The 64,221-nt window shown below is 40.5% G+C and overlaps 3 protein-coding genes across 3 annotated transcripts; 2 read left to right on the top strand and 1 right to left on the bottom strand.

The window, feature by feature from the left end:
* The first annotated feature begins 403 nt into the window (after positions 1–403).
* F3 (coagulation factor III, tissue factor) lies at positions 404–6,482 on the top strand. The gene is made up of 6 exons (XM_057402755.1): positions 404–506; positions 2,004–2,118; positions 4,155–4,339; positions 4,710–4,891; positions 5,008–5,167; positions 6,285–6,482. The coding sequence occupies exons 1-6, from the start codon at positions 437–439 to the stop codon at positions 6,416–6,418; spliced, it is 846 nt and encodes a 281-aa protein (XP_057258738.1). The 5' UTR covers positions 404–436; the 3' UTR covers positions 6,419–6,482.
* Positions 6,483–11,721: 5,239 nt separating this feature from the next.
* On the top strand, positions 11,722–15,597 carry LOC130595777 (protein BCAP-like). Its single transcript, XM_057402788.1, has 4 exons — positions 11,722–11,804; positions 11,891–12,053; positions 13,410–13,535; positions 15,469–15,597. The coding sequence occupies exons 2-4, from the start codon at positions 11,904–11,906 to the stop codon at positions 15,595–15,597; spliced, it is 405 nt and encodes a 134-aa protein (XP_057258771.1). The 5' UTR covers positions 11,722–11,804; positions 11,891–11,903.
* A 10,066-nt stretch (positions 15,598–25,663) lies between these two features.
* ABCD3 (ATP binding cassette subfamily D member 3) lies at positions 25,664–54,571 on the bottom strand. The gene is made up of 23 exons (XM_057402754.1): positions 54,411–54,571; positions 41,909–41,945; positions 39,622–39,723; positions 37,931–38,019; positions 37,113–37,182; positions 36,224–36,321; positions 35,434–35,557; positions 34,407–34,463; positions 33,080–33,222; positions 32,663–32,732; positions 32,150–32,219; positions 31,927–32,024; positions 31,757–31,848; positions 31,185–31,273; positions 31,035–31,107; positions 30,035–30,098; positions 29,534–29,611; positions 29,373–29,438; positions 29,181–29,270; positions 28,840–28,959; positions 28,344–28,448; positions 26,980–27,036; positions 25,664–26,348 (listed from the first exon to the last, which is right to left on the bottom strand). The coding sequence occupies exons 1-23, from the start codon at positions 54,524–54,526 to the stop codon at positions 26,271–26,273; spliced, it is 1,986 nt and encodes a 661-aa protein (XP_057258737.1). The 5' UTR covers positions 54,527–54,571; the 3' UTR covers positions 25,664–26,270.
* Positions 54,572–64,221: the final 9,650 nt, after the last annotated feature.

Raw genomic sequence — 64,221 nt, 5'->3', positions numbered from 1 at the left:
TGAAGCTGGTTACCAAGTATTGCCCAGCTTCACCAGTATTCCATTCTCTGGCTAACAGAGGGGCAGGGAGCACTGGTACAAATGTACGGGCATACTGAAAAGGCGGGCTGCGACTGCGTCCAGGTGGGCTGCGCCCGGGGACACGGTGCCAGGGCTGGAGCCGCCCGGGAGACGTGCCTAGTGCCCCTCTCCTTACAGCAACTCCGGTTTCCTCGAAAATCCCCCGCTCCGCTTGCTCAACCCGGCCATACCGAAGCGCTTCCGCCAGCCCCGCTCCCCATGACCCCGGCCGGGCCGGCCGCCCCGCCGCTCCCACCGCCTCCCTCCGTCGCCGGGCTGCAGTCCCCGCCTCTCCTCACACAGACATAAGTCACCGCCCCGGCAGCAGCGCACAGACTTCACCCTTGCCGGGACGCTGCCACACTGCAACCCGAGGATGCTGCGCGCTGCCGCCCGAGGACCGGCCCTGCTGCTGAGTGCCCTGCTGTGGAGCCTGGCCGCCGCCGGTGGGTAACGGTGGGCCGGACGCTGGCGTTGGCTCGGGGGGGTAGACAAGGCGGCGGTGCTCGGTCCTTCGAATGGAGAGAGGCCAGACGGCAGGCAGAGCCGCCCTGCAACGGTGGCTGTGGTGAGGGGGCAACGGCTGTGGAGGGGGGGACAGCTGCTGCCCGGCGCGGGACATTAGCCGGGAAAGCGCCACTGCCGGCGGCCCCGGCTCCGCTTCAGCACCGGATCGCCCTGGTCGCCGCGGGCTGGTGTCTGCTGAGGGGAAGGTCCTTCATAACCATGGCCGGACCAGTGCTGGGGAGCCTCAGGGGTCTGCTGCAGGGATCTGCTGACCTGCGGTAATGAGGTCTGCGAGATCTCTTCCACTTTTCCCAGCGCAGAGGTTGTTGAGGCAAAGATGGTGTTTAGATAATAGGATCTCGATCAGGGAAAGGATGGATTTCCAGAGGTTACAGGGGTTGTGCGGGGCTTTCCACTTGGGCTTCCTCACAGGCAGTTCACTGCAGCGGCTGCGGCAGCTTCTCTTGCCCCTCAGCCTGTCAGTGAGCTCATGTGCGGGGAGCCCCTCTCACAAGGAACTGCAGCACAGCCGCTGGTTATTAAAGACTTTGTCCTCCCCAAATAAATAGGGAAAGTACCAGCTAAGGCCTTCTGCAGCAGATACAGCCAGGGATGAGTTTGAACCACACCACATTGGTTTGGTACTTCAGTTGGAAAAGACCTTTAAGCTCATCCAGTCCACCCATTCCCAGCACTGCCAAGGCCACCACTAACCCATAGCACTGAGGCCTCGTCTCCACGGTGTGTGAGCACTTGCAGGGACGGTGACTCCAGCCCTGCCCTGGGCAGCCTGTTCCAATGCCTGAGCACCCTCTGGGGAAGGAATTGTTCCTCAGCTCCATCTAAACCTCCCCTGGTGCAGCTTAAGGCCGTTTCCTCTTGTCCCATCCCTTGTTCCTTGGGAGCAGAGCCCAGCCCCTCCTGGCTCCATCCTCCTGTCAGGCAGTTGTAGGGAGCGATCAGGTCCCCCCCTGAGCCTTCTCTTCTCCAGACTGACCCCCCCAGGTCCCTCAGCCGTTCCCCATCACACTTGTGCTCCAGGCCCTGCACCAGCTCCGTTGCCCTTCTCTGGCCCTGCTCCAGCACCTCAATGAGGGGCCCAGAACTGGACATAATACTTAAGTTACTTCAAGCTTTTGTAGCTTCTTCCGAGGTCTCTGTTCAAAAAGGAAGCATTAGACAGAACTCCAAATAAGTTACCTCAGATCTTCAGAGTTAGAAGAGGCAAAATTACTTTCTTCTCCCATTTCTTGCTTCTGCCAGGATGCATTCCTTTAGTAAGATGAGAATGAGCCCAGAGGGCAGGACCAAGCCTTTTCCCCCAAAAGAACTTTTCCAAATAGCAAGAGCAACTGCTTTATTTAAGTAAACAGAGACTGCAGGGAACCAGGATATACATACAATATGACTGATGGCACTCTTTTCTGTATTTAAAGGCAATCCAGAACTACCAAGAGCAGTTAATATAACTTGGTCTTCAATCAATTTTAAAACTATACTGCATTGGCAGCCAAAACCATCAGGTTACCTCTATACAGTAGAAATCCATGGGTAAGTAGATAACACCAAGGTGTGTCCATTAATGGCAGTTGAAGACAATGAAAATAGAGTGTGTGGATATTTTGGAGACTGAATGTAACAAGAGCCCAAACATGAGGATTTAGGAAAACTGCCAACCTATCTGTTAATATTTCTTTGTATCCAATTACAAGAATATCTGATTCAGGCTTCTGGTTTCACCCGCTTCAGAAATGGAGAGTTGAGCTTTAGATTAGTATTTCAGTTCTGGGGTTTGGTGCAGGCAAGCTGCACCGGAGATTTAGGCCAGGATACTTTGAAGAAGTTAACTCTCAGTCTTGCATACTATGTTTTAGACAGAACTTCCATCTCTTTGTGTCTTCCAATATGTCTGGACTGAGTGTTTCATCTTTGGTCTTAGGTGTGTGATAAATACAAGTCTACATTTTATTCTAATTGTTGAATCATAGTCAATGAATAATTTGTCTCGCTGGGTAATACTAAAAATCACCTTTGTTTGCCTACCTCTGTTGGGACTTCCTCTGTAATCATGTTTTATGTAAGCTGTGAAATATTGTGTACATAGAAAGTAGCCACCTTATATGAAGAGTCATAACACCTCTTTCAATACTGCACAAAAACTTCCATGAATTTCAATAATAAATCTCTGCTGTTCTTAGCTCCCATATTAATTCATATCCCATTATTAAACATGCCTTAAGGGGAAACTGCATCATCAACTCTCCTACATCATAATGAAAATAACCATGTAGTCTTTAAAAGGGCCATAGAAATGAGAGTGCTTTCATGACTAATGGATGAAATATCAGTGCAATGGCCTAATGTGCTCATTTATTCTTTAAGGGAGTGATTAAATTAATAGACTTAAAAGCAGACACAGAATGAATTTTATGAAATTTATGAATCTGGAGTTTCTTTCCAGCAACTTGAGCTTGCAAAAAATTGAAGTCTGTTTGTCCAAGGTGCAGTATGGGACTGAGTATAGTTCTGATACAGAGGCACTTCTTCAGACAAGGTGCTCTTATGGATGAAGTGTGCTTTAAATATTTGTTTTCTCATCTGTGTATGATTGCAGAGTACATTTGTTTGATCCCAAAGATCCAATGCTCCCTGTCCCTTTTCAAGGCACCTCCAGGATACTGTCACTAACTGACCTGTGACATGATAAGAAATCTGGTGAAGCGAGAAGGGAGTTCATATGACTTTTCAGTATAACTTTACCTACTTGGAGGAAAACTCAGTTATGAATTCCCGAAGAGCTGGCATTCTTGCTCTTTCAGCTGAGATCACACAGCTTGAATTTTCCTTAGTTCACCAGCAAAATCTAGGACAAGACTTGAAGCAGTAATATCTAATCTGTTTTTCCATTCCTTCTTATTAGGGAGTAAAATGGGGAAGTAATGTTTTTTCCTGGTTTCATTTTTATTTCTCAAGTAAATGGATCTGCTTCCTATAATTTAAAAATCGAGAGAAGTGCAGGGGTCATGGGTTTTGCCAATATTCTAAGTCTGCAGTGAATATTGTTGCTATTGTCTGGTTCTTAGTGTCATTTGCACCTGCATAAATGCAAACTCAAGTGACATACATGAGGAGACATTAAACAATTAGTATTGGTGTCAACAGAGCTTCCTGAGATGTTTCTTAAGGCAATAGTTTTCAGATGCATTAGGGATAACACTCTCAAAGTGCTTTATACATCTTATGGGGTTTAATTTAAATAAGTCAACTGCAGAAAAAAAAATCAGAACTGCTTATGGTTTCTGTTAAATTCATATAAAAGATTGAATTTTTAATTCATAGACGTATCCAATAACAGATTTCTGTAATTAATATGGATCCCATCTTATCTACCTTATTGTACTTTGAATTATAAAAGATAGTTCTACAGGATAGTGGGTTTGGACTTTTTTCCTCTCCTTCAGTACATCTACTTATCCAATGAATAAGGGAAATCTATAGTTTGAGGGGGGGGAAAGTGTGTTTTAAATTATCTGAACACGTGAAATGCTGGTTGTAAAGTGCTGATGTTTCTTTCTTGCTCATTTCAGACAGACATCTGACACCAGAAAGAAATGCATACTGACAGCAGAAACCGAGTGTGATGTCACTGACCTGCTCAGGAATGTGAGAGAGACCTACACAGCACACATCCTGTCTGTAGCATCCTCGGGGATGGATAACCTTGAAGAACCACCTTTTGCAGTCTCTGAAAAATTTACACCTTATAGTCAAAGTAAGTAGGACTAAATCTTGCCAGAAACTTCCTTTCAAGATTACTTCCATTGACTCAAACAAGGCTGGGATTGGGCCAAAAGGTTTTCTTCCTATAGATTCTTACAGTAGCCTTACTGCTACCTGAGAAGGAGAAATTCAGGCATAAAGCTTTCCCTGTTGCAGGGGAGTATGTAAGGCTTTAGTTACCATTTGTTTCTTACTGCAGTGAGTAGACCATTTTATCTTTGTTAATAATCTAGGATTTCACTGTATTACTTTGGCCCTGTAAACTTTTAACAGATTTGAGGAGGGAAGGGAGTGGAGGGAGGAAGAATAATGTTGCAGAGAAAGGATGATGTCAGGTTTTAATTCTGAAAATGCTTCTTTAGCTGTTCTCGGAAAACCGGAGATACAGAACTACACACAAAAAGGTTCGAAACTGAATGTTGTGTTCCAAGATCCACTTACACCATACACATTTCCTAATGGAAGCTTTCAAAGTATTCGAGATATCTTCCAAAATGACTTGGAATACAAGATCTACTACTGGAAAGATCAAAGTTCTGGGAAAGTAAGGTCAAACTCTACTTTTTACATGTAGCTGTATTACAGCTACACAATTCCTGTGCTCCCTTAAGAATGTCTGCAGAAAACACTGTAATGATTTTTTTTTTTTTTCCTTTACAGAAAGATGCAATAACAAAAAGCCATAAATTTGAAGAAAGAGTTGACAGCTCAAAGAACTATTGCTTCTACATACAGGGAATCATTCCCTCCCGCAGCGAAAAACGCAATGGTCAAGAAAGCATGGTGCTCTGTACCAGTATAGGAAGGAATATCTTAGATGGTAGGTATCTGGTGAAGTCTGTCATACAGTCTTAAGCATTCTAACAAAAGTCACTTTCGTTCTGAGCATATTTTTACACTTCCTTAAATTGTGATGCCTGTTACAGAATAAACTGTGAGAGGACACAGTCTGAACATGGGAAGAACTCATACTAAGTAGGAGCCCATCTTCTTTAGCTGTTGGGGTTGATTTTAGGGTTTTGCTCAACTGTTTTAACTACTTTTAAATTGTATGAGCTGATGAGTAGTCACTGAGGTTTCGGATTGCATCACTAGCCTTCAGCTTCATTTTGTTGTTTCCTAATCACTTTCCTCAGATCCTTCCCAATAACAGGTCCCACAGTAAATGCTTGAAGGATTTAGCTCTAAAGCATAGGAGTGCTGGAAACCATTAACTTGTCTGAACTGAACTTTAGTTACTATCTCAAAAGCAGATACTGAGACTTTCTTTACTGTTACGTGACAAAGTCAGAGGTCAGCAGATTGACTTCTTTACTGGTAAATAAGTTAGTGAGTGGTTGGTGGACCAGTCTAATTCCAGACAAACAATTTGGATAACACTTTCTTCAATGTGAAGTCATCAATAGTGATTAAATAATATTAAATTGCTGTACTGTATCTTTCTCTTCCACCAGTTAAGAATATCTGCACTCTAGAAAAGCTCTCCTAAAATTAGCAAATCAACTCTCCCAAATTACCTTTCTTGTCTAGATACATATTTTTATTTATTAGAATTCAACTATTGTGCTAAAGTACAACTTGAATAGAAATCTCCTCTGTTGGTGTTTGGTAGCCTCTGAGCTAGAATAAATTGGACTTACTTTCACGGAAGTAGTGCAGGGGGAAGGGGAATAGTTTGGCTTACTCCTGTGGTGGTATTTTTAGTGCAGTAACTAGATAAAAATCTAGTGTGAACCAGGTGAAATAAAGCTTTACCTCAGTTCAACAAATTCAGGTGAAAACAAATTCAGTTCACACTGAGGTAGTCACTCCACTCCTGTGACACTTACAATACAGCAAACATGTTTTAGTTTAGTGGAGTGGGTTCCAAGAACTTGGAGCACTGTAACATTACGGCTTCTGGTATCTGAATCTTAATGTTTTTTTCTCCCCTGCAGAGTATGGAGCAGAATTTTTTATCATCATAGCAGTGACAGTGATTGCAATCATCACTGTTGTCCTATCAGTGATCCTCTGTAAACACAAGAAGGCAAAAGCTGCAAGAGAAAAGGAACCACTTAATGGTGTCTAAGGAAAAGTTACTATTAACACTGATTTCAACAGCACTTCAAAAACAAAGAAAAAACCCAACCAACCAACAAGAAAACCCATGCATTGGGGAAAATACGGCAGAGCCTTTTAGCCTCTCCAGTATGGGAATTTTGAAGCCCAAACTTTTCCATGGATTCAGAAATCTGTTAGACAGTCACAGATGAAAACTCCAGAGGAAAAATCCTGGGTCACTAGTGGCTGGAGGAGTTTTCTGGTGACCTGTTGCAGTAGCCTGACCCTACTTATACATCTTCCCAAGCTCCTTCTGTCGTCCTGTCTGAAACAGGATTCTGAGCTACACAGACTTTGACTTGACCAGGTACAGCTGTTCTGAAAGTATGGCCTCTCTGAGCCAGAAGATTCATGGTACTTGTGAGGGGAAAAACACTACTTTTGAGAAATACCTGCCGATGGCAGTGGGGGGTTGGAACTAGGTGATCTTAAGGTCCTTTCCAACCCTAACTATTCCATGATTCTACGTGTCCTTTACCTGATGAAAAGGAACATCTTTTTGTTTCTGTGAAACAAAACCTGTATTTATCCGACTTTCTTTTAACATTATTAACGGGGGAAATGATCTGTTAGTACAGGTGTGACAAAGATGCTACTATGATTTCTGCACTTCTTGGATAAAATTAACTTTGTTTATTTATCTTAGGATAGAGACAAAAGTAAACCAACTGAAACTACTGTACTGGTGACTTGTAAGGAACACTGTTGAAGCAGGTGGCTGCTATCCATCTGGAAAGGATATCCAGATTACACTACACCTAGAGTTATACAGACAGGCTAGTCTGAAGATTCCAAGAAAGTGTTACAACAAACGCTTTGCAGTTTTTGAGTCAGTAGTAACTCACCTCATGCAAGCACTGAGTAGGTAGCAGTATTTACTGCATTTTAAACCTTATTTTTAATTAAACAGTTAGTGAATGAATAGCTTATGTGGTACAGAATCAAATCATCTTGGTGATGGGACTTGGAAGTACCTGTTGCTTTGACTATTTTAATATTTATTTTATAAATGGGAATCTAATTTTTATACTGGTGATATATGTATTTATAATGGTAATTTATACTTTTCTAGGGAAATAAAGGTGACTGGCAAAATCAGACTTTGGCTTCTTTTGTTTTAAATGAAGCACAATATTTATTCCAGAACTAAATTAAAAACACATGTAAGAAACTTCTCTTGTATCAGCAATGTAGGCAAGCTGCAACTGATGTTGGGATTTCCTGCTGCTAAACCAAATCAGAGCAAATGGGGGGAAAAAAAGATGCATTTTGTAGTTGGTACTAACTGACTGCATGTCTCTAAGCTTTATATGTGTCTTAAAAGAAGATATCCACGGCATTACGAGAAGAAATAACATCAGGTAAAATTAATATCCCAATCTACCACTTTTGACAGACTTGAATTTTATGTTTTTCACTAATGCTGTATTACAGATCCCTTCTTTGTGTGGATTAAGACTCCTGTGAACTTGAGTGTGGTTGACAGCAGTTTTCTTTGTTCTTCAATTCCCCTTCTATAAAGAAGGAAGAAAACAAAACAGCACAGTTCTGCTCCAAAAAAAACCTTTACTTGATATTGTGCAATAGCTGCTTAATGAAATTTCTGTTGATGCGTAAGGCTTGTAAGGAGGAGGAATTTTACAACAGCAATCAAACATAGAGCTTATGGAAGTAAATTCAAAACATTCCGAAGTTGTCATCACTACTTCCCTTCCCAGTGCTGTTCTGCTTCCTCAGCTTCATTTGTGCCAAGCTTAGCAAAGAGCTCTCAGGAAAGGAAAGCCTGAAGGCTTACAGCATCGCCTTTGCTAAAATATAGCCGGAGTTAATTGTCACGAGCTACATAGGGTGATGTTATAAATCGTGCTTCCCCAGCTCAGAGATTCTGTGGTTTTCTGAGTATGGATATGAATATTTTTATAGATAGACAGAAAGAACCAACACCCACAGGAATGCAAACAAGTGCCTTAAAAGGCATGAGAGTCAGCCACTGCTGCAGGAGTTACAGAGACCTGCAGGAGGTCTGGAGACCTGAAGCACTTCTGTTCCCAAGCTGCAGTGTGTTACCATCCGACCACCAGTGTCACAGGGCTCGCAGATCCCATTGCAAACAGGGTTTTTGCTCTTTGTGGAGCCAGTAGAGAAAGGGGCTTTTTTTATTGCAAACTTCCTGCAGTATTTTCCCTTGGGCCAGTGCACTGAGCCCACGCAAATGCTTTATGTATGCAGAGATTTAGCTTCCTGAGAGCATCAGGGTGGGCAGAAGCAGTTGTTGAACAACAGTATTGTCACTAGGAAGAAAGACTAGATCCTATCTAGGCCACCTGTGGCTGCTTCAGCACTGTGCCCATTTAAGGTGGAGCCAGCTACCCAGGGAAGCAGTGTAAGGAAGGGAAGGCTTTACCTATGTACCTAAATTCCCTGGCTTATCTTCTAAGCAGGTTTCTGTAATGTGCTCCTAATGATGCTCCTGATTCCATTGCTCTGCTTTGCTCCCTATCATCTGTGGCAGGAAAAGGTACCCAGCTATTTAAAGTAGATAAAAACCTTTGCACAGGCGCTTTGCACAGCGCCCTGTGAGAGAACATAGCACTTGTGTTCTCTGCTTATACAAATGAACATGCAACAGCGAATACTGGAATAAGCTGCTTTCACTTTATAGCACTGTTTAAAACCACATTATTCTTCACATGTGTAAATATAGGCTGATACTGTTCTGCTTGTTTTTTGCCAGCCCTGCTGGCATTACAGACAAAATTACTAGCTCAGGTTGCTCAGTGTATGTATCATATATATGTTAGATATGGCAGCAAACAGCTTAGCTAATCTATTTCTAGCAGGCTCAGCTCTCTGCTATGAGAGGGCTGCTGCTGAAAGGCATGTAGTGATAAGAATGTGATTACAAGCTTAGCTTGGATCACTAGTTATGTGGCAACTCAGAAGGAGTTTCTGTATGAAGCTGTGCTGGATTCCTTCTTGGTTCTGTAATGCATTTTGCAGGATAAAAGTCATTGCTACTCAGTTTCAGAACCTTGTAATACACAGGAACGAGTGGGCTTTTGTCAGCAGCAGACTCGAGTCAATCAAGTAGTCTTCTAATTGCACAGTATCTATCCAGATACAAATAACCACACTTTCTATAGTCTATGTTCAACAGGATGGGGCAGCCACAGCTTCTCTGGGCACCCTGTGCCAGCACCTCACCACCCTCACAGGGAAGAACTGCCTAATGTCTGAACTAAACCTACCCTCTGTCCACTTAAAGCCATTTACTAAATATTGGTAATTAATTGGGTAATGGATCAATAGCTTCCAGAATATTTCCTAGCACTGCTCTGAGTGCCTTTCTCAGTGCACCCATTTACTTGTAAATATTAATGGTTTCAGTGACTTGTTTAAACTAGCAATGAAGATACAAATCAGACCTCAAAGAATATTCGTAGGTTTGTTGTATTTGCTGATGCATTTTATCCTATTTCAATTTTCAAACTTTCTGCTTTATTACTTCAAGAAATATTTAAATAGATTCTGTATCTTTTCAGTGCGTATATTCTTGATCCTTTTGAACACTTATGGCCTGAGATGTGTTGCAGAATTCTTCCCTAAAAATAAATGTGCAAGCCTAGTTAATGTTTGTATCTGGCGCAATAATTTAATTCCACGGTCATTTTGGTTTTAATGACTAATTTATAAGCCAGACAGTATTTGCTCAGACAAATAGTCATAAATTATATTGCTGATGATGGATAACTTTAACATTTTAATGATTACATTGTGTTGCTTGATAAAATATGTTATAAATTATGCTTTAACAGGATCGTACCTATTTTAGCAGTATGTCAGCATTACTGCTTGTGTTTGCCCTTAAGCCCCAGTATGAATATTCCTCAGCTTTTTTTTGCTGTGACACTGGTTTCGATGGCAGGGCTCAATTTGGGGGAATACTCTTCTAGCAGAATGACAAAGGCGTTTGAATCAGTGGGGTGGGAAAGGGATTTAATCTTCTTGCTGTGTCAGTGGGAAAACTCCAGCTGAAGAGCAGTGAGGATCTGTGTCCCCATAGACTTTATATGCTTATAAAAGAAATCAGCTTTTGATTTTGTTTTAGATTTCTTGTCAAGATGATGTTCACAGCACCAGATTTGGTTCGTGTTTGTATTATTTTAAATACTTCTTCCAGGAATGCTCATAATCTCATAAATCCATCTTTGCCTAGCAAAAGACTTAGGCAACAATTAATTTTGATGCGCATCTACAAAATGATGCATGTAATTTTAATCTAACTACATGTTTTCCTGAATAGATGCAAAAAAGTTATTATTAAGTATAGCTAAGGATTTGGGAATATGATCACAAGTCTGATGGAAGAGTAGTTAAATTCCAGCATTACATCTTGGTGATGCCCTTCAGAGATTCTGACCCATGATGCTATGACCAGAATTTAACAAGATTCCTTTTGAAGTAACAGGACCCTGTGCAGAAAATCTCTTCCAGGTTCAGCTAAAGCAGGACATCAATTTCCTGCCCCTCTGCTGGACATCTCTGCTACTCCTAGTCTGCTGGTTTAACAGCCTGCGATTCACATGGACAAAATCACACAGATTAGCTCAGATTACTGGATGGAACTGCTTGTGGTAGTCCAGTGAATGATGGAGGTGCCAGCAGGCTGTTGATGCGGGCGTTTGTTGTTCATTTTTTGTCGCTGTGTGCTAGCAAGAGCAGCCATCGCTGCTGTTAATGAGATTTAAAAGGAAATACGTCAAAGTTTGTCAGTCCGGATGCTGGGCAAGGGAACACGATTTGACTTCTTGCTTTCTTCAACTTGTGAGATGAATCTGATTGTCTTTTCTGATATTCAGCACTTTCTGACATTCTCTGCCAGTCCTACACTGTATAGAAATATACACTATTAGTTTTATGCTTCCTATGACTGTAGTGTGAGGGAACTGATTTTTGCCAGAATCTAAAACTTAGGAGTCAAAGTTCACAAGGAGGTGGACGAGCTCCTCATACTCAAGGCCACATGAGCAGCATGTGGGTTTTGTTCAGGCTTCCCTTTGTTACACAGCAGGGTTTCAGCCTTAAAAGTGTTCACATAAAGTTTTAGTCTGCTACTTTGGTGGCATTTTATTTGTTTTAAATACAATATCACCTTTACTCAAATATAACATAGTGTTTACTCGGAATTACAGCTGAATTGTTCAGGTGGAGTTTAACAGGCAAGCTTATTGTAGGTCTCCAACTAGAAATGAATTGTCACTTTCACAGGAGGAATACAGCGCAACTTCTGCGGGCAGTCACTCCTTAGAAGAAGAAAACTGTAATATTGAGAAGAAATACGAAGATCTTAAAAGGTAACTGCTTAAAAATCTGACTGCAGTTAATTCCTACAAGTGTCTGCTGTAGTGAATTACAATGCATTGATCTGTTCTGCATAAAGGCAATTAGAAAAGATGGAGATTGAAAATAAAGAACTTGCTTGTCAGCTCAAAAAGGAAGATGAGAGTCTGCAGTGCAGTCAATTGCAGCTTGAAGAGAAAATTGCAGAATATAATGGATTAACCAGACAACTGGAATCGGCTTTGGAAGAAGGGAGAAAAATGGTATTGATGATTTAATACATCTCCTCAGCCTGTTTGCCATTGTTAGTTAAAAACAGCATTAAAACCAAACGTGCTTGAGAAGAAGAGATGGAACAAGATTGTTTTACGTGAAGGGAGCAGTACTAAAAAGTGACTGGGAATTTGGGCATGTTTAAATATGGATTGCACAGTTCAGTTTCTCTGTGGGATTCGGATCCTGTTGAAATGAATGACAAAGTTCAGAGGACAGACAGTTCCCTATCATTTTATTTGAAGACAAATCAAAATGCTTCAACCACCCAATATTGAATCCCATAGAAAAGCCTCTGAACCAAACCTTATTTTTTTGTTATTTTGTTTGAAAAAGGCAGCCCACAAGAACTTCAATGGGTGGGTTTCGTTTTAGAGGAAGGCTTTGCACACTTTCAGTATTAAGCAGAAATTTGTTATCTGTAGGAAGGATGCACCCAGTAAATCAAATGGGAGAGAAATGAGATTGCAGTTATTTGTTTAATAAGAAAATAGGTATGAAATTGTGATTTCTTTCCCAGATTAATCTTGTTGAAATAAACCTGAATTTCCTCGGTACTGAGGATATTGGTTTGGGTTTGAAAAAAACAACAGCTTTGGCTTAACTTACAAATGAGTTACAAAAGTAACAGCTGCTCCCTCCTCACGTTTTTATCCAAATTGGAATTTCTTTCAGATTTCGCTAGAAAGTTTCCAAGGTTTGTTTAGTTCCTTCTGTGCATGGGAAATAACTCCCCCCTTGCAACACTGTGTGCAGTGCTGGTGTCCTCAACATGAGAAGGACGTGGAGCTGTTGGAGCAAGTCCAGAGGGGCCCACAAGGATGAGCAGGGGCTGGAGCACTTTGCATATGAAGACAGGCTGAGAACACTGGGGCTGTTCAGCCTGAAGAAGGGAAGCTGATGGAGACCTCAGAGCAGCTTCCAGTGTCAAGGATGCTGGAGAGGGACTCCTCATCAGGGACTGCAGTGATAGGACAAGGGGTGATGGGCTCAGACTGAAACAGGGGAAGTTCAGGTTGGATATAAAGGCAGAAGTTCTTCCCTGTGAGGGTGCTGAGGCGCTGGCACAAGGTGCCCAGAGAAGTGGTAAATGCCCCATCCCTGGCAGTGTTCAAGGCCAGGTTGGACGGAGTCCTGGGTGACATGGTCTAGGGTGAGGCGTCCCTTCCCACAGCAGGGCTGGAACTGAATGATCTTAAGGTCCTTTCCAACCCAAACTATTCTACAATTCTATTAGCTGACAGGACAGGCAGTGGAGCTGTTAATGCTGAGGTATAAGAACATACTTTGCTTTGGGTTTGAAGTGAAAGTAAATGTACCTCATTTCTCTCTCATTACCCTTACAGGTGGCTGAAGAACTGGAAAAGATGTCATGCAGAGAACAAGCCCTTCAGACAAAGATGCTGTTTCTTGAGGCTGAAGTGAGAGAGGGGCAAGAAAGGAAAAACCAACTCCACTGCATATTTCACCACGTGAGTAAATAACACTGCTTATGACTTCAGGAATTACTACATCAGCACTTACAATCGGAGTTCCTTTTACTGAAACACACGCTGCTGCTGAAATTGATACACGCTTTTGGGAACAGCAAATGAATTCCATTTGACAATAGACTTTGTGTATTGACATTTCTAATAGACTTAAAAGACGGCCAGTCTAACTAAATCGCTCGAGCAATATTGAGTTTACAGCTCTTATTCAATCCAGTTTTCCCAGCAAGGCAAAAATCAAAGAATATGTATGAAGCTGTAATTTCCTTCTCATGCTGAGTGAACACACCTGGATTTTAGTAAATGCATGACGGTTCCATAATGACATAGTGGCATCTTTTTAGTTGTTCCTGATTTGATGACAAGATTCAGATCTCACTGGAATTTGTGAGCAGCTTTCATCTTCTGTACTGATGTTGCACAGAAACAGAGTTGGTAACAAAAGAGATGTTCTCATTTTTCAAAGCATCAGGCCTTTAAATGCCCGGGATTCTGTTGTTCCTTACCTCTTCAGCAAAGCCACAGTCTGAGAAGGATTTGGGGTGAGCAATGTTCTCTGCAGATAAACAAAGGAATCTGTTCCGTTGTTTTATCTAAGCCAGAAAATTTCAGCACATTTTCTATTAATAAAATACCACACACAGCTGAATTCTCCAGACCAGTGCTGGCAAATCCTGGGCTTTGACTCAGTCAGAGGTTTGTCCTGTGATCAGTAATAATAAGCTACAAAGACATCTGAAGTTAATAGAGAAGACACTGGAAAGGTTTCCTATCACTCTCCTAGACTTCCAAAACCAGTGTTGTGTATTCTGACTCGCAGCATTCAAGGTTAGAATTTGCATTTGGTTGGCTTGAATTTATTCAAGATTGAATAAGACCTCAGAGACGTGGTTCTGAATTCAGCGTGCTTTCATCAGTTTTGATCTGTATCAAGTGCAACTTCACATCTGCTTTTACCCTAAGACAAAAGTGTTCTTAAAACAAGATCAGACATTGGCTGGTGGCTTATTCTATTACAGTTTTGCATAGGAAATTCTTGCTGTGTTGAAGTAAAACAGAAAAGAAACTGTCTTGTATTTGGTCCCAGAAAAACTCCCAGGATGTTTTCAAGTGGTTTCCATTTGAAGTTCACAGGTAAAATATAAACGTTTGAGAGAGCTGCTCTGAATTAATTAAACGCTATCTGTTCCAATGACATTTACACGTAACTGAGGATGCCTTCTGGAAAACGAGGAAACGGTTTTATTCCTGTTGTTGTAGTGAAACTGGGAAAAATAGGGCTGTGAGGGTAACTTCATTCAGTTCCTGACCAGCTAAGGCTGGACCGAAATCTGAGGCTGTAATTCCAGTTTTTTAGAATGAATTTATTTTAACCGATCAGCACCTGGAATCTGTAATAGACAAAGCAGTAAATACCTGGGTATCTGCAGCATGTACATAGCATATACATAACATATAACCTATGACGTGCACCAGGGGTGGAACTGGTGAGCAGGTAGGATTGCTATCAGCCATCTTTTTTTGTATAAGGAACTACAGGCATCACAAATCACATTGAATAGCAATAGCAGATGTTTATTGACAAATCAAGATGAGAGAGAGTGTTGAGCCCAGGACAGATTTAAGCTGCCACAAATCTCTCATGGGAAGAATTCGGGCAATGAGCTCTTCCATTCCCAGGCCTTATCCTGATTATCAGCTCAGCCAAACACAATCACTTCGGTCCTGACTGAACATAAACAAAGCCTTGACATTTTGTGGCCTTTTTGGAACCCTTCAGTTTTGTGGAGCCTCTGAAACCTGTCCCAGGTAAAGGACACTTCCAACAATCAGGTACCAGCCGCCTTACCCGATTCCTGATTGATTTGTGGTTTACTTCTAAGCTCATTGCATTTCTCTTTGTGTTTTCCTCTAGAACAAAAAGCAGCACGAAGTACATTTGAAGGAGCTGGAGAACAGCCTGCAGAAGTCGGAGAACAAGAGCCGGAGCATGCAGAATTACGTGCAGTTCCTGAGAGCTTCCTACGCCATCATGTTTGGCTGAATTCTGGATTGGATTCCCAAGGTTTGGCTCTCGGCCTTGCTGCGGGCAGGGCAGACTGCAGGACAGCAGCGATAGGTGTATAAGTGCAGGCTGTGCACACAGGGCTGTGCAGAGCTCTGTGCATTCACTGTGTGTTAGGTCCTGTGCTCTAAAACCTTACGCGTATCCTTTAGCCCACGGTAAATACAGGGGAGCACAGATTGCCCTTCAGTTCATGCTGGGGAAAAGAACAGCCATGGGTGGGTTACACAGGACTTTGCCTGTTTTAGTTGTTAATAATTAGATGATATTCATCAGACCTCACACTTCTGTGACTGTAGAAATCTGGTTGCCCAAGACAATGACACCTGTCCTGTTAAGAGAGACAAGGATTTAAGGAGCCTTCGGTTCCCTTCCTTTCTTTTACTGTAGTTCCGCACCAGTGCAGCACGCACGGCTGCTCTGCAGGAGATGGAAGCCATCACAAGGCTGTCCCATCCAGCCTTTTTCCCACACATCCCATTATGGTCTGGAGTGCACCGGAGTGATATTCTACAAATAGAAGTTGGAAAGTATTTCAGATACAGATGGAGTTTGAGCTCTGAATGTGCTAATGGAGCCCTTCACGGGCACAGCTGCAGTCAGGTATGGAAGTGTTTGTGTACAAGAGCTGCTGTCACTGAAGTCAGACTGACTTAACTCTCAGGTTGCACCCATGTAACTGTTCAGCCGACACAGGGCTAATACAAAACCCAGTTCTCATTGAGAAAGTCATTGATTTATAGGCACATGGTGGGAGACGTTTGTCAAAAAGTAGTACTTTCAGTTCAAAATAAGCCATTTAGAATGTGTATTTACCTGGGTTTTGACTGGAAATGTAAGTTAGTTCACGCACAGACACTTCCTGTTCGTTAAATGTAGCATTTCATTGGTAGTTATAATGTGTCGGATGTTGATGTGTTTTTCTTTCTTTGCAATACTTACCCATCCTGACAAATACTGATCTGTGTTAATGAGCTGCTTTGCGGGCACTTTGAAAGATAAAAGTGTTTCATACCTATGACACACAGTAGAAAATATTTCTGTTGAATTTGGGGGCTTTTGCATTTCACACACGCACAGAACCATGTTTGTGTTTATTTAGCTCTGTTTGTGCTCCTGTGAAAATAGCAAAACCTTTCTGAAGTCATCAGATATGAAGAAAAGATTCCAGACACCAAGTGCTGAATCCATGAAATGTTCCTAAAAGCTCATCGTGGACAGCTCAATGCTTTCCATTGATGACCGATACAAAGACGTGCAGTCCCTGCACTGCTGCGGGCAGGAACCTGGCTCACGATAAAAGTCATCCCCTCACACATGAGCGCCTTGCCCACAGAGACCCTGGCTCACGGGACGTGTCGTTCCCCCAGAGAACACTCACCTTGCTCTGCCCTATTCCATGTGCCTGGAATGGTGCGATGTTCCCGCAGCACCTCCCTGCTCACAGCCCCCCTCCATTGCGCTAACACAGCGGCAGGCACCGCTGCGCTGCCCTGCCCTTCCTCCGCTAGGGGGCGCCATCATTGCCCTGCCCTTCCTCCGCTAGGGGGCGCCATCCTCCTCCTGCCCTTCCTCCGCTAGGGGGCACGCCCTTCCTCTGCTAGGGGGCCGGAACCCCGTCCCGCCCTTCGGGTGCCGGCACTGCTGGGGCCGGGGATCAGCTCCGGGTCTCTTGGGGCAGGGGCGCGCTGCCGGGAGCTGCTGAGCCGGGTCCGGTCCCTGCACAGGTACGGACACAAGGACGGGCGGAGGAGCCGCAGCCGCGACGGGAGCTGCGTGGAATCCAGCAGCAGCCGCTCTGCCTGTGCTGGGGATGACGTGGGCACGGCCAGAGCTTGGGGATTTGGCCCGTTTTGCTTCGGGGTTGGGTTTGGGGTTTGTTTTGCTGTGCTTGCTGTTGCTTGTTTGACTCGGGTTCAGGCTGCGTTTGTATTGGGTCAGGTCCCCATCTCGTTCAGGCCCAGCTCCTGTTCATTTGCAGCTCCGGCCGGTTCCTGCTCTGGATTCAGCTCCAGCTCACAGACAGCTCTGACCAGTCTGAGCTCCACCACTGCCAGGAGCTCACTGGGCCACGTCTGTCCCTGCACAGGGGAGCCCCACATGCAGGGTGTGGGGTGTGAAGCCCCAAGAAGCAGCTCTGACACAGCTCCCGGTTGGGGGCTTGGGCCCCCCTTCCTTGGTGTGCGTGGGGGTATTCTGAGGTTCCCTTTGGTTTGGGTTTGCTGGTTTGATTTTGGGTTGGTTTGGTTTATTTTGGGGTTTGGATTTGGTTGGTTTTGGTGTTGGTTCAGCCACAGCTCCTGGACATCTCCAGTTTGGTTCTGGCTCTGGGTTCAGCTCCTGGCTGTTGTGGCTGCAGCTCATTCGCAGCTCCAGGGCAGCGGTTTCTGTCCCCACGACAGCTCCAGCTCATTCATGGCTCGGGCTCCATTGCAGCCTCAGGTCTGTTTCTGCCCTCCTGTTTTTCAGGCCCAGCTCCTGGATGGCTGTAGTTCCATCGTGGCTGCAGCTCGTGTCCATCTCCAGCCCCAGGCAGTTACAGCTTGCGCTTGCTGAACTGAGCCTGGCTTGTGGCCATGTCCTAAACCAATCCCTGTCACGATGCAGATGAACAGGAGCTGTCAGAACTGCTCATGCCCAGCCCTGGAGCAACAAAGAGTAAACAAAGAGTTGGCCCCAAGCACAGTGCGAAAAGCTCCTTTCGCCCCAGAGACCGTCTCATGCGTTCAGTTCAGTTCCGTTTCAAGCCCCCCAAACGCAGCTTTGGGCTCTCCCGGGGAGCCCCAAAACGGGCTGAGGGACCCTGGTGCCGAGCACCCACAATGCAGCACTTGGTCTCAGTTTCCGAGCCCTAGGATGGGCCACATCATCCTTTCCCCAGGCTCCAAAACCCAGCACTTGGTCTCCATTTCTCAGCCTTAAGAGCAGCCCCAGGAGCCTGTTTTTCAACCCCCCCAGACCACAGCATTCAGGCTGTGTGCCCCAAAATGCAGTGGACTTAGTCTCTGTTGCTCAGATAAAACACGTACCCCCTGAGCCCAGTTCTGAGGCCCCCAGTGCAGCACTTGGTCTCTGTTCATGAGCCTCACACCTGGCCCCCAAAATGCAGGACTTTGTTTCTGAGCCCTAAATCTGGCCAAATGAGCTGGGTTTGAACCCTCCAAACACAGCACTTAGTGTTTGTTTTTTTTTGTGTGAGCCCTAAAACTGTCTGAGTGACCCAGAGTTCACACTCCAGAAACACAGCACTTGGTCTGTTTCTGAGCCCTGAACCTGGCCCACAAATCACAGGATTTAGTCTCTCTCAGCCCTAAATCTGGCCATATGAGCCCTCATAATGCAGTACTTAGTGGGTTTTTTTTTCTGTGTTAGAGCTGGCCAAGGAGTCTGGGGCCAAGCTCCCCAAACTCAGGACTTGTTCTCTTTCTGTGAGACCCAAAACTGGCGAAGGGAGTGTGGTTTGGAGCCACCCAAAGTGTAGGACTCAGTTTCTGGTGCTGAGCAGTAAAAGGCAGGACTTGGTCTGTATTCCTGAGGCACAACATCAGCACCAGCTTTCGGTCTGGGCACCTGAGGCTTAGCACCACGCTCTGGACCTTCACGGTTCAGGAGCTGATTCCTGGGACACCTGATGGTGCTCTCCAGAGAGGCTTTACCCAGAAGCAGGCTTAGGGACTGGTCCTGGGGCTGTGGGAGCAGTCAGGCCCCAGCTGGCTCCTCGCTGCCATGGCAAACATTGCCCTGTGCCCACCATCCCCAAGGAGCAGGTGTGGGCTGGGTCCCAGCCCCGGGACACTCCAGGACCCCTGATCCCCTGTGAGCCATCTCTACAGTGTTAATTCTGCATCTGTGGGGCTGGGTTTATGTTTCATGTGCCTGAAAAGGGTTGGCCCCAAGTGGCAAAAAAGGGCATAATCGGCATGTCCCAATCCGGACTTTCCTAAACGTCTCGTTCACCTCCACCCTGTTTGAATCCAGGTTTCACCCAGATTTGAAGGAAAAAGGCACATGACATTTGTTAAATCTTCTCTTTGCTAACAATGAAAAGCACCAGTTTGAGCAGCTCAGTGAGGTCTGGCAGGAGGGGCAGAAGCAGCTCTCCCCCTGAACCCTCCCATCTTCCATTCAGCCTGTGCTTCCCTCTGCCAGGTTCTCCCTGTCCACTTCTCAAGCACTGCTGGAAACAAGGCCCCAGCTGACAATCCAACAGGCAGCAAATAAGTGCTTCTTGTACCCATTGTTTGCCCGGTGGGGTTAAAGCCTACAGAAAAAGCGTTCTCCCTTCTCCTGACAAAGTTCTCCTTCAGCCTCAGAACACTGAGGAGCAGCTGAGAATTGGGAGACTTTCACACTGAACATTAAGCTTCTTACCAGAGCTTTTTCCCTTGCTCTGGTTCAAACAGAAAACAGATTCCTCTTGCTGCTGTTAACTCGTAGAGGAATGGACTGAGCACCTCAGGGAAGGGACTGAAGTTTTCTAGGAGCACTGGAAATGGGTTATCACTGCACGTGTCCAGTTGAGCTGTCAAAGTCCTCCAAGTCATGCTGAAGTACAAGCTATGTTTGGAGCCGTGATAACCTGCTATCAGTCCAGCGGCAAGGAAAAGAAAGGCAGGGGTGGGAATAGCTGGAATACAGCCGTGTTTGTACCTGGGGCTATTTTGGGCTTCACGTGCTCTCAGTTCTTTTGAGAGTGCGCTCGGGGGACAGTGATGGACACAAGAGTCGGAACAGGTCCCAGCGGAGGGGCTGCTCCTCTGTACCGAGTGTCTCAGCTGGGTCACTACGCTGTGTACCAGCCTCAGGGACAATAATACACATGGTGTACACAGGGATTACTACTGCCCCTCAGAGCCACCTTCCATCCCACCAGCAGGATGCACCCCAGCGCTTCAGAGGCGACACCCTGAGCACGAGGAGATTTCTGTTAACACTGAAGCAGTGACCTCAAACAGCCTTTCCACGTTCCCTGCTCACGACTGTTGTAAATACAACGGTTCCAATAAAACAAAACCCTACTTTAAATGTTTTAATGACCTGGTTGGCATTTGTGGGTTAAAACAAGGAAAGAATGTCCATGTGCAGATTTGACCTTGGCCTTTAATTCCCTCCTAAGCTCCAAAACAATGTGCTAGCAGCTCCTGGCTTTCCAGAAGTCCTGTTGCAATACGTGAGACCGCAGCTGAGTTTTAAGAAGCCTCTCACACACATGCCTTTCTTTTTAACCACTGCCTTCCCAAATCCATCTGCTCATCACCTCCTCTGGAGATACTTCATTATCTGTCAGTGTTCTGCTGAGTCTGTCACACTGGCAACTTCTGGCACAGCAGGTTTTAGAGCTGTTGCTTTTATGCCAATACATTCCTGCAGTAGAACACCACAATGAAGTAACTAAATAAAGGCTTATTCACAGAACTCACCTTGTCATGAGTCACCCCAATTAAAATTAGTCAAATGGGGCTTAGCATCTGCTTGCACTCAACAGCTCGGTCTAAGGAAATGGTCTATTTGGTTACATACATCTCTTCAGTTGCCTCTGTGGAGTGACTTTTTCCAGAGCAGCATTTCCCAAACTTTCTATTATCAAGATTAAAAAAACAGCTTTGATTTGTGCCAAACTCTAAAGCTATTTTAAAGCAGAAAACTGGCTCAGTCATGGAGGTGGAGTTCCCTATTTCTACCCAAGTAAACCAGTCTCAGCAGTCTGAGTTTTGTCTGGACAGCACTGACCTGGTTTTTCCAGTTCTGTTCTATTTTTGGTGTTCTATTTGGCACCATGTGTGGATGCCATTTGTTTCCCAGAACGAGGGAAGGGCAGGTAAGAAGGATGTTAGTTTGTGGACAAGCAGAGTGAGGAATGGGCTTGGGCACTACAGCATCAGAGCTCCTTCCGCCAGGAAAAGCAATTTCTTTTCCCTTTCTTTTTGTCTTTTGTTTCAAGATGAAACCAGTTTCATTTGATGCCTGAACAGACGTGATGGAATGGGTTTGACAAACAGATTCTAGGAACCTGTAACATGCACGGCCATCCTGACCTTCCAAATGAAGTTTAGGGCATCATTAATACAGGTCTGTCTGTATCCAGAGCACAACCAAAAGCCTGGAACCCCAACATGGGAAGGGAAAACCAACCAACCTCCTCCCAGAAGAGCTGCCCATCACTGATTCATGAAACTAAGAAACCTTTTTCCATGCTCATGAAAAAGACCGGCATAAACCAACTGCTATCTACACCTAGTAAGGCAGCAAAGACATTATATATTGACATAGGTGTTCTGAACAGCAGTTTTATAAGCAGAAATTTGAGCTTCCACATTATAGATTTTCTTCTTGGGAGATAAAAGTTGCCCTTTATTTTTTCTATAAAAGAAAGGTAACTTTTCCCCCTATTGTTTCTCGCAGTTGGACTGCAGGTGCTCATTAGCATGGCTGTTTCTATGGACAAGCCACAGTATCTATGACAACTATATATACACTTTAAGAATGAATTTTTCACTCCTACCTTGATGACAGACCAATCTCAATGGGTTTTTCACATTTCTAGACCACTTCAGAACACCAAGGATTAGGTGATGCACTGGTATCTGTCGAGTGTGCCGAAAGCTGCATCCAATGGAACAATCACTAAATTAGTTCTCTCTCTCCACTCCTAATCCACAGGGTATTTCTTCTTTCTACATTTAAGAAACATAAAGACTGAATTCCCTGTTCTGCAGAAACATAAGTCACTTGTCAGCACTAGATAGGATTGAATGAAAAAGCCTGTCATGTAAGTAGCACTCCATGCTGCAGTTTCTCTTCCCTAGTCGTTCTCATCTTCTAGTACACAGTACAGAGCTAATGAAGCAGCAGTATATCCAGAATTTTCTTACAGTACAAATCACTTTGGAATAGTGCTAAAGTAATTTTGTATTTGGGATGTCCAGCCACGTGCATCTACTCCACTACTGGTGCCACACCTGGGCAAGAAACTTCCCTGCAGCAATGCAGATTGGCTAGGATGCCAGCTTTTTCCCAAAAGAATTCAAACACTGCACCATGGCCCCTCAACACCCTTGAAAGATGGTGAATTGATCCTTGAGAGAGAGCTGGAATTTGTTGCTCCGTGGCTTCAGTTCTACTGTTCCAGGAACTGGTGTTTTCACTCTACATAAGGAAGAATTAAAGTGCTGAGGCACACAAACTGAGCATTTGGAATGACCTGCGTACCAGAGAGCCCAGAGTTAACAGCTCATCGGCGCATTCAGGTGTATCGTGTTTTCACTCTTACACTACCAAGTTTCAAGAATCCTGACAGCTTGTATGTCTACCTCTACAACAGAGGAAAACCATTAAAAATCACAAATACAATAAAGGTGGAGAGTGATTATCCTATTTTCCTCGAGTTAGTAAGACTAAAGAACACTCAAAAGAATCACCACGTTCTGATACATTTTAACCTTAGTCAGGCCTACGCTCTTCTAAAAACCAATGAACTTGAAGGGAAAAAGAAGTGGCCAGCGGGTAATGGTGAGAGAGGTCAGAATCAGTGCAGACTTAGAGCAGATTAATGCATCTGTGATCCATTCATCAAATAACCTGAGGTTTGCTGAGCATGCATTCGCTGTATTGCTACAGAATTTGTAATCACATAATCAAGAAACATAAAAAGCCTAGATATAGTTTATCTTTAGATTTATTATTATTTGAGGCACTTAATGTCTTACATTTATATAGCGCCGTTTCCCCTTCCAAAACACTTTACAATATATACATACAGGAATGTTTCCCACCACTGTTGAAATGCAGCCATCTGACTATTACCAGTACCATCTTCAAAACACCAACTGTTTCAGACTGGAAATCCTCATCAATACTTTGTCTCACTAGTTCAGAATTCCCATGTACAAACTTCCATCTTGTGCTATTAAAAAGACATAACAGCTAAAATACAGTATCACAGTGCAATTCTGCAACAGAACTGAGACTTGGAGCATTGTAATTAGATTTGTTACAATCTTTCATTAGATCAAGTCTATCTCAAAATACTTTAATGTAAGGCCTTTAAAGAATATCATTCTAAAACATCAGTCTTATACTTTCTTTATAAGTCTCTCTTACAATCAAGCACAGAAGAATGTTTTTCTTTCCTTCCAGTATATTCAGAAACACTTAGTCCTGGCCCTAAGGACATACTAGCATCCTCAGTTCCAGTGAACTTATGGCATCTAAAGGCAAACCTATTCCTCCTTGCTTATGGAGCTGGATTTTTTGTTGATTTTAGTATTCAAAATTAATCCAAGGTCACACACAATTCTGTTATTAACCAACTGAAATGTAAAGTACCTTGGGATTGGCTGCTGGGGTGCTATGGAAGTGTGCTGTGTGGGGATCTGCTTGCCAGTCGTAAAATACATTAAAGCATCCCAAGTTCACTACTCCATTGCAAAGGCTGCCCTAGTCACAAAGATAACAGGAGCTTTCTCACTTCAGAGATTTTTTAACTTGTATATCTAAAAAAGGTTATTAAAAGATCCCTTCCAAGAGAAGAAGTTGCATTTGTGCTGAGAACTTTCACAAACAGGAACAAAACCAAGCCCCCAAAACCCCACACAACAAACTACCTCGCATCCCTACTGTCATGGTTACCGTTACCATAAGACTACAGCATGCTGCTACCTGCTACGTTATGGCTGATGTGAGAATCTGAAGGAATAGAAAGAAAATTAGTAAAATGAGATATCTATTTGCCTTCTTGTGGATCAAGCATGAAAATTTACTCGGGTACCTTACTCTCTTGAATACATTACACCTCAGAAAGGCTTTTTTGATTTTCGTTGATGCATTATACTATGAATCTAATGTGGTCACTAGATTCTTATACCAGTGTAGCTGTTTGCATTTGAGTACTACAAAAGAATAATAGCACTAACAAGAATGGGCAAGGACAAGAAAAAAGGAAAAGTATTAACAGGTAGTGATTTCAACATGAAAGATGATGACTGATCAAACCTGGTAAAAATTGACAGAAGTGCATCCAAATACGTACCCATTCTATAAAAAATTGGGTTTGTTTTTAATCTAAACCCTTGATAAAAGATGCACAGAGAACAGATTTATTGCATATTTTATGCATGCCTTCATGTAGTGCATTCCTACATTGTATCTTATATGGAACACTAAAAAATGACTAGACCTTCACTGTACAACATGTATCGGTAATTTGTGTTTTAAAGCCTAAAGAGTGATTCAGTTTCAGTTACACCTTCCTCTTCCCTGATTACACACACACAAAAAAAATCACCTTGCTGCGTTTATGTTTGTCAAAGTCACATGGCAACCACAAAATAATTGGTACAGAGAGAACAGTTGCAGTAAACTGTTTAAAGAGTTGGGTTTCTGCAAGGGGATTTGGCAACTGGAACAAGAATACCAGCAGGGACTAGAGATCCTTAGACAACAGGGAGCATCACTGGTGAATCATTTGTATCAGAAATCAAGAAACCTCATGACAAATAAGAGGATAAAGATGAAGGATGAAAGTATCATTGTAGGCTCTACAGCCTAGAAGACCAAACAAGTGCCTTTATTATCACTTAGTTTCAATCTCAGATCTGAAAGGCAGCTAAAACCACGATGAGATCTCATTTTTTTTGAAGAGGGAAATAGGAATTTGGAAAAAGCTACTGCTGTATTACAGAACAGAACACACAAAGGACAGACAAGAGTCTGCCGTTTCAAAGATTAACATTCTGGAGTCCCTTTCTGATCTCAAGAGAAGAGTGACCGGACCCACATTCTCTTCTCTGTTTCTACCTGGGGAGCCATACATTTCTTCTGAGCTGAAAATATGCATGAGATTGTTTGATACATGACTTCTTTTTCTTTTTTTTCTCCTGGTTATTTCTTTCATCTCTCAACCTCCTCTCAACTCTTCATTACCAAAGTATTTCTCTGACACAAAAAGGGCTGCTGGGGTGGGAGATGGATGAAGCTCTTGCTAAATTGAGAATGGGATTGCTGAGCAGCAGCGAGAACTGCATGGACAAGGAGATGTTAAAGAGAATTCAAAACCCAGCAAAGAACAAGTTTAATTTTTTACCAGAAGGAATTACTTTTGTCTTTTAGGTTCAGTCCATCCTTTATCAGCAAGGGCATATTGGCTACATCACAAGGCTTGGTCAAGGAAAAGGCTCTTTCATTTAACTGGGCACAGATCTGAAGATGGGAGAATGTCCTGCACTGTGTGAGATAACTCAGAAATATGCATAGAACAGAGCAAAAATCCAAGACTGCTTTGCAGGAACAAGAGAGGTAGCAACCCTAATTTTAACAGGGTTTTTCACTCAAGGGAAAGAAGGTCTACAAAAGTCAAATCAGCTGATTTCAAATGGTTTGCATCCCAGGATGAATCAGGTTACACTGATTTAAGCCCAATTTAATTTAGGCAGGTTTTTAAACCACAAGAATAAGGACATTCTTAGTACATATCAATAATTAAACCAACATATACACAATTAGCAATATCCTACATAATAGTAAATGCTTAACAGCTTGTTTTGGGTTATCCTAGTTAATTTGTTTAGAAAACAAGCTGAGTAGTTGTATTGTACAATGTCTGCCACACTACACACTTCCTGTAATCAGTCTCTGTAGCAGCTCAGTTCATGACTTTAAGATCCAAATTCAACAGTGTCTTCAGTTATTTTCTTGAACTCGTAGTTTCCTCTGCCATCCATATGCAAGTAAAACTGAAATAGAAGAGCATATGTTAGCAATCACTTGAAAATTACGTCTTTAGCTTCTCCCTCCTCACATTTCATTAAATTCAACTGCCTCTGGAAAGAGGCTGAATGTCTGCTAATGGTCACAGCTAGACTTAACACTGCTGTCTTGGGCTTTGTGATAATATATTTAAGTTACACATTCATCCCTGTGTATTAATTCAGTATTTTCCACACACATCTAGAGTCTCTCTGCATAAAAAGTAATAGCAATAATAAAAACTCAGTTTGGAAGAAAAGAAGTATTACACAGTATTACAGTCATACAGATTAACTTTTCAGCATAGATGTATTAAGCATCTTGAAAGCAAAACTTCATGCTGTTTACTGGATTCTGGTTGAAGGGTTTTTTTGAGACTGAGAAAGACTGAAGTACCTAATGAGCCTTCCACAGTTTTGAGGCATTTAAGGACTTTGGGTTAGTTTTCATAACTAGAAGCAGAAGAGTATTTCAATAAGACACTGGATTACGAAATCAAAACATTTTTGAAACAACAGATCATCATCTCGAAGGACCTAAAAGGAGAACACCTTGAAAGTCAAACAACAAAACCCCTACAACCCACAGATACGCTTAGCAAAAACAAAGGCTACATACATCATGATGTTTCCAGAGTGACTTTCTGTGGGAGACAGTAAAGAGAGTGATGCCAACCTAAATGAAGAAAATACACACAATAAAGCAGTTAATTTGTCTCATGGGTTAGGTGTTGGTTATTTGTCAGCATCAGCTGAACAGCTTACATTCATAAACACAAAACCTCCAGACCCTATTATTAACAGTATACATATCCAGTCTTTGTATAAAATATTGCAGTTGAATAAATAAACTGAAAAGCAGGAGAGATTTCTCATTTTTAATTGATTTCACTGTTCTTTTGCTCCTAATCATTTGGCAAAACATACACTGGGCAAAGGAGGCAAAGTAGGAGGTGGGTAAACCAACAAACCTGGTGATTAAAAGAAGTGCACTTTAACAGCAAAAACACCCCAAACCACAAAAGCTATTAATACATTCTAAAGTAACAATTTAAAGGTGAACAATCTTCCTTAGTTTCACTGCAACTCATCTGATTATGTATCCCTAACAGCAGTACCAATTAAAAGCCAAAATGGCTCTGATGATAAAGCAGGGTGGCATTTTGTTCTTACTGCAAGGACAGCTTAACTGGGAATTCTATTTTCCAGGAACATGTATTAGCCACTTGACAACAGGAACTGTAAGCTACAAGTGAACATTCAAATTAACAGAATAACAAGTATATGCAAAACAGACACAGAAAGTTGTCAGGGTATTGGTATTAATGTGGTAAAATTAAGAAATGATATCCATTCTTCTGCAGAGTCCTCACCAGTGTGAATTTACTACCACAGAAGGCTCCTTAAATTCCCATTTCAAGTTTCAAGCATATTATTTCAGTGGATGCACACATTTGCTCTATTAGCATTCTGTGAATATTGCTACTGAACAGTTAATGTTATTTCAAGTCAATTCTTTCCTAGGCCGAGGGGGTGAAATTGAATTCTATTAATATTTCACACTGCACTACACAGAATCTGAAATGGTGAGTTTAAGAGAGAAAGGAAGAAGAAAAAATATATTCAATATCATGTTTTCCTAGAGTGTATAGCTTTTGATATCTCAAAATAGATGGAAATGCTAATTTCCACCCCCTCATTTTGATGTCCTGGCCAACAGAGGGCTCTTGAGCAACAACAAAAAAAGTATAAAATCTTAGATTATTTGATCTTCACTTGACATTTTAAGAGTTTATCTAGAGTAGTAAGGTTACTTAGCAGTTAGTAAGAGTTCTCTGATATACAGAGGCCACATGTACCTCTAAATTATCCTAAGGCTACAAAACAATTACTGAATTCTAGTGTGCATAAAGGGTCCTTGCATGCCCTTTTAAACTTTTGGGTGCCTTTAGCATTATAGAATTCTAGCAACAAAGAGCTTACCTTCCGGCAGTGGCTGTAAATGTAGCCTTCTACATCAACGCTAACAGCACTGGTGCATTCATCCAGAATTGCAAACTGGGGCTTATGATAGAATAACCTTGCCATCTGCAATGCAAACCAAAAGGCTACTGTGGATATAGCACTACAACCAAGGCAGTGTTACAAGTGAAACTAAGAGTGTCCAAAAATTTACTGTGGCAAGGGAATTTCCTTTAGGCTGGCACCCACTGGTGAACATCTGTTTATATAACCAAAGTGTAATGGGTGATAAAAGGTCAATATTTCCTATTAAATTTTTTATATAGACAACACTGTTTTAGTTTGGTTTCTTTTGTTTCCTCAGTAGTTAGGTATTTCATATTTTGAGGATTCCTTTTAAGGAAAATACTAATATTTAGTTAAATAGGAATTGCTTATAATTTAGGTTACAGTTTTGACCAGGTCCTGTATTTCTTAAGTATTTACACTTTTGAGACATAGAATCATAGACACATACTGCCATCCTCTGCTTCTCTCCCCCGCTGAGTACATCCATCCAATCCTGAACAATATCCCAGCCTCCTTCACGTTCCAAGATGTGACCCAGCTGGACATTATCCAAATACTCCTTCAGCACCTTTTAATGAAACAGAAATGACAAGTAGAGCTTAAGTGAACTTAAAGAAATGACTGAAGAAGGTTATAAAGGGTTATACTATTATACCGGTGTACTATACTATCAACCCTGATAAACGTTAAACAAAATGCAATGGGTTTAATAGCAGTTTCAGTATTTTTAAATCTGAAACATTACACATCTTAAGCAAGAGAAAGGGTTAATGACTGAATTATCATTACCTGGTCAGAAATACCTTTCTTTCTCTGATCTTCTAAAGTATCTGGATATATAACTTGATCTCTGAGTGTTCCAAGAGTCATATATGGTCTCTGCGGTACAGCCAGAAACAAAAAGGTAGGTCAAATATTTCTAAGCATAGCCAAAGTAGGAAGAAAGAGAAAAACTACTGTCAACTAAATACTTTGCCTCACCTGGGGAACATAGAACAACTTTCCTCTTACAGGCTTTGTTAAACGCCCACCAAACAAAGGCCACAACTGCAACAAGAAAAAGGTTTAAACCTGACTGAAAAAAGTCCAATTACAGCAGTGCTTTAAGAGTCTCTGCTGTTCATTTTCACAAGTTCCCTTACCTCACCAAGAACACGGAAAAGTGAGCTCTTCCCACATCCATTTGGTCCACAAATCAATACATTTGCACCAGATCGAACCTAAAAATGCAAAGCCAACACATGAGAAGTGTAGTGAGGAAGTACTGGTAAAAGCTTTTGCAAACACTATGACAAGCTTGTATTCTTGTAGGCTTGTACATAGCACCTTCTGACACTACAAGGACTGATTTCCAGTAATCATGTAGTTTTTGTCTTTTCCAACTAGTCTAGCACCAACTGCAGCTGGGAAAAGACTCACACTTGTAACAATGAAAACACTTCTGGGCAAATAGCTCATTGCCTTTTTATTTTCTCATTTGGAGCTAACATGAGAATTACTTTTGTTCCCATTTAAGCATACCATATAAGTACCTCTCTAGCTATGACTGTACATGTATTTATAAATCAGATTACCTCTGAAATTATCATCTCCCCTTTAAAACTTCAGATGAATATAATTTTCTATGATATTAAGAAACTTACCTCAAAGTTAAGGTCTTGAATCAAAACATCTCCATTAGGTGTCACCAACGGAACATGATCAAACCTGTGTTGCAACATTTAAAATAAAAGGCAATTAACAGCTAAGGAAGTTCTTGAACCACAAGTGGTACCTTAGTGTTTAACAACTATCTATAGTTTGCTGGTAGTTTTTTTGCCTTCACATATTTGCTTTCTGAATCCTTCTAAGTCTTTGGTCTCCAAAACACCTTGTGGATAAAAACCTACATTTAAAGATGCTCTTCTTCATCTTAAACCTGGTAGTGGAAGTTTAGTTCATGAGTTCCAGGATACACAATGAATGATTCTCTGCTCTCCTCCCCCTTGCTTTTGTTTGCTTCTTTTTCGCCCTCAATAAAATAATAAAAGTAACTCTACCATCTCCTTTCTCCTCTCACTCCCCTCCACTCCACCACTTGATTTCCACATTGTCCAGATTGAGGCTATTTCATCTCTTAGCTGGCTTTACTCCATGTCTTTAGGTAGTATTACTATGTCAATACTATGACCCTCAAACTGCAAAAACCTGAGGAACTGATTGCTACTTGAATACATCACTGAAGGGTCCAAGCATGCAGATATACAAACTGAATACAGACTTGCCCCTGCATTTTACTGCTAATTTATATCACAGCATAAAATCTGTAACCAACTTTTTTCTAAGAAGAAGTTTGATAAAGCGTTAACAAAAAGGTCTGGGAAGTCATATTCCAAAGGACAGCTGAAAATATTACTACATAGGCTATACCCAGACAGCATATTATGTCTTCTGCTAAGGTGAGAGGACAAGGACTGACTTACACAATAGAAATGCTGACAGGGAGTGAGGCAGAATTATCTGTACATAAAACTACAGCACAACCGGAGCTGCATATTGTAATAATGTGTATTAAAATCTCCATTAACAGAAGCAGAGGGAATGACTTATGTCTTTCCAGGCAAAGTTAAAAATACTGAAGTTGTGAAAACTTTGTAAACATACTTGATAAGGTTATCAGTGTTGATAATTTCTCCAGATCCAGGTATCAAAGGCAAAGCTGGCTTTTTATCTGTATCTTAAAATAAGAAGAAAGTGTTAAGAGACCGGAACGCTATGGAGAGATGCATATACTGCATACTATGTCATATCTACCTTTTTCTTGTGATACCATGGTACGCTGGTATTTGCCACCATTTAAGTCCTTCAGAACCTGCATTAATTCTGTAATTCGAGCTGTGAAACTAAAAACAAACCACAGAAAAAACAGAAAATTAACTGTAATTAATCTTTAGAAGTTTCAGAAATCAACAGTAACTCTAATGAGTACAACTGTCAAACTGACAAAGTTATTCAACCCAGCACAGAAACAGAACTTTAACATTTGAGTCGCACTGAAGTTGTCCAATATTCACAATACTTTCAAGAACCTTTTCCTGTAATAGGAAAGTATTTGGTAGCTTTTCTTCCTAGATGTTGTTTCAATTAAACATTCAAACTGTATGCTGCTACTGTTCAGATATGAAATTACTAATGGACACAGTTATCATACCTTCAGATTTGTATTCAGCATCAAATATTTTTAACCCCTGGATTTCTAGGGTGCAGCAGTGAACAAATCACACAAAACCATTTTAATTCTAAGTCAGTTTCTTGAAATGAGAAGAAAAACAGCGACAACATAACTTTTAGAAAGAAAACTTGAGACAACTACTTAAGAAGCTTACCCAGCCAATCTTGTCATTTCACGGCCTGCTAGAACTATTCTGCCCAAGGCTTGAGACATTCTCAGTAACATTCTTCCACTTTGGTAGTAATCCTAGAGTAGAAGAACGTTTCTTTATGTAGACTAACAGAATTTAAATTCAGGAAATGGTTTTAATTCTGCTGTACTTACCTCCAAAAGTTCTGCATGAGTACTGTTCTGGTGACGAGGATCAGCCAGGTTCAGAAATGGGCGACTAACAACCAGGTAACCAACCACAGTGGCGAGGTCTGAAGTTTAAGAGTAAATATTAAGCTACACATTAATTAATGCAGTAAGAAAAAAAGATTTCTCATTTTAAAATTTGAACACTTTGTTATTTATAGCAATCCATTAGCACTGGATAAACACTTACACTTGGCAATGATGGTATCAATGAAACCCATTGAGAACCTGAACAAGATGAAATTATGCAAGTGTTCCACCTGGTAAGTTACAGAAGAAACAAGGTCAAGTTAGATCAGTACCTTTTTTATTAACTTTTATTATTTTACAGACATTTGATTCTCAACAATTATTCTTCCCTAAGTCACAGATACCTCAACACACCTATAATGATGACAAGCACTGCACAAGTGTCTCTGCTGGCAAAGACCTGCTCTCCAACACAACCTACACTTGAAACTGAGCAGTGAAAGAATAGTTTTTGTAGTGAAAAGGGTGAAAAGGAGGTAAATGGCATGAGAAAGACCATTTTATCAGAAATCTGGTTTCTGCTTACAGCCTACTCATTTTTAAATCTAACGACTCTAGCAGCATAAGCATCAAGCCACTATAATTCAATTTATACTAAAATATGTCAAGAATCACCAACATAAAATTAATTGAAGTTTTGCTTAAATGTTTTAAAAGATAAAATAAGTTTTACCAGTTTACGGAAGGTTTTGTGAATAGTCTGTTTTTCTCTCAAGTTTCCATTATAAAAAGCAATTTCTTCACTAAAAAACAAAAAAGAAAAACAAATTTTTTACATCAGTCTTTGAAGACGTCAGCCATAAAACACAGGAATATAGCTCCCGTTTCAGTCACTTTAGAAAATAAGAGTCTGTACATTTTCACAACAGTAGAACATAAGCTTTTTATACCCCAGCTACAGTTTGTCTTTTGAATTAGGAATATAATGCACATATAAATTAGTTAAAAATAATCCTCATAAAGATGCAAACACTTTGCTCTGAACCCATAGCATTAGACGTTCCGAAAACGTATGTTAACATACAGCTTCTCCATGTGTACCACAGCATTACTTTGTCACTTTTATGTTACCATCCAAGTAAATCTATACCTGTTTGTAATAAGCCGTGAGTTTACATATCTGTACTCCCCTTCATATTTCTGTTCTATAACAGTCATCTTGCCAATTGGTCGTCTTAAACGGGTAAGGAAGAACCCCGAAATAATCAGGTAAGCCATCATGCTAGCTGGACCCTGTGAACATCAAACCAGAAGAAAAGCTTACCATCTAGATGGTCTCAAATTGTAACATCTATATACAAAATGCCCAGAAAGCATGAATCCCTGGATTCTCACGTTCTATGTGTCTATGTTACCACTTCAGTTACCCTTGAAATTCCCACCATGTTCCTTTCTTTCATGTTGTAGATGTTATTTAATAATTTTACCAATTCTCTGTCCCTAGATGTTCTTCCCATCCCAGCCTTCTACGCAAGTTCCGTGCCACCTGTGTGTCCTACTGTCCTAGCTTATTTCACTATGAATTTCCTTCTCATTTCCTCTCCTTCGCTTCTACCTACTTCATTTTCTCTGTATTTGCTACACTGTCGTAGCAGTCAATATTTCAATCCCATTCTCTTCTTTTATCCATATGTCTCCCAACACACTCTCTTCTCTCAAGCAGCCCTTGTGGGGAACTCTTGTTCTTCTGCATCCTAAGATTCAATAGTCCAGGGCTCTCAAACAGCATACTTAAATACTATCGAAGTATGGCACAGTATAAAACCAAAGGCACAAACTGAATTTGGCATAAACTGCCTGTAATAACTAAGTACTTCAGTGATCAATGCTAAGACAGAGACTACACAAACTACCTAGATTCAGCTAAGCCTTACACTGCAGTCTGTTCCAACAAAATCATGTGTCCCAGAAACACTTCCTGTCAAACCCTGACCATTTCTGATACTGCATTGTTTTATTAAGCTGAAGATTTATGAAATTATTCGGTTTATGGTGGAGGAAATATAATGGTCATACATCTGAATGCAGGGAATGACTCCTTTATAGAGGCTGCAATGAAACAGAAAACTTATTTTGTCCCTTAAATGGAAGCCATGCAACACACAGCAGCCAGAAGGGTACTCTACTAAATATGATTCTCAAGTAACTGCCAGAAGAAAACAAAGAATTTTCTTGTTTCTTCAAATTGTTGGTGGAATTCCTGCAAATGCTGTTTTTATTTTGCTTGCCTCAAGATAAGAGAGCACTAAAGCATATAAAACATGAAGTGTGAAAGCACAGTTTCAGTATAACCCTTTAAATTATGGCTGAATCGACAATTAACATGTAGAGTTTTCCTCAGGCTCTAAACAGGTACAAGGGCTATAACCAAAGAAAAGAACATTTTCTTATAATGCTAAAAAACCCACTCAATTTACCTGAGCTCCTATTGCACTTGTTAGCTTGAAGATATACAAAACTATATCCAAGAAAGGCTATAAGAGAAGCAGAGGAGAAAAGGCATTAGAACACCAACATAAAGAAAACCAGCCCAGAAACCACCAACCACCCCAGTAACAGTTATAGCTCTGCATTAAAAGCACAATAATGTTTAACTTATACAAACTAAATCTATTAAAACAAAAAGAATCCCAGCCCCATGACATGTTTCTGAAAACATTCACTCAAGAATTGAACATAAATGCGTTGTATCTTCAGATAAAGTACATAAGAGTACTTCACTATTTGAGGTCTGTAATAACACCCTGCTCATGAAGCAAAGTTGGACTAGGCTCTATGGTTACTTAACTGAAGTAATTGTGAGGAATACCGAGCAGAAGGATAATGTCATATAGTTGCCTATGTACCTAATACAAGCAACATTCCAATTTGCAAGCATCCTCTTCCATACACTCCCTCTCAAAGCTAGAGCAGCTGAACTACAGGTTTTGCATGCAGAATTTTTGAATGTATTGACTTGTATTTTGCTTTATACTTCTGCTTGAATGAACAAAACAGCATTAAAAAAAACTCGCAAACCTAGTTTAAAAATGTTAAGAGTATTCTACTTCACTACCTAAACCCCCTAAAATTTACACTACAGAATGAAAAGTTTATTCAACCACACCTCCCTATCCAAAAGAATATTCTTACATAACTAAAAGATAGCTACTGATTTTTTTCTGAAGCCTAACTAGCTGAGAAAGTATGCTCATCGTTGTTCAACTACAAAACAATGTGCCAAGTTCTTTAAAAGGAAATTTAATACAAATTGGAAAAACCCACACCTGTGCTTTAGCAGAGGTCATGGAAACCACAGTGTGAAAGGATATAATACCATGAACAGGGTTTTTAGCACCATACTCCAAGGAATACACATACAAATGGAAATAATTGTTTTGAGCTCTGACATCACATCCTAAACATCCACAGCTATCCCTCAAAGTTCTATCTGGGTAAACTTACCTTGCTCAGGTTTGAATACAGGTCCACTACACTGTTACAGAATTTTTCCACATCCTGTGTAAGGAGCTGATCTGGATTAGCTATTCTGTTGTCCAGATTTCCCATTTTGTAGTATGTATAAGATCTGAGATAAAAAAAAAAAAAGGCAGAAAAAAAATAAAAATCATTTCTTGGGATCTGAAATAACTGGAACCCCCTCGCTTCACGCAACCAAGATGGAAAGTAGTGCAAACGTTAAATGGCTGCATGGAGTCAGCATAAACTGTGTTTCTGCCTGACCAGATCTATACTAAATCCTGTAGAGCTGTTTAGGCTCCGAAAACATCTTAGTTGAAGCTCAGGCTGCTCTATGCACTGTTGCTGCACTTTCAGCTACAAAACTCTCACAAACTCTGCATCAGCACACCCAACCACCAAAATTCAGTGCAGAAGGACATAAGCAGCCACTCCGTTTCATGCATACAATTTAATCTGCAGGATTATTACCACTGAATGAAAGCAACTTAAATACTTTGGAAGCTGACCCACTAGTGGAAGCAGCAGGATTTCCCCACCCACCACCACCCCCAATTGAGACAACTTTGCTATCTTTCTATCTGTGCCATCTACAACCTGGATAAGTCACTCATCCTTAACTACAAGGTAGTTGCAACCAAACCCCTTTTTCTAAACAGTATACCTGCCCTATAAAGCATCTTGTTACCTTCTTACTATGTACTTAAAATTACCTGGTTTGATGTTAATCAATTTAGTTTTTAAAACCTTTAGACGTTAACAAGGTGTTACTTACTTAAGATATTCCTCATAGAGGTATCTGGTAAGTCTTACTCGGAAGCAAAGTTTCAATTCATTTAGACCATACTTCAAGAAGCTATTCACTAAAGAGATCTAAAAACAAGAGACAACATTTCAATATTTACCTAGCAAGATTTAATATACTTAGACCAGTTTGCAGCACAAATACTGCAAACACTTTAGAACAGCTGAATATTCCCCTCCAAGTCAGTAATACTATTAACACACTGAAGACCTATAGCATGTGCAGGACCTCTGATTGGGTTCCAGTCTATGTTATTGAAAACTAAAGTACATCTTGAGCTCTTCTGATAAGTTCTAGAAAATAGCCACCATTTGACAACTACTACTTTACATTTATCGATTTGCTTCTAAATCTATTGTAAAGCAGGTACAATATCTATTAGGTAGTAACAAGTACATCTGCTGCAGGTCAGAGATGTTGACAAGCTGAAAAGAAGTTAAAGGGAGAGGGAAAAACATAACAAACCTTGGAAAAAGCTGTAAGAAATCTAAAAAAAAAAAGACTAGAAAGAAAACTTAATCTTCAGTGGTGTCAAAATAATCTCAAACCCACAATGCTGAAACATCATCTAAGCCATAAGACATTATACAGGCCTGCAGGTGGCATGTTAAGCTATCAGCCAAAGTTACTATCAACAAAAATAACCTACAACCCTAAATATATCTGCCAGAAAAATAGCTGCAACCAATAAGGAAACATGCTGATGGCCCACTGAGGCCAAAAATTTAAATACAGACCTGCACATAAAATAGCTTATTTCTATGGGTATTAGGCCACTTATTTGAGAGCTTATCCTCAAATTCTTAATTTGCATTTAAAATATGTTCTGCTTAAAGGCTGGCACAAGAAAAGCACTTACAGCAGGCATTGCAGCAATGAAGTTGAACAAGTATTTCTTGAAATCTTTTCTGCTGCGCCCAATGATAGCACTGAAAACAACCATCAGCTAAGAGTTAGTCACAGGAGAAACAAGAAAGTATAAACTATAGCATGTCTTAAGTAGATAAATTCTCAGTGGACCACACAGAGAAAACAAAAATCATCATGGAAATCTGTAGTATCAGCTGTAGGATTAAATATGACAGACTTCTGCACGTGGTAAGTGATAGACTAAGGAACTATCTTCTACTCCTGCAGTAACTGCCTGCATTAAAGGCTCAGAAATTCATGGGCATAGAATACCAGTTCCTTTCCTTCTTTGCTTTCATGGATTCTCATCAGAGAAACAAAGCAGTCCTTCAATTCCACACAGCACTGAAAATCTCTCCTGAAATAGAGTAACATTTTGAATTCACATTTCAAGACAGATTCTGCCTTGCTTCAATCAGCAACAAGAGAAACAAGAAAAATCAGAAGTCTAGAAAATACTTTCTAAAATAGTAAGACTGAAAACATTGTTTATCAATCTAAAGAGCAAGCAGCTCAGTAGGAAGAAGTAACAGTCCTAATATCCAAGCAATATGTCTTGAGCCTATGACATAGAACTACTGTGCCACTATCCTAAAGTGCCTTCTTGGCCGTTCAGATAACAGTTTAGTCTTAAGTGTACAAAATGTGTACAAAAATCATTTAATAAGAAAATTCTAGTTAAAACAAATAGTAAAATATTATCCAACAGCAGAAAAACAGTTGACTAAAAGTATTTTTTTAAAAAAAGAAAACCAAGTTTACAGATACCTTTCAATGACTGTTCCATTTTGAATCATCCAAATATCACAATAGGTGCGGACTACCAGCATCACAGCAATAAGCAGCAAATAACCTGTCTAGTACAAAAAATAGAAGTGTAACACTTAAATGAGGGATAATATTCACCACTTTTTCCTACTAAGTGGTCTAACCATATCTAGCAGAAAAGTATTACCTTGCTGTTCACAGCTAATGTAGTATTTGCTGACTTTGCAGGAAACACATTACTATATACTATACAATATATTTGATAAAATACTGATTAATTTTCATGAAGAAGGTTTGTCTTTTAAAAAGCTGTATTTGGTTGATACATACATTGGACACATCCTATAAGGGACAAAGAAGTTATTGCTGTTCTGACACACCCTTCTGCCATAAGCATAGCATCATACAGGTTGCAAGAAACCCCTGAAGGTCACCCTACTTCAACTCCCCACTCAAACAGGGCCACTAGTAACCAGTTATCACTCAGACCTTGTACCACTGATGAAAAACCTTGAAGTCCACAGTTCAACCAGTTTTCCACCCACCTCATTCTTCACTCACCCAGCCAGTTTGGTTTGGCTATCAGGGCAGTAGGTGAGACCTTAGTCTCAAAGCCTTGCTGAAATAAAAAAAAATCAAAGCATCCAACATTCTCTGTTCTGCCCTTATAAGCATGGCCAGTCATCTCATCACTGAAAGCAATCAGGTTAGTAAGGCATGATCCATAAATCTAGGCTGGCTGTTCACAATCACCTTTTTGTCCTTCTTGTGGCTAGAGATAGCTTTCAAGAGGATTTGATCACAGCATTGACCAAGCACACTTTGAGGCTGACCAGCCTGCAGCTTCCAGTACACTTGTTTTTGAAGATGGAAGTGATGTTTGTTTTTTGGGGGGATTATCAATAACCTCTTCTGAAGGCCATGACCTTTTGATGCTGATTGAGGCCAGCTCTGTCAGCACTCTCAGAAGCATTAGAGAACGTTGCCATCCATGCTTCTACCTTATGCATACTTCCTGTTTGCTAACAGGCTGTCAAAGATTCCTTTTCATCCAGGCTAGCCAGCTGCCATGCTTGCTCTACATTGTGTACACTGGAATTCACTGCTTTGTGCCTGATGTACATTGAAGTTCTAATATATTGCAATTCATCATTTAAGTTTTGAGCTCAACTAATACTCCTTTGAAAAAGGCATTCTAGAAAGCATGAGGAAGATGCCAAAGCAAATTGTTTTACCTTGCTAAAATTTAGTCTGCATAGCTTTCCTGAAATGATGCTGACAGATTTTTGGACAAAGTCACTTTCTAATAAGGGCTGGCCTAGATATAAGTTAAAAAAGCCAAAATCTGGATGAAAAGCATGCTATTTAAAGATAGGAAGCATGTGCACAGAGAAGTGTACTGCCTTGCATGAAACCAAGCAAAGCTCTGATGCCCTTTTAAAAGATATGCAGACAGCAGTTACTAGCTCACTGTAAATGGCTTATCTTGTAATGGAAAACAGAATGCAACTTTGTACTGATCTAACAACTGAACTGTAGATTTTTATATTAATAAGTTGGTACTTTAAAACAGTATCATTTAGTCTTATTCAAGTAATTTATATGCTTTTGTTTAAATTCTGATCTAACTACAAAAGAAAATGTGACTCCAAAAAAGCCCATTTGTATTTGTTACTGCAGGCAATGCTTACCTCTTTACAAAGAGTTCGAGGGACCATTATTTTCAGGATTCGACATATTCTTGCAATAAACACTCTGTCCACCACTGCTCGCTCCTTCTTTCCCTCTTTCTGCTGCACATCAAACAAGCAAAACAAGAAAAGTGAGGTTTTTCTGTAAGGTATTATTTAAATGTGATTGTGGTATTTTCCCTATCCAAGTTATTTACAGCTATGTTCCTTATGCAGCGTTTGCAGCATTTCCCTCCAATTTAAGACTTGCTCACACAAGTTGAATGAAATACAAGAATCAGGGGCATATGCCCTCAGAGCTAAAAGAATCCTAAGTAAGTGATTTAGCCTATCAAAACAAATTGCAGTAAGTTGCTGTCACGATACTATATGTATTTCAAATCTACACTAAAAGGGATAAACAAACAATGCAGACCACATTAAAACATCCAATTATAACTTATAATGCCATCTGCAATCTCCTAACATTGCTTGTATCTAGAAGACACCATCAGCCAAAGATGCCTTCCATCATTTGTCCAGACCATCACTGGTTTAAATCCCTTGACTGTACAGCCCAAACTTGCTTCGAGTGAAACCAGAATGTGGTATTCCTTTACTTTTAAAAAACAGTGGCAACACCCTTCTAGTGATCCAGATCTATACACTTAAAAACCCTCAGGTAGCCAAACAGCTTTGATTTAAAACAGATGCATTTGTTTACTCTATATAACCCTATCTTCTACCCTGACTAACCTCAACACTTTTTTAACAAGTCCAGGTATCTTTTCTTTCTTTCCTTTGTTTTCAGTTTTCCCCTTCACAGTTGAGACATAAGAATTCAGTCCTGAAAGCAGATTAAAAGGGTACACATGTGTGCTTAAAACAAGTCCTGTCTAATCAACCTAATCCTGCTACCTTTGCTAACCAAGACTCATGTGAAGTATAAATTATCCACGCCTATAGCAATTCTACAACATACTCAGACAGGAAACCCGAAAGGAAAAACTAGGGAGACAGGATAGGGAAGACAAAGAAAGTAGCCTGTGATTCAGCATTAATCAACTCAGACAACCCTATCAAGCACTCTATTTTTATTCCCAAGGATGATTAAACCACAGAAACGTGCACAAAGAGCCCAGCTTAATCTGTTCCCTTGCTGTTTACATATGCTATGTGACGGGCAACAAGTGGAAAGCTCTGAGCTCTAGTAAACACAGATTTACTCTGAATATGAATAAGCCTACAGCTATTTTTCATGGGATTAAGACAACTCTAGTCCTGCCCTTTTCAAAAAATCATGTGAATGCCAACTGTAGATAAAAATTCCAGCCAGATAGGATATTATACGGTAGATAAATATTTTTTAATGAAAATAATTTTATCCAAAAACTCAAGCAATCCCAACAACTAAAGATTACCTTCCAGGCCTAATGAAGCACGACTCTACACGTTACTGCTTTACTGTAATAGAACTGACAAACACAATGGCTTTCCCAAAGGTTTTTTCCTGAGACTGTTAATTACTCATTCAGAATAATTATATCCAAGATGGGCAGGAATAAGAGAAAGCTGCCTAAGATTTCTACAAACAGGTGTATAACTACGCAAAATACAAGTGTTTATGGCATATAGTGCAGTCAAGGTCTGGCTAGAAGTGAACATGATGCTTGCATACACCTTTATCCAGTGCAAGCCTTAAGTTTTCAGCTAAGACGGAAGTATGTGGAATAGTTATCTATTCATGCCATCATATGACCAAATATCTTAACTCATAGGCTCTGCCCTTAGGGCTAAATTTTGTCTTTTATTTGACCATGGAACAACAAAGGGCTATAATATAACCTTTCCAAATAAATTGTCACACAAAAGACCAGGGAAATGCCAGACCTCCTACCAGAAGTTTGTAGTACTTTACAGAAATTATCAGACTCTACATCTTGTTCCACACTTTCTTTTAAAGAAAAATCAAATAGAAGTCATACCAAACCTACAGACAGCTGTTTGTTGCCATGCATGCAGCCAAACTTACATTAGTCCTTAAATAATAATAAGGCACAAAGATGAAAAAGCACATGGTACACATCAAGTGCATATCATCATGCAATCAAACTTCAAATACATTTGGTTGACCTGATTCTTCCATCTGTTTAACCAATTCAAGAAGTCTTAAAGTATCACTCAAACCACATTTGCACCACAGCCATCATTCTGTCCAAAATAAAACTACAATCATGTGACTTAAAAGTTAAAAAGAAAAAAAAAAATCAGTACTGTTAAAAATATATTACATGAAGAAATAATTTACCTCATTATTCTGCAATGCTTGTTTTCCACTTCTTTTACTGCAGAGGAAAAAAGAAAGTATTTTACTTGTTATTAACACACTTCTCTGTGTTGATCTCTACACAGAAGAGACAAAAAGGAGAGTTTGGGATTTTATCCCTATCAATTTCTTTCAAAGCAGTCCAACATCTTCACAGCAGGGGCTACCTTTTATGTCAAACTCGCGTTCTGGTTTTATGCCAACTTCAAGGAGATCTGACTTCTTCAAGCTTTCAGTTTCACATACGGTAAATACATCTTGCTCTTTCACCTCCAAGTTTTGCTCTACCTTGGCTTATGTATCATGAATTCCTTGTGGTTTTATGTTTCTCACATACACGCTGCAATCATGGCAACGTGTTTCCACTGACCACAAATGAAAACTACATGAAGGCAGTTTCAGTAATCCAGGCAATCCAACTTTGATGCTTTGCACTACCTGCTTAAGGCAGACAGATCTGTTTTGCATTATATTTGACTTCCAAATAACATTTTGCTACATATAAAGATTATATGTAGTAAAATATGCTGCGGGGGGGGGGGAATAAAGTCAGATCCTATGAAACCAAGTTCATGCAAGGGTGTGTATCGGAAGCGGGGCTAGTTTTCATTCTGTCCTTTCCTTCCCCAGCATTTTACAGAACAGGTAGAAGAAAAATATCTACTGCTAAACAAACATTTCAAAGTACAATGCTATTCTTTTGTCCTCTCCTTTTAAGAAAGGCAAGCTGACGTATGAGACACTTAGTTTGTCTTCCTTTCTGACCATTCAAGCATCAGACAAGCACATGAAGCTGTAGGGAGAGCTTATGCATTTATGTAGTTTAAAAGTGACAGCTAACCACATTAAATTGTAACCTTCCATTTCTCAATTGTCATAACACTGAGAGCAGGCTGCCTTCAGCCTACAATGTTCATATGCTTTCAAGACAGCACCTAGGAAATTGCAGGGAAGCAGAAACCATCTAAGACACTGCTCCTTCTGCCTTCAACATCGAAACAACAGCAGACTGCCACCAAACCAGTTATCCTGCAACTTTATCAGCAGCATCATTTCACACTTGTACCTTAAACCTCAGCAAAGAAAGTATCTAGAATGAAACCATACCTATTTTCATTTATGATCATTAGAAAGATCTGTGACTGCCACTGACCAGTGAAGAGAAATAACTTACTATGGAAGAAATAGGCAAGGTATCAGAAGAATATGAGAAAAGAAGGGAAGGAGGAGACCATGAAAGTGACAAGGGAGAGATGCCAGTTTAGCAAGAAGTTAATTACAGGTAAGGACGAGAGGGAAGCCTGTGAGAAGATAAAAATCTTGTAGGACTACTTGTATGAAAGACAAAACAAAGACCATGAAGGGCAGCAGAGGGCAGACTGGGGAAAAATGCCTTAATAGAAGCTCAGAAGAGATACAACACTGTTGTCTGTCTGTACAGAAGTATGTCTGCAGAAGTGAGAACAGTGTGCAAAGTCTAAGAAACAATGCAGTTAGAAACTACATCCTGGCCATGCAGGAGCAATGTATTGATGGCACAAGAAACTTCTCAATACATACGTTGTAATTTTTCAAAGTACAAAAACCTGGCATATTTTGGAAGTGTCCTTGAGTATGGATCAGTCCAATGACATCTGTTTTGGGACTAGGAGAAATGGAGTCTTCTTAAGTGTAAGTTGTTATCAAGCAAAGGGGGTACTTCCCATGGCGAATTATAACTTCCTGTAATGCAGAATCAAAGTATGCTGCTCTTCCAGATATGTTGCAATAATTCCTGGCTTTGCTGCTTCAAGGCCTGCCAATGTTTGAAGTTACAACAGTTGTAATACACAACCATTTCAGCTCTGAAAGGATCAGAAGTGAATACATTCACATAGTAATATATTGAGAAGATGAGGCCCAAAATTACTCTGACAGCTGAATACCCTTGATGTATTTATTGATCCTTTTTTTCCTGCAGTAGGCCTATTGAGAGAAATTCAGCAGCTGGAACTACTGAGCTGAAACTGATTATCCATTAAAGGACTGTTCAGAAATAGTGATATTATACTTAATTGTGAACTCCCACTCAATTAGGATTTATATTTACAAAGATTTAAAGCATTTGTAAAATCAAAACCTAATGAAAAAGAGCTTTAACTGTTTTGTTCAATTTTTCTAAAATAAATAAATCAAAACAAGATTAGTTCAATAAGAAAGGAGACAATGCTATATATGAAGTCTGGATTATCTAGAAGCAGAGAAACCAATGTGGCTACACAGCTCCAAACACATTGCTCTTACTATTAAAAATAAATAAATCCATTTTTATTTTAACATGTAAAACCATTTTACTTGCAACAAAAGACTGTGCCACAGTTCTGCCTGGAGTAAAACTTCCACAGAACTTTTCCTCCCCAAGGGCCTCATTTTTTTCAGTCCAATACCTGCTGGCACTACTCCAGACTCCATTATACTCTCATAGATTTATCTTTGTGAGAATTGTGGTTGCATTCACACTGAATTTAAAGCCTAAATAACACCCTCAATTAGTCAGCAAAAATACATCAAGACTATCTGGTTACAGCAGAGAACTCTCACTTTGCAATAGATTCAAGCTCCCTGTTAGAGACCTCTCATTTGCTTAATGCTGGAGCATCACAAGCCTTATTGTGAAGGAAGGCAATTGCTACATGCTGTCCAAATTCTCTATTGCAAGTAATTCCTCTGGTGTCGGGGCCCTCGTCAAGCAGCACAACATAAGGACTGCTTGGAATAGAAACACAAAGCTGCCTTTTTCTGCAGTGTCAACTTTAGAGATTACCCTATCCACACATATCACTTTCCAGTTTGGATTGACGTGTGCTTTTTATTATGACAGGAGTGCCCTGAAGCTCAAATGCTACTAATGCTTGACCTGGTGCTGTGGTAGGGCAACAGGTATGATGCAGCTCAGGTTAGTACAATTCATCACATGCTTATTCGATCAAGATTCTTACAATTCAGGCAGCTACTATGAAACTGCAGAAAAGCTCTTCCTTTGATCTTTACTGTAGTTCCTCTCTCTTCATCACAAGTTACTCATGATGAAACCCTTCCCTGAGTGTATGTTTTGAGAGTGAAGCTGGGCTGGCTGGGGCAATGAAAGATCCCAAGGTAAAAACAACTTCCAGGCAGTTCGAATGGGAGCAGCAGTGATGCAGAACATGCCCCATATGGAACCCATCTATATCGTTCTCTACCTTGAAGTCAGAACTGTGCAGTGACTGTTCACCATTCATTTCTCCCCTTCTATATCAGAAAGTCCTGAGATATTTCTCTTGCCCTTCTCTGCATTTGGATTCTTTTTTTACTTCCAGCCATCAGTTCTCCATAGGCATTAGATTTTAGCAAAAAGAATTCAGTAATTACAGTTACTAAAAGAATATATGACCTTGCTTTAGGTGATCAAAACAAGGTACGGTGACAAAATAAGACTACAAGAACAAGCATGGCAAGAAAAAAAGCATGGCATACACCATGCTAATCCAGGAAAATAATTCATGACATTTTTGAACTTACGAATGCCTAAGTGCATCTTAAAAATTATGTGATTTTAAACTGAATCACTGTCCTGGTTTCAGCTGGGATAGAGTTAATTCTCCTCCTAGTACCTGGTGCAGTGCTGTGGTTTGGCTTTAGTCTGAAAACAATGCTGATAACACATCAGTGTTTCAGTTGTTGCTCAGTGATGCTTACCCTGATCATGGACTTTTCAGTCTCACGCTCTGCCAGTGAGGAGGGGCACAAGAAGCTGGGAGGAAGCAGAGACAGGACACCTGATCCAAACTAGCCAAAGGGTATTCCGTATCACAGCATGTCATACCCGATACAGAAACTGGGGGGAGTCACCCAGAAGGGGCCAATCGCGGCTGGGTATCAATCAGCGGGTGGTGAGAGAATGTGTTGTACATCATCTGCTTATTCCTTCCTCTATTTCCTATTATCATATTTTACTTTTATTTCAATTATTAAAACTGTTCTTACCTATACCATGAGTTTTTACTTCCCTGCCCCTCAATTTAAACTACAATAACCACGACAGCTTACATTTGGAAAGAATGTTTTGAAAGCATGAGTCAAGCACAAATTAATACAGTAACAGTTGCCCAGAACTACACAAAACCTTTTATATTGAGTTGCTTTATTTATTTGAAATAATAAAACCCATGGAAATATAAAAGCCAGCTTTCTTCCAAGCTCTTACTGTACCAAAAGAATCCCAAGTTGTGTAGCAGAATCATTTAACTTACTATAACTCATCTCCAACATCTGCTTGCTTTTCAGTGTTCCACGTGGAACATGCTAGACTGAAACCAAGTTTACTGGCAGAGAATTATGAAAAATGCCCTGCCAACACAGTAATGAAATAAGAGACATCACCAAGTAGATGATGGGCAGACTAACTTTTGAGCTTCCTTAATGCCCTCACGGTCAAGGAAGGGTGCTGATGACGAGGTTTTTGAAAAGGGTTACCCAGACAGTATGCAGATAAGAAAAATTATGGTACTGAAATACTTCTAACACTGAGCCAAATCTACTGGTTTAGATAGGAATAGTTCTTGGTAAGGATAAGAACACAGAATATTCCAAGATGAAACAACACTTAAAAGTGTTCCTGCATAGTTTCTTTACAATTTTCTACGGAAGCATTAAAAATCTTAATCATATACACCCCTCTGCCTCTATTCAGCAGGTACTACTTCTACACAAGTCAAGTCTTTCTCCAAACTCCCAGTCTCAGGTTTAAGTTTTAAAGCAATCAGTAAGTCAAATTCTACTTTGAAATATAGAACTACATCCATAGGTCACCTTGGTTGATGCAGCAACCCCTCTGCAGCAATGCAGATCACAACCCAAGAACAGATCATGTAGAATCAAATACAAAGTACTTTTTATTCTGATAATCTGTCTATGGAATAAGCTTCCAGAACACCTAGACTAAGTAATTCTATAAAAGTTTTCATTTGTACTGAGGATGAGAAGGAGCTTCTGTAAAGATTTAGAATAGTAACAGTAATAATAGTAATAATAATTTAAGAACCTGCAACTTTCATCTGCTTCACATGACCATCTATGGTAAATAAACCAAAGATCAGAGTGAGTTTAATCTGCATCAGTTTTCATGGTGTTTCTTCTGATTGCTACCTTCATGCTAAACAAATCAAAGCATTCTTTCAAATTTATTTTCTGTGCTCAGACCCAAAGTAATGCTTCTAATGCAAACTAATGCAATGTCTTAGACATTCCTTATCGAGGTTACCGTTTATGATAGGGAGTCCTAAGATCAGTTTTGGACCACAAGTACAAAAAAAAGGGGCAGAGGGCTATGGTGATAGTCAGGAGGGTGGAGCATTATCCCAATAAGGGGAAGCTGAGGGAAGGTTTGATCATCCTGGAGAAAAGCAGCATTGGGAGAACCTAATAGCAGTTTTCCATTACCTAAGAGGCCACTGAGACTGCACTGGACTCTACATGGGCACACAGCAGAAGAGAGACAACAGACTTGAACTGAATCAGAGAGGCTCTAATTGGATCTGAGTATTAAAAAAAAAAAAAACAAGACAAAAATTTATGATAATCCCATGCAATTTCAGTCCCCAAATAAGTGCAGGTCACATCATTCAATCTTTGGGTTTAACTCTATTTCTGTAGCAGTGAAGCTATTCTCTCTAAAGAAACATGCAACAGTGGTGGTTACTCATTCTCACCACTGCTGAAGAAGAAAGTGATTTGAGAAACTGGGAAAAGTCTTTAAGAGGCCATTGAGCCCAGTTCCTAAAGGTCTCGGGAATACTAGGGCTGTGGTACCTTAGTAGCAAACAGGAAGATGTTAAAAGGACAGCTGCCTTTGCTAATACCTGCCTCCTTCCAGAACAAAGTTCAGCAAAAGCAATCTACACCCAGCTAAGAATAACAAAATTGCAGAGGAAGACTTCCTCTTGCAGATAGGCAAGACTTCCAGTTTAATGACAGGTGAAAAGAAAACGAGGGGCTGAAAAATGTTATGCTGTGCTTGACTGCAAAAACAGCTACATGTTTCAGGTCATGCTACCTTCCTTCTGTAGAGGAGGATGACTAGCTTCTGCTCATCACAGTGCAAAAGAAAAATATCTGGTTTAGGGTTAAGTGGAGCTTTTCAAAGAGCAGTTACCTCTAAGCAACCTTTGTATTTGTATTTTGCAGACCTTACGTTCTAGAATGGTACTGGGCAATTTTCATAGCTTTAAAAAAAAAACCCTAACACTACACAATCAAAAAAAAAAAAAAAACCTAAAGGTGAACAATTTTGTAGTAGCCCACAGTTATTTGTACAGTTTTCAGGTCAGTATTGCAGTCAAGGTACTACTGGGACACTGTAAAAACAGAACACAATTCAAATTACTAAAGACTGAATGCAACAGCATACCTTGGTTACCATGTGAAGAAATAACAGCTACAAGAAAAGTATAGTGTCACCCACAGCACACTCACTGGTAGACATAGCTTCATACTGCATACCCCACACAGAGGAACAGAGAGCAACTGCACAGTTATTTCAGGTCATGGGCAGCAACCTTACTCAGAAGCCTGGGCACAGTCCAAAAGCATGCCCATTTACACAGTGCACCCTGAGTACACATAGATACCAAGAGCACTATTTTCTTGGCTCTAGGTTGGTGGCTAGTTGCAGTGTGAGCAAAAATAATGTGAGGGGAAGGCATTCAGGCAACCAAGGGGACTCCAAGAAGGCCAGCTATGTCACTGCAAGCAAGGGCCTTGAACTGCTCTGAAAGTTTCTACAAACATTTGAGAAAGCAAGAAAGCACAGCTGTTGCAGAGGAAGTTTTAACTTTCAGTAGCAGTCTGCACCTCAATAAAGTAACATGTAAAGAAAAACCTTAGAGCTGTTAGTTTTTCCACACGCTTGTGCTTTGGCCTCAGCTGTGGCTCTAGCTCTCCCTCATGGGTAACAGTGGAAGACTTCAAGCTAGCTCCCTGAAAAGCGAAAAACAAAAAGTTTCACACTCTTACACACACTTACACTAGAGCTTGGCCTAGACAGTGATAATTTTATGCAACTTAATAAGAGAGAAACCACTAATTAACTATCCAGGCCCAAAACAAAGGCAGTCTGAATGCTAGGACCAGGGCTGAGTCATCTGGTATCTCCTGTCTCCATACCCTCCAGCTGGAAACAGGTTTTCTGAGCCTCAGGCAGGTTTTTCTACAAGATTATATTTTAGATGCATTTACTAGCAATCCTATGTGTATGTTTTGTCTGTTTTGTTCTGTTTTTAAATGCCAGTGCATATACAGAAGGCAGCAGGCTCAAGAGTCACATTCACATTCTGGATTAACCTACTTTAATGTAGTTGGCATAGAGTTTCTTGGCTGGTTGGTTTTGTTTTAGTTTGACACCTGCCTGATTTTCACAAATCAGCATTGGGTTCTCTTTAAGGCTTTTACATACATGGAAGCAGTCTATTAATCTACAGCAGTATCATTTCACCCTCCTTGTCACAGGTGACTCATCTCAAATATGTCCCTTTATGCAAAGTACACTAGTAAGGCTCACCCAAACATCTTCAGAACCTACAGAAATGAGGCAAACAAAAGATAACATCACAAATGTACAAAACCAGAATAAAAATGCATGACTTGCTTCAAGTTACAATAGCCACTTGCTATATTTAAACTTGTGTTACATTTGAAAGCTTCTCCCAATGTCTGAACATGTATCCATCACTGCCGATTGTCCTTGTATCAATCACTGCCAAACTAGGTTCATGGGCAGGCCAGCTGATGACGTAAGCAGAACATCTACTTCCACCCTGTCAGAAGAAAGAGGATGAGAAGCCCAACAACAGACAAGTGCATACCTCATGTGTCACAGTTCATCTTAACTGTGCAAAACCCTATTTGATGTACACTGTGTCAACAACTCACTACATCAACACAAATGAGCCTTTCTCCTTGCTGCAGGTGTGTCTAACCTCTAAAACCCCAAGCATGCTTTGTTTTGTCCCTATGCATTATTCTTCTCCACAGGATGGACGCCAAACTGGGGTTCAGAAGCTCAATCTATACAAAATTAAATGTCCATACTCTAGTATACTTTTAGGTTCTAATGGACACAACCAGGCAACAGGAAAGGCCAGCTGTCCTGAAGCAGCTTCTAAAATCTTTTACTTCTAATCTGTTACAAATTCCTTCCTGTTAACTCCATTCTGTTTCTTTTCCCTAATGCTGCAGTTCCAAACTCTCTAGCCTAATTACCTCCTATTGCTCCTTCTTCCAGCATAAAGTTGTATGAGTTAAATACCTTCTTTCTGAGAGCAATGCAAGTTCTTTCTCCACTTGTGTAAGTACTTTATTTTAAACTACACAGATATTCATGAACAATTCTCATTAGAGGGATAACAGACAATATCCAGCTCCTTTATGGAGCACCCCTTAAGGTTTTATTTCCAAAGAAATCAAATCTTCAGCAAACATTCTGCTGCTTCTTGTTTGAGGCAGGATTAGGGAAAAGAAATAAATAGAATGGAGTGATTGTTTTTTTTTCCTGTATCACATACCCAGGATAATGGAGTTTCTCAAACAAGATAACTTCTTACAATTCTAAAAAACCCAAATACTACAACTGAAGTTGTAATTGCATTTTCATATAACAACTTTCCCCCTCCCAACAAGAAAGAAAGCTTTTCCAAGGAAACAAACTTATGGAGGGAAGCAACTCAAATAGAGAAACACTATTTTTCTTTCCATGTTTTACTCCAAGGAAGTAACATGGAACACTATCATGTTACTATAAGCAAACAATGCTATGTCATTCCATTTTGGAGGATTTTAGAAAATTGTGGTTAAAATATACTGTAAACTGCAAGTGATACCGCCTCTCAGTACTGCAAAACTGAGCAGCAGTGTAATAGCTCTTGCAGAAGAACATCTGTGACTAACACAGCTAGCACTAATTGAGTGATCTTTGACCTACTAAGGCAGGTTAGCATAACATATACAGCTTAATTATTCATACATTACTACTTGATAGGAGTTGTACTGGACCTTGCCCCTATTGTCTAACAGCAGGAAAGTAGGTGAAAGTTGCCTCTTCTTTCCTTCCTGCTATCATTTCTAGAACTGATTATTCTATATAAAAAGAAAACGCACACAACATGAGAAGCCTATGTAAGATAACTTTTGTTACGTATTCAAATGCATTTGATTTGCTAAAATAAGATTATGTTCTCTTAATTTATATGTTATTTCCTTGTCAACTTTGGCCAGCAGTGACACTGACCTATGGCTGCCACTCCAGCAAAACTTTAAAAGCATTCACCTTTGGCTTTAGAAGTTAAAAACTAAAATTTCACCTTCCAGAATTCAAAAAGCTAAAATCCATCTCCCACTAACATGACACAACAGTTTTAGGCTTTATATACCAAGCTTAACAAATAAATTCACATATATAAAAATAAATCACCACTATTCCTCACAAGCTTTACTCAGTCAAGCTCAAGCATCAGATATATTACCAGTCCTCTTCCAGACCATCCAGATTGCCAAGTGAAATTCTCCTCTATAGGAATAAGAAAATAAATTTAGGATGGTTGTACCCTCCTAACTTCTCTCTCTTCCCAAAGAGACAGGGAGAAATTCAACACAGAAATTAGAGGGTACATTAAGCCCTGGAGATTTTTATCCCTGCTGTGCCAAGGTTTACCACTTGTTATTTTATGTCAGCATCATATTCCACCACAAGGATGCAGAATCCTCTCTGAAAGTATGCTATAATTTACATCAGCAACAGTCCCTTAAGAAATGAATGAATGATACACAAATTAATGAGACTAAAGGAGGACAAGGCAATGGTAATAACTGGATGCTTTTGTAAAGGCTGGTGATGTAGTCAATGTAAGCTTTCGTACTGCCCAAACCCAACAGTGCTCTGTGACGCTCTTGGCCAGGTGTGCCTCAGAAGGAAACATGGAGAAAAGAATGAACACCAGTGGGCAAAACCATCCTCAAAAATAGCATTCTAATATTACTGAATAATTCTAATATTATTGAACAATCCTAATATTACTGAAACAACTGAATGCTGGATGTTAGATTTTGGTATCCATGACCACAATACAGTACCAGTAGTAAATAAGAGCTAAGCTGCGCAGGGACTAAAAGCATAAAGCAGCACATACACACGAGTGAACAAGTTTGCAAGCATGGCACTTATTTTAGCAACTGCATTTCTAATAGATTTGACAATGCAAAATGGCTTTAGAGAGGAAGATTACAGAAGTAAAGGACAAGCTATTAGAAAGACTGCAGTACAGATAAAGGGGACAGATCATGTCAGGCTCTCACAACTCCATTCAACTGCTAAACTAGCTAGAATATAATTTATAAATCATCTCCACTTTCCAAGTCTCACTAATCTTGTAATAGCATTTGGTCTACTTAATACATATGAATGTCTCAGGTTTTTAGCAGTGTACCTAGTAGAATCAAAGATTCATATGGGAAGCACACATTCCAAACATAGTCTTCAGTATCAAGGCTAACACTCCCTTTTCAGTATTTTGACTCTCAAGCTAATAGATGCATTGCCACTGTCAAGTCATGCAGATCAGCATCAGAAGATCTCCAAGCAAGACAGTTTATGGGGACAACCAAGGATCCACATAATATTTATTTCAGGGGTAGATGGATTACTCTGGACAAGTTCTAGCCTGCTGCTGCCAACTGAATGCTACTGGTAGTGGGAATAAAGTGCACTGTGCCTGCATTTACATTTGAAGATGTGCTCTGATCTGAATCTAACCTAGTTCTAAGATCGCTCCTCAACAGAAGGAGAGCAAGGTAAGTGTGGACAACTGGGAGAGTCACTTTAAAAGAATATGCTTGATCTGAACCAAAACATAGATGCTCCCATGCAGAACATCTGTAGGGCTTAGTCTTTCTTAAAAACACCACTGTAACACATTAAGCATGAAAATCTTGCACTACAGTGTCAGTAACTCCCTCAGCTCACCATTTTATGCCCTTCTATACAGCTTTTCTCCTTTTTTTTACATTACTAAATTAAGCCAGGATACCTGAAAAATATGATCCCTCCCTACAAGTCTGATAGAAGAGTAAGTCTCAGCAATGGTTTGGGATCTTGTGATTTTGACTTTCATACAAACAATGCAAGGCAGCAAATGCGTAAATTGCCAGCAGTGTGTTAATTGCTGACATGTTGTATGACAAGGTTACCTAACTTCACACAGCTCTTAAAGACTATCATGTGTACGAAAGGAATTAGTTAAAATAAAACTAGATTGTTGCTTAATCGCAGGTATGTTATTAATTCTGTTGAGTAAGTCCATTTCACTGTCAAGATCTAGCACCAGCACAAATTTGTAGCGACATGATAACTGTGCTACTGTAACACAGCAGGTCTTTAACATACAGTCAATAATCCACAGCCTAAAATATGCTAAAATCACAGAAGTATTGAACCTCAGGTACACTTTTCATCTTACATACCTTACAGTACCCAAGTGTTTCACAGGAGATTAACAAACAGACACCCTAGCACACATACACCTGGAAGCTATCCTCATAAATAACATAACCATATACTACCTCTTCAAGATCGTTACCTGTGTACCTTACACGGCAGCACTACAACAGCTGGAGCCCATGTGCAGATAAGGCATCCTACGACATCCCTATTAGTCAAGCGTCTAATGCTTCCTTTTTGATCCAAGACTTGGAAGAAGCTACAGAAGCTTGAAAATGCTCAAATCCTGTGTCTAGTTCTGGACCCCTCACTGCAAGAGAGACATGGAGGTGCTGAAGCGGGGCCGGAAAAGGGCAACGAAGCTGGCGCAGGGCCTGGAGCACAAGTGTGATGGGGAGCGGCTGAGGGACCTGAAGGGTTCAGTCTGGAGAAGAGAAGGCTCAGGGGGGACCTTATCGCTCCCTACAACTGCCTGACAGGAGGATGGAGCCAGGAACAAAGTGACAGGACAAGAGGAAACAGCCTTAAGCTGCACCAGGGCAGGTCTAGATGGAGCTGAGGAGCAATTCCTTCCCCAGAGGATGCTCAAGCATTGGAACAGGCTGCCCAGGGCAGGGCTGGAGTCACCGTCCCTGCAAGTGTTCACACACGGCGGAGAGGAGGCCTCAGTGCCATGGGTTAGTGGTGGCCTTGGCAGTGCTGGGAATGGTCGGACTCCATGATCTTAAAGGTCTCTTCCAACCTGGGTGATTCTACGGTTCCACGACTGCGCCCCAAGGAAGTCGGGAGGGGGAACGCAGCCGCCTGACCCCTCTCCACAGACGCCACCTCTCCAGGAGGACGGCGCCGGGAGGACGATGCATGCAGCAGCCGCGCCTGGGGGTGCCCCCTCTGCCAGGCCACAGCCCTCCCCGGCCTCAGCCCGCCAGCGCCGGCCCCGCGCCTGTCCCCGGCTCTCCTCCCGCTCCGCGGCCTCACCCGTGCTGCGCTGCCGCCCGCCGCTTGCCGAGCACCCCGAGGAGCGCGCAGGCAGCGGCGGCGGCCCCGGCGATGGCGGAGTGGCGCGCGGTGAGGTACTTGCTGTAGGCGGCCATGGTGCGAGTACAGCCGCGGAGCGCAGCCGGTCGGAGCCGAGCCCAGCCGAGCGGGCGCAGAGAATGCCGGGAGCGGGGCGGGGCCCGGCCGGCCACTCCCCCGCTGAGGGGACGGACCGAGGCGAGTGTCGCCTGAGGAGCGATGGTGAGGGCGGGTCGTGCAGCCGGGGCAGTGGTAATCAATGCTCCTTTCCCTGTGACCCATGCCAGCGGGCGCGTCTCATGGCCCGGGAGCGGGTGAAAGGGAAGGGGTCGGGCCTCTCAGTCTGTGCCTTCATTACCTCAGGCACCCCCGGCTTGGCGCCTCCTGCTCCGGTCGCTCGCTTTCCCGGGGCGTACAGTGTGATTTCCGAGTGTGGCTTTTGAATGCCACATAAAAGTGGAGACAACACGAAATAAACTGCTAACAGAGACTTTGGTGTAAGTTGTGCCATGCTGTTTGCGTTTTGGTTTTGTTTTGGTTTTTTTTTTAGGTTGGTATTTTTTGTTTTGTTTAGGGCCATGAAAGGAGTTGCTGAGATTGAGTTCCAGACAGGGGGTGGAATGAGTTGGCATCTGTCTAAAACGAGGAAAACAATTCCTATCAGGAGCAGATCCACACCAGGTACAGCAGGAGATACCAGCCTGCCTCCTCCTATAAAACCAGTTACACTCGCACAGCAGAGTTAATAACAGCCTGCCCAGCCAAGCTATACCAGCAAAAACACCCATGCCAGCATAACTATTAACTGGCTCTTCCCCTGCGGTCATATTCCTCAGAAAGACATCTGATAATCTGTAAATGGCTGTACTTGCTATAGGAACTGGTCAGTTAAATATATAAAGCCTATATTGGTGCAGTGGTTAACACTGAAATGGCAGAATGATTTCTGTGGCCAAGCTGAAATGCAGATCAAAATGCAATTGGAATCAATGTATTCTTTTAGTCTAAAAAAAGGTTTTCATGCAATCTTTTGATACCTTTCAATGTTGGGCTTTTGTTACTGTCATATAGGAGTGTGTGCATAGGAGTGTGTTTTATCCACTATTCCTGTTTCTTTGAAATACGTCTTCCTGGAGTAGCAAGGCCACTGTAGTTTGATGAGAAGAAATCTCTCTTCCTTGTGAATCACTACATGTTCTTTCCTTTCTTACTCGCTCTCCCCATCCTTGGCATCATCAGACATTTGGGGAGGAAGTTTATGTTGTGATATAAAGTATGGAGTCTCAAAACATCAAAGTGTTCACGTTTTCTGGAGCACTAGAGTCAATATTGCTGAATCTACTTCTTTGGCACTTGTTCTGTGACTTCAGAGAAATTGGTAACCTCCCTACTTTCAAATACCTGCTGCACATTGGTGGGTTTTGGGGGAAAAAAATCAAAAACTATTTAAAGTGTTTCTGATCCTCGGGAAAATATAGAGCAGAATCACACAGCATTAATAACTTCATCTTAGTTTAGAAGATAGTTGTTTGTAAAAATGCCATTTTTTAAAAAATCTTAGATACTTTGGCAGTAGGTAAATGTGAGGGCCCAAGAAGAGGTAGTTTCTTCATCAAAGTAAGCTTCCTATACTCAAATCATTACAAAATTGGAAATTTCTGCAAGTTTTACTACAGGCTTACTAATCTTTAAAGTACGGTTTTGCTGCTACTTTTAATCTCAATATCTGTGTGGAGGTAAGAGTGCTCCAAGTCCTCTTCTGGCCTTAAGCTTAGGTTGGTTGTAACCTTCCCCAGAACTGGTTACCTAATATAGCCTAACCTTGTTTACATAAAATGTCCATTGCTCTGGGTCGTGCTGACCATGGTTGTTTACAGACTTGCCTTCTGCTGTGTTTGTCTTCTGCACCATCCTTATCCCACTTTTTGAGGCTAGCCAATACCACGTCCTATTACATAATTTATTTATCTTCTAAGTTTTCCTTAAATAATTTCACATACACTTATAATCTATAAAACTTGTCTCGTGCATCCAGTCCTCCACTGTTTCTTCTACTGCTTCCACTCCTGAATGTTGCCTTTTTTCCAGAATAACTTTGTTAGCTTGATTGATAAAGGGGCACTTAATGCAAAACATGAGTTTTTTATTGATCCATTATTTCATCAGTTTCCAACACTCATGGCTAAGTATATTCTTGATAAAGTCACCCCCACTGATCAAATTCTTTTGTGACAAAAGCTTCTTTCTTTTTGTTCTGCAATTTGAGACCTGCTGCACGTACATATACTTTATACATTGCAGCCCTTTTGTTTTCTTGGTATTCTCGGTACAAGTCAACTGTGAGAGTTTTCCAAGGTAGCAAATGACAGCAACATTAATGCAAATGCATTCCAAATGTAAAAGGTAGAGGTGGAGAGGGAGCCTGGAAGAAGGCAAAGAGTACCACGCCTGTCACCCGAATTAATAATAGTGTGTGTAGTTTCTCTGAAGAAACAAGATGAAGTTGGCAACTGTGCTTTTAATATGGTCTATGGTATGGCTCAAACTTCTTTCTGGCTATGCAAGAACATCAATGGAAAGCAAGCTATTTAAACTAGAAAGTGCATTCCAGAAGACAGAAGCCTGTAGGAAGTAAAATGCATATTTGCTATTGAAGCCTGAAAACTCTATAAAGGGCATCAGAAGATCTCATAACAAGAAGAATTAGGCTATGGTGCTGTATCTGAAGTGTTAAACAGCAGTGTCTACCTAAGCAGTTCTTCAGTTTCCACAATTAAAGAAAAACCCCCAAACCTCTGCTTAATAAAAAGCAGTAATAAAATTGCTAAACATGTCCTCAGTCAACCTTGATTTTAGCCAGTTGAGTTTTAAGGAGTCAAAGTCAAGAATACAATAAATTTTTATGGAGTGAATATTTTGTCCACAAATAGTTATGGGAATACATTTTTTTAATGGAGCCTGGGTTAACAAATCAGAAGATGCTCTGATTTGGTTTCTCTCAGAACGGGAAGAACCTGTATTATTTGCTGTTGGCACTTGGCATACAACACCCAGCTATGTTCTGAGAACAACATATCATCTAATAATTAAATGAAAAAATATAGGTCCAATGTAACATACATTAATATCATGGAGAGCAATTTACAGATGTTGTGAAAGGTAGCAGAAGAATGAGATTCATTTATGTAAGTTGAGGTAAGCTGTAAGATGCAAACTGTGCCATGTATGCTAGTTAAGTTTTAAGGTAATTTGTATAGTGCTGGTCTCCATTCTGTAGACTTGCACTTGCTTGATTTTTAAGTCCTTATAAATTCAGCAAGATTGTTCTCTTGTTTAATGTTAAGTACTATGATAGTTGAAAACTTAATAACTAGTGGAGCTAGAAGGACTCTTCCAGGGATTGATGTGGTCTCTTGTGAAATCTGTGTTATCTCTTAGGAATATCTCTTACTTGTAGAATTTGGCATGGTTTGTGGGGAAATGAATGAACTGCTCTATTAATGCAGTCATCAGTGTTAAGTGATAAGGTTTTGTCATTCTCTTGAAGTGCTACAGCAGAATACTGGTTTGTTGCTTGATTTTTAAGTGAAAGAAATCACACATCTGAAGTTGAACTACATTTAATTATGTATCAGTTCGTTTATGCATACATGTGTGTATATGAATAACGATACAGCAATGGCAGCCTCATCAGTACAGCTAATATCAATGAAATCCAATCACTAGATGTTTAGTCACTTCGTACAACTTGAAATTCCAGTGTGGGTGAAGTAGTGTGGATATGGTATCAGCCACTCAAAACCCACAAGCCTCCATGTCCAAGAAACATAATGCTGATTATAACACAGGTTTGATCTTAAGCATGGGTGAAGTTGAAATGGACATAAACTTGCTCTGATGTCCAGAACAGAGAGAGAGGACACGCTTCCTTTTCTTTGTATCTCATGTTTTCTCTTCTTGTTCTTGCCCTTTTCTTACCTACGTCCTTCATGCCCCTCAGATGACTGGGATGTTACAGGAATTCAAGATGTGGGAAAATAGTCCTTCTGAGCTGAAAGTAGAATTTGGGAATAATGTGGGGAGAAGATAAGGGGTGTATATTAAAAAAAAAGCTTAGAGATCTTAGGATGAACAGAACATTAGCTTAAATGCATTAGCTTGCAGACTTTCTGTGCCATTTCTGCTTTACTTCCCCACTGTCTGGGGACAGGAGTACTTGTCCTAACAGACACTGTAACCTGCAAGAGCTTAATGGCTACACACAAGTCTACTTTCTGCATTTCCTTGATTTCTGACCGTATTTTTTTGCTCTATACATCTGTTGTTTTTAACGTGTCTGTGATGGCTCCTCTATAAAAGCAACTCTTACCTCTACTTAATACCTTATGCCTTTCCAAAGTACAAGACAACAGATCAGTTTTTATAAGCACAGCTCATAAATTTGAAAGTCCAGGTGAAAATGTGAAAGTACATAAGAAGTACAATTGTTAGACCAAAATGAGAAATTATCTGCCCTCCTGTCTGTGCATGGATAGTATCAGATACTCTAGGAGACAGTATAGACTCCTCACATCTGCTTTCATAGTGGATCTTATTCTAATTCCAAAGATTTACATGTTGACTTAGTTATAAAGTATGGTGTTTGACATCCATTCTAATTTTGGTTGTCGTGAAGTATTATAATTACTCATATTCTCATATTCTGCTGCCCCAGAAAACATACCTAGCATTTCACATGAGAGCAAACCATTGGTCTGTAGTAAGAATTCAGTTTTATTTTACTTAACTGTTTTCATTTGCTTTCCCTCTTAGTTTCTGGTTTTGGCTTTACAGAAAGATGGTTCCTCTGAGCCATCCACAGTGATGCTTAGATTCCTTTTGTGAGCCAATGTCACTGGACAATCTCTATGAAATAAATCCAGAGTTAGATTTTCCCTCCAAAATGTAGTACTCCACATTTCTGAACAGTCAGTGTCAGTCAGCATTTTGTGCCTCACTTGCCTACCTTGTTTGGACTAGGTGAGTGGGTAGAAAAAAGGTAACTGAAACTAAATGTTCCTGTTTAGCTTGTTCAGTCTTTTTCCTGAAATGAATCACAGCTGAATTTGATCTTGACATCTTTTGGTGATCTGAAAGCCAAGGTATTGCACTACTCAACATTTATTTCTCTTATCTCAAAGATTATGTTGGTTTGTTAAGATACATAAAATAGAAGACCAGGAGTCATTAATCAATGTTGACTTCCTATTGTATACTTAGAATAATTCTTGGTTAGAAAACTGTTCCCTTTTTTCATCAAAAAATGAGAAAACTGAAGGAAGTTTTTAAGGAACATTTTACTGAAACAGCATTCTTGAACAGCATAATGACTCTTTGCAAAGTCAAAGTATCAAGTTTGATATCTGAATTCAGTAATTTAAACCAAGGCATTTAAAATAGGTTTATAACTAAGTCCTTTTTCCTGGGTAGAGCTGGACTTCTTCTATTGAGATTGCCCCACAATTCCCTTAGCAGGAGGGCTTTTCAGCTCTTTATGTCTTTGCTGATTTATAATGACACAAACTGAAAGTTGGCAGAAATTTTCTGCCTCACCTTATTAATTTATTTAATAAGAGATGTCATACCATTGGGGTCCAGTTATTTCTGAGAATGAGGCAATGGAAAAAATAAAATACTTTCAGCATATTATGAAAATGTAACAAGCTTTTAGGTCATTGTGCTTTCCTTTTTATTCAGGTGATGAAGCTTGAATTGTTACAACTATTCAAAAAGGAATCATATTACTCTTTCATATTTGGTCAAGATTTGATCAGAAATTAGATTTAAACCATAATAACATTATCAGACCTATCTTTCTGTTTTTCAGGCACTATGGCCACAAATGCACATTATGATGATGTGTTCTTTAAACAAAGTTTGTTTTTAACATTGGTAATGTGGAAAGGATGTTAATAGAACAGAACAAGGATTTTAATACATTCTGTGTGCAGATCTATCTGCTTAGTTAATCACCATGAAAAATTAGTAGTGAGGGTCCAATTTTTAGTCTATGCAGAGCTGTTCTCCCTGTTGGCATATCCCTGGGAACTATTGTCTCCTACTTTCTCTCACTACAGGGACTTTCAAACTATTTAGTATTTAGTACTTTTTACACACTAAACTTCTTGGCAAGTACAGTATTTCTTAATTGTTTTGTGTCAATATAGTTCAGATTTTTTTTGAGAATTAAAATAGTCTTAGAACTTCTCCTCTTGCATTTATTTACACTTAGGCTCAGATACCATTTTGCTGCACACTCACCAGCTAAAGAAAGATAGAAGGTGAAGGAGCAATATGGTAACTTGAAGTCTCTGCCTTCCTTCATATAGACTAAGCAGTCAGCTGTTGATCAAGTACTATGGAAGCTCAAAGGCCTTTCATGCAGTGGGTGTTATGCCAAAATGAAGCTAGACATGGCGACTGAGCTAGACATGGCAAATGAGCTCACTGATCTGAATGCAAGGGGATAAAACCACATAAGGGATTAAAGAAATGCACTGGGATGAGACAAGATTGAGAGTGGAAGAGAAATAAATGGCTTGACAAGAAATCAGTGAAGAAGGGCTACAGAAACTGCAGTGGCTTAGCAAGATAGTATTTAGGAAAGGAGGCTGAGCTGCCTTGTGCCGGGAAGCCAGTGGGAGGAGGACATAGAGACCAGTTGAACAAGGAGATTAGACAGGTGATTCTGGTATTGGATGGGAATTAAGTGATTAGGCAAGAAAAGCAGACTGGATCTGTGTTGCAAAATAGGAGAGTGACACTTGGAGCTACTGAGCAAAATGGAAAGGAAGGATTTAGAGTTACTTGCCTGGAGAAGAAAAAGGTTGAAAGAAGGCAATTTGAATTTGAGACAGAACTGGCTAGGCCAGGAACTTGTGATACCTGAGCTAGCAATTTATGGTGGAAGAGATGAGGGAAATGTGGTAGGAGAACTATTTGACAGGGAGGTCAAGTGTGGTTCTTAGAATTATAGGATCATTTAAGTTGGAAAAGACCTTTGAGGTCATTGAGTCCAGCTGTAAACCTAACACTGCAAAGTCCAGCACTAAACCTTCTCCCTAAGTGCCACATCTACATGTCTTTTCAGTATCTCCAGGGACTCAACCACTGCCTTGGGAAGCCTGTTCCAATGCTTGACAACCCTTTTGGTGAAGAAATTGTTCCTAATATCCAGTCTAAACCTCCCCTTGAAGCCATTTCCTCTTGCCCTATTGCTTGTCCCTAGGGAGAAAAGACTGACAGCCACCTCACTACAACCTCCTGTCAGGTAGTTGTAGCAGTAAGACTACAATAAGAGCAATAAGGTATCCCCTCAGCCCCATTTTCCTCAGGCTAAACAACCCCAGTTGCCTCTTGCATGAACCTGTACCAGATTAGGATTGCACAGCAACAGCCTACAGACCTGCCCTGTCATATGTTACAAACATTTTAAGACACAGCATATGAGGCTTCCCATATGATGGGAAGAACAATGATAGTTCTAGAGCTAAGGCAGATAAATGCTGATAAAATGATCTAAACAACCGTTCACCTCTGCCGCAGAATCCCTGTTGGATGGTTGCTGTGGGTAAGTTATCTAAACACATTCAAAGCTGGCTTATAATTGCATAATTTCATATTTTCAGACTATCAGGAGGTATATCAGAGAGGTATTTGCAGAAGCGTTCTGTGTAAGTGGTTGCAGGTAGGTGGAGCTTTCTTTCAACATAGTAATTTTTAAAATACTTAGCATTTAATACGTGTTTTTAAACTTTGCCTTGTATTTTGGTGGTGTTCATTAAACTCTAGTGCTGATTACAAATGCATTTAATAGTAGAAATGAATACTAAGTAACTGTCTACTTACTGAATGAGGCAGCAATCCTGTGGTAAAAACATATGAAGCTATATAATTAAAGGTTGCATCCTGATACAGCCTTAATTAAAGCTTGTTGGGCAGTTTTAGATCACTTCTGTGGCAGACTTCTTTGGGACTATTCCAGTAGACACATGTGCAGAATCCAGCTGCTTTCCTTAGCAACACTTTCTGCAAAAAGGTGTTTTACTAGTGCATGCACTGCCTTCCAGTAGTTGCCATAATGAGATGTTGGTTTAGATCTGTACCCTTAGGATCTAAAAACCTTCCCATAGATAGGAGCTAGGTGTCTTCCTTCTCAAAGCATTTGGTTTTACTCACAGTTTTGGAAGGAAATGCACTGGTAACAGAGTTGAGAGCTGCAAGGAAAGGTGTGAATAATGAATGGCCGATATTGTCTAGCGCTAAGAAAATAGAGAATGCAGTGGAGCTATACAGAAGGTACAGAAGCGGTGGATCTTAAATTTCATTGAGAAAACCAAGAGAGACTTTAGATTTCAGTGTTGATTAAAGATCACAGAACCATAAAAACCACAGCTAGATGATACCTTCAGAATCATCCAGATGGTCTCCAATAAAGATAATACAGAATGAGAGGAATTAAAAAGACCAGAGAAACAAGGTTATTAACAGAAAAAAACTCTTAGTTTTATGGAATAAACAGGAAGAGGTATGTTGCTAATACATTGTAGAATAGGTAACAAAGTATGTTCCAGAAACATGAAACAAAGTAGGCTTTTGTTAAATAAGCATAAGAACAATAACAGCAGAGGAGGAGGCAGAAAGTAGACCCCTGAAGAATGTGAAGAAAATAGTAAAGTTCTTAAGATATATGAGGCTCCTCTCCATGAATATACATAGAGACTGCTGTTGTTCTACTTTTTTAAGAAAGGATGTTACTGCTATATGTTGTTACTACTACGTAATAATACTACATATTGGTGCTAATAGCTGCTACTAATAATTTCTTGGTACTAATTACTTCTACATTTTTCTAATACTAATAGTTTGTGCTACTACTGATGAGTAGACATTTAAAGTCAGATCACTAGGTGAAGTTACTTAGATTGATAGTACCCAAGAAATTGCTAGCAGTTAAACATCTTCTAAGATACTGCTTATGGGGCTTTCTAGCATAGCTCATGCCCACTGGAAATTAAAATCTGAAACTGAATTCAGCAGGGAATATAATGTACATAACTGTCCGAATGTGATGCCAATCAAGACAGTTGCCCTCATGCTACAAAGACCAGTGTTTGACATGTTTGATGAAAACTGTGGTGAGCATTTCTGTAGGTATGTAATATACATGTGTGCATGTGTATAATATACAGATACATACACACACTTTCTCCTTTTCTGGTACAGAATTTAAATTCTTCTTTCATTCATGGGAAAAAATAAAGAGTGAAGTTTCATCTCATTCTAGCAGGAGGAATGCAAAGTTATATTACTCTTCAGCCTTGGGGCATAAAGTTGTAGGTCTGTAACTAATGTGGGAAAATTCTCTGTTCCTTCCTACATAGAGCTACACCCTAAGCCACAGCTGAAAGCTCATCCTCTCTTTCTGCCAGCTAAGGCACAGTTTATAAGGCAGGGCAGGAATCTTTGCTCCTGCTCAGCAACACTGAACCTACACAGTTCATCTGAATACAGAATACATAAATAGAAGATACACAGTTAACTATTAAGTAAATAATCACCCAAATTACATCATTCCAAGTCAACTGCCAATTGCCCTGTTATCTGAAATGAGAGTGAGTTTTTACCACAAGTAAAGACATGTTTCCATGTTATTATCATGGCTTAGTTCACACCCTAGTTTATCTCACACTAACTGGATGGGAATAGCATCAACAGGCAGCAGAAGTAACCA

This window comes from Pezoporus wallicus, unplaced genomic scaffold (genome assembly GCF_028554395.1).
Source record: "Pezoporus wallicus isolate ANWC-B61680 ecotype Strahan unplaced genomic scaffold, APGP_CSIRO_Pwel_v1 contig_8333, whole genome shotgun sequence".
Classification (NCBI taxonomy): Eukaryota; Metazoa; Chordata; class Aves; order Psittaciformes; family Psittacidae; genus Pezoporus; species Pezoporus wallicus.
The sequence above is the reverse complement of the archived record's forward strand: the minus strand, read 5'-3'. Positions and strand labels throughout refer to the sequence as shown.

Coding starts and splice junctions, on each gene's coding strand:
- F3 (XM_057402755.1), top strand. CDS start 437: ATGCTGCGCGCTGCCGCCCGAGGACCGGCCCTGCTGCTGAGTGCCCTG. Junction 4,892..5,007: donor AAGATCAAAGTTCTGGGAAA/GTAAGGTCAAAC, acceptor TTTCCTTTACAG/AAAGATGCAATAACAAAAAG. Junction 5,168..6,284: donor AGGAAGGAATATCTTAGATG/GTAGGTATCTGG, acceptor TCTCCCCTGCAG/AGTATGGAGCAGAATTTTTT.
- LOC130595777 (XM_057402788.1), top strand. CDS start 11,904: ATGGAGATTGAAAATAAAGAACTTGCTTGTCAGCTCAAAAAGGAAGAT. Junction 12,054..13,409: donor TGGAAGAAGGGAGAAAAATG/GTATTGATGATT, acceptor TTACCCTTACAG/GTGGCTGAAGAACTGGAAAA. Junction 13,536..15,468: donor TCCACTGCATATTTCACCAC/GTGAGTAAATAA, acceptor GTTTTCCTCTAG/AACAAAAAGCAGCACGAAGT.
- ABCD3 (XM_057402754.1), bottom strand. CDS start 54,526: ATGGCCGCCTACAGCAAGTACCTCACCGCGCGCCACTCCGCCATCGCC. Junction 36,322..37,112: donor TCATTGCTGCAATGCCTGCT/GTAAGTGCTTTT, acceptor TCTTGTTTTTAG/ATCTCTTTAGTGAATAGCTT. Junction 33,223..34,406: donor CAAGTGCAATAGGAGCTCAG/GTAAATTGAGTG, acceptor TGATGTTCACAG/GGTCCAGCTAGCATGATGGC.